This window comes from Ricinus communis, chromosome 9, assembly GCF_019578655.1.
Source record: "Ricinus communis isolate WT05 ecotype wild-type chromosome 9, ASM1957865v1, whole genome shotgun sequence".
NCBI lineage: Eukaryota > Viridiplantae > Streptophyta > Magnoliopsida > Malpighiales > Euphorbiaceae > Ricinus > Ricinus communis.
In genome coordinates this window covers 7747043-7807990 of record NC_063264.1, presented here as the reverse complement: position 1 = coordinate 7807990, position 60948 = coordinate 7747043, and the positions used below count along the sequence as shown (strand labels likewise).

The window sequence follows — 60948 nt, the reverse complement described above, 5'->3', positions numbered from 1 at the left end:
TACTTTTTTTAAAACTATTCTATTCAATTTTGAGTTATTGACATATAAATTATATAATATTCTAAATTTTATAATCAATTTATATACATCGCTGATCTAAAAGTATAATAAATATAAACACTTCAAACAACTAAGAAAGCAGAATATCTTTTCTTTTTAAACTCTTAAAAAACTTCATTTCATTTTATTGTATGATAAAATTATATAAGAAATCATAAACTACAAACCCAATCATGCTATGTAGGCTCAAGTCCAACAAAATTAAGAACTAATAACAAAATTACATTTTAGAAAGCTCTAAAGTAATCAAGAAAATACAATAACTACAAACTCAAGGAAAAGTTGGATTTCACGCACCTCGTGCGAGCATGTCAAAGCTATCTTCGTTTCCCTTAAGTTATCAAAAAGAATTTATGGTTATACAAAAGATGACAGATCGAAAACTCATGCAAATATATCTCCCATGAATGAAAAAGAGAATTGAGATATAGATGTCGAGTACCAAATGCAAATGATCTCTTCTAAGGATGTACCCAAGCCATACCAGAATCTAACATCACATATAAGACATTACCGAAAATTATTTAGTTTGATTTTTTGTATAATAAACCATTTTCAGAGATATTTCAAGAAAATACAAGAACTACACGGAAGTATAAACAATTTCTCATTACGAGAACACAAAATATTATTAATAAACTTCCATTAGTTTAAGAAATAAACAAGCGAAATATAGAAATTACTAAGGAAATATACTCAGAAAGAAAACCACCATTCAAAACTACTGATTTTATTTTAAAGAGACAGAAAGACTGATAAATAAAAAATGGGCAGTGGCAATGCTAGTGGACTCCAAATTCAATTAGTTGAACTATATAAATTCTTTATTTTATTCTATCAAACTCCTTAATCTATCTATTTTCATTATGAAATTATATTTTTATTTTACTTTGACTAAAAATTATTAAGTTCTTAATTCAAGTAAAAATAAAACTATAAAAATTCAATAGAATAAAAAAAATCCTCAAAAAATATGTATAAAAAATTTAATCGAAGCAAAATAAAATTATAAAAATTTCATAAAACACAATGAGAACTCAAAGAGATCAATATAATAAAACTAAAAAATTTAAGAGTTTAATAATAAATCTTTTTTCCAATTTAGAAAAGTCACTTTTGAAAAGCACAACGAAATTACATCCTCACTTTTATTTATTAAAATTTCTTTTTTTAGTCTACTGTCAATTATTTTTTAATTTGTCAACATATTTTATTTTATTTTATATTAGTTAATTTTAATTTATAAATATTATTATTTTAATAGGAAATTGTACGATTATTTTATTATGTGTATATTGCATTCTTTTATCTAAGAGTGATGACGGGAGTAGTAAATTTTTCTTATGAGAGTGATAAGAAAATAAAATAAAAATATTAATACTGAAATATTTAAATTTATCAAATAACATTTATAAAATTAATATATGATTTACTATTATAAAATGGAGTTTTTTTTTATAAAATTACTGTCCTCTTCTCTATCAACATCATTAATTATTATTAGGAATAAACATATATTAAAATAAATATTTTCTTGTTTGATATTTACTTGTATCATTTAAATCATCTCATTAACCGAATATTTATATTTCCAAATACAGTATGAGATTTATAAATATTTTAACAATGCATTGTTATTATAATCTATTATTTGTGTGATGTGCAATTAAATTGTTTGGAGCCAAAAAAAGGAAGCTTTCATTGGAAAGAAAATTAGTACCTCAAATTAAAAATCTTTCAAAATAAACCATTCTGAAATGGAAATAGTATTTTTTTGCCATCTTTTCTAAATAACTTGGGTTGTTTTGTAACTTTTTCTTTATCACTCGAGGACTGAAAGCAAAGTTTTTAAAGTGCTCTGCGAATCCAAAATACTATTTTGAACATGAATATTATCGTTATGTTTTAATTTTTTTTATCTTTAGAAAATAAAAAGTAGAATACAGAAAATAGAAAAGAAAACTAAAAAGAAAGAAAAAAGTTTTCACAGCCAAACAGAACCTTATTTCCCCCTCAAGTAAAGAATGACGTAGACCACTTTTAGAACAACCAAAACCCCAAATTGGGCTTTGCGTGAGATCATAATTTCTGGGATTTGATAATTCAATATATATATATATATATATTTTATATTAATTTTAGTTTTTAGTAGTTCATTGAAATTACAAGCCTATTTTAACAGGTTTAGTTATATAAAAAAAAAAAGACTAAATTATCATCTTATAAATATTTATTAATTTTAATATAAAAATAATATAAAAAATTATTATTATGTTAAATACATAAAATAATAAATAATTAATTTTTTAAAAGTTTTAAAAAATAAATATAGAATAAAGGAAATATTAGTTTACGTTGGACTAGTAATTTTCCCATTAATAAATGTCCCTTGTATAAGGATAAATCATTGTTATTTTTACCTAAAAATTTATATATAATATAATAATAAAAATAATTTATATATAATATTAATTTCATAATTATCTCAATTTTTTTTTAAAATTTGAGCTATATAGATAATTTCATGATAATATTAAAAAAAAATTATCTACCATTTAAATTCAAAATTTTAATAATATTGATGGAATTTAAAGTTTTTATTTTAACAATCTAATAACATCTTTTAGTTGTATGGTAAAAATATCTTAAAAATTTAATATTTTATTGTTTTTAAAAAATATTAGTATTTAATCAAATTCAATTGACAAATTTTATTGAATAATTTTCTTAAGTTTTATTTGATTTATAACACATTAAAAAATACCTGCTGAAGATATATTTTTATATTAAATAATTTTTTATTTTTATAATAAACATAAAAAATAATTATTTCTATTATATCGTTGATGGTTTGGTGGTCTGATAGTTCCGACCGTAAATTTTAAAAGACAAAACAATTGCAAAGTGTAATAAAATGGATAAATAATTGCTTGCATTTTTTTAGAAAAAAGGTATATTATTATTATTATTATTATGCATTGGCAAACAAATAGGAGAATTTGTCTCTCAGCCTCCGATTTACTTTTCACTTTCAATTTCTAGGGTTTAGTTTTTCTAATTCTATAACTTACCCTATTATCAATTACATTATCTATCTTTCAATCAATTATCAATGAATAAGGTATATTCTTATTATTCTCTTTTATCTCATTGAACCTAAATTATGTTCATGTCTATATGTGTATATTTTTATGATGTTTTGATGCTCCTTTTGTTTTCTTTTTCTGTTTGGTTGCTGAGAAAATGACGGAAAATGTGGGAGAAAGTTGGGATTTTCGGTCTATTGGGTATTTTTGTTTCGTTTCCAAATTTTTTAATATGGATCAACTTTTGCGAGTTTTATGGGGTTGGATCATTGATTATTAAGAATCATTTTTAAATTTCTTTTTTTCCCTCCTTAGCAATTGGACATTTTGTTAGCAATTCAAGGAGGAGCTGATTTTAATGCTGATTGTTTTTATGAATATTTCGCTCGAGTAAACACAAGCTGTATTCTACTATAATGCAATATGAATTAATTTCCCTTTTCTTTTCTTTTGGTCCTGTTTTTATTTGTAGCTCTCTGCTGTCACAATTTGCGGACTTTGAATTTCGAGGGATTTGGCAACGAGGACTGGGCTTGTTTCTTTATTTCTTTTTTCTTAGTGGGGGTTGTGGTCAATTGTTTCTGTTCTAGGATATATGTTATCAGTGAACTGAAATGAGTGTAGTTGGGTTTGATATTGGTAACGAGAACTGTGTTGTTGCCACTGTGAAACAAGGGGGTATTGATGTGTTGTTGAATGATGAATCAAAACGTGAAACACCAGCTGTGGTTTGTTTTGGGGAGAAACAGCGGTTTCTTGGGTCTGCTGGTGCTGCCTCTGCTACGATGAATCCAAAATCCACTATATGTCAAGTTAAGAGATTGATTGGCAGGAATTTTGCAGATCCTGACATTCGTAATGAGCTAAAATTGTTACCATTTGAAATTTCTGGAGGGAAGGATGGTGGCATTTTGATTCACTTGAAATATTTGGGTGAGATGTATACATTTACGCCAGTCCAGATCATGGCAATGCTTTTTTCACATTTGAAAGAAATAACAGAGAAAAATTTGGAAATGCCGGTTACAGATTGTGTGATTGGGATACCATCATATTTCTCAGACTTGCAGAGACGGGCGTACTTGAATGCTGCAACTATTGCTGGGTTGAAGCCTTTGAGATTGATGCATGACTGTACTGCAACAGCACTAAGTTATGGGATATACAAAACAGAATTCTCTAACTCAGGACCAACATTTGTTGCATTTGTGGACATTGGACATTGTGATATGCAAGTATCCATTGTATCATTTGAGGCTGGGCATATGAGGGTCCTATCACATGCTTTTGATAGCAGTTTGGGAGGAAGGGACTTTGATGAGGTTTTGTTTGGTTATTTTGCAGCACAATTCAAGGAGCAGTACAAAATAGATGTGTATTCAAATGTCAGAGCATGTTTAAGGTTACGGGCAGCATGTGAGAAGTTGAAGAAGATTTTGAGTGCAAATGCTGAGGCACCGCTAAATATTGAGTGCTTGATGGATGAGAAAGATGTTAAAGGTTTTATTAAGAGGGAGGAATTTGAGAGGCTAGCTTCGGGATTATTGGAGAGGGTTACTGTTCCTTGCAGAAAAGCTTTAGCTGATTCAGGAATATCAGTGGGAAAGATTAATTCCATTGAGCTTGTTGGCTCAGGTTCTAGAATACCGGCTATTACTAAGTTATTGGCATCTGTGTTTGGGAGAGAACCCAGTCGGAAACTGAATGCAAGTGAATGTGTGGCTCGTGGGTGTGCCCTCCAGTGTGCAATGCTTAGTCCAGTTTTTCGAGTGAGAGAATACGAGGTATGTGTCTTTAGAGGAATTATGAGTTGTTGAAGTACTGTCCTGTCAAATATTTTTTGTGTTGTTTCCCTCTTTTAGCATTGTGATTTTTAATTTCAAATAGATATTGGTTTGTTCAATATTATTGTGGTACTATGTTTCAGCAAATTCAAAATGGCATAATTGATGAAATGTCATTAACTACTTGCACAAACAAGTTAGTCAACTCATTTGATGAGCCCTTATTAACTATTTGCATTAACAAGTTAGTCAGCACAATTTGAAGAGCCCTTATTAACTATTTGCATGAGCAATTTAGTCAACTCAATTTAACAAAAGCAAGGTAGTCAGTAGTGGTTAAAATTATTTTCAGATGCCCTCTTTGCATCACCTGCACCTTATTTATCTGGTAGGTCTTATCGTTATTCTATGTTTAACACTTTCCTTCTGTTACGATCACAAACCAAAAAGTTTGATTTTATAATGGACAACTCATTCTCTCTCTCTCTCTCTCTCTCTCTCTCTCTCTCTCACACACACACACACACACACACTGCTATTACAGAAATGCAAAAATACAATAATCAGGTGGACATTCTCTAGCATCGAGACGCATGCTTTTACTGTTGCTGCATTCTTACATACAAGAAAGTAACTGCAGTTAATGTCTTGTCTAGGTTCAAGATTCTTTTCCTTTCTCGATTGGATTCTCATCAGATGAAGGTCCAATTGGCACAGGATCAAATAGTGTGCTGTTTCCAAAAGGCCAATCCATTCCAAGTATTAAAGTTTTGACATTTCAACGAAGTGGCTTGTTTCATTTGGAAGCATTCTATGCTAATCCGAATGAATTACCCCCTGGTGTATCTTCAAAAATTAGTTTTTTCACAGTAAGTGTACCGAAGTTCTCCCCCCTCCTCACCCCTCATATTTTTTCTTCCGCCGCAGGTTGGTTTGCCTGTTGATTACTATGAATAGATCCTCTCATGGTTTTTTTAAGACACATAGATGATCATTTTCTTATTAATTGATTCTGATATTGTTCTTCATGTTTCTATACAAGGTGGTGTCTTATGAAGGCTTAAATACACCATACAGCACTTTGAAAGTATCTTCTATTCCAGTCATTATAAATTAGATCTGCATTCTTTTTCCAGTTAAAATATTTTCCAATTTTTTAATTTGATAGTTGTCATGCCTTGCCACCTTGTGTAATGGTCCTGCACTTTTGTGTGGGAAGCTAGTGGTTATTGGAACTTGAGTATGAGTGCAAGAGACTATTATACTGTGTCTGATTTTGAGAAATATGCAATTATTCAGATAGGGTAGGATGTGACATTTAAGCAGTTTCCCCTTAGTTATGTGCTATCTATTTTGAAATCATAATTATGATAATATCACTCCATCTTTGAATTTATTAGACTGGATGGTAGGAAAATGTGCTCTTTAAAATCATTACTAACAGTAAAAACTTGGAACATAGATCTGCCCATATGCTGCACGCGTAGATGAAAGATTATGTGTATTATGTTAAAATAGACATGAACTGCTTATTAATGAGTAATGACTAGAAATTTTGATGAGCATAATCATGAACTTCTAGACTAGTTACTTTGTGGGTCATCTCTGATTTTATGATTTACTAATGGAATATGTAACAGGCACATATAACTGATTTTCATAATGGAGATATAACAAACACTTAAAATATTAGTAATTTAACATATTTTGCATGCCATCTTCATTTATTGCATTTAAATTTCTGCATATCCTTGAGTGAGAATATCACAGCTGAAAATTATTAGATGGTAACAGGGTATTCAGCGTGAAATATTTTCTTTTATGAGGATGATTTGTTTATGGTCTGATAACATTAGTATTATGAGAAAAGTTTAAATGGATAGCAAGGCAATAATCCTGTCCATGCTGGATATTCGTTGGCAGCTGCATACTGTAAAGATAATTCTTTAATGTGGCATGGCTTTCCATTAAGTAGAATATAAGGCATTGCTTATCTAAGATATGTAGATTTATTTTGTTTAACAGATCAATTAACATATAATGATGTAAGGCACATGAATGTTTGTGGGCCAAATAAATGTTTTTACATTTGACACTGGCTATTCATAAATATTATGCTTTGCTAAGGTCCTCATAGGAATGCATTTGTTTTGTGTAATTGGATCACATGAGTTGATGTGTATATGCAGATTGGTCCATTCCCAGGCTCACACAGTGAAAAGGCAAGGCTTAAAATCAAAGTTCATTTGAGCCTTCATGGGATTGTCACTATTGAATCAGTAATGGTAAACATGAGGAATTTCAATTTGGTCTATCTATTAATTTTATCACACTTTGAAGGATATCTTTTCTGGTCTAAATTTTGTTATGGCTTCAGTTGATGGAAGACCATATGGATGATCCTGTTAGAAGGACCAGTGCCCATTCAGAAATAGAAAAAATGGACGTTGACTCTGCAAATGGTGATGAGGATGATGCGAAATTTCATGTCAGATCATCAGATGCTTCAGTGAGTTTCCTTTGAACTATACTATTGCATGTAGATTTTATTGTGATATATTTGTTGTCAAAGGGATCAGAAAGTTCCAACTTTTGGTGGTTTGTATCTCAATTTGGATGTGTGATATGAAACCCTTATCTATTTATTGGTTTTATTTTTTCTACGGATATATGTTTGTGGAAGAACCACCCAACTCTTATTCTGTAACTTAGTGCAAATGAATAATTTTATAGATATGAAATATGCCTCCATGAGAATGACATGGATAAGGACATTCTTACCTAATACTACAGTTGGGCATCTAGGAATCGAACTCTTGACCACTTGGTGATATTACCGATGCACATTCAACCTAAAGGCTTAAACTCAAGCTTGTTGTTGAGAGTTCAACAATAGGTTTAATATCTCTTACCATATTAAAAACTTATAATTTCTCTGCTCTTTGATTTTCCATTACCTAAGTGCAAAAGCCTTGGCATACATCAAGTTGATTTATGCTCCATTTCTTTCTTCAGGCTAACGGCTCAATAAAAGATAAATCCAGCCGGAGGCTTGAGATACCAGTTAGCGAGAACATATATGGTGGAATGACTGAGGCTGAGCTTTCGGAAGCTAAAGAGAAGGAACTTCAGTTGTCTCAGCAGGACAGAATTGTCGAACAAGCTAAAGACCAAAAGAATGCCTTGGAGTCCTATGTTTATGAGATGCGCAATAAGGTAGAACATCAAATTGCTGACGCAGTGGTCGAATCTTTCAAAGATACCTTGATTTCTTTATTTTTATATCTATGGATCTACTCATTAACTTAGCGATAATCTATTTGGGTTTTTGGATTGCATACCGTTTCCAACACCATTGTACTTCTGTTGCACCTGTTTAACACCAACTAGATGACATGTAGATGGTTTCTTAACATCCACATCCTAAAAAGGTTACAGCAGATATTTAAATGCCTTTATACTGTGCAATATTTTTTAACTTGTTCTTATCTTTTTTTAATTCCACTGTGCTTATATCTGGAGAACATATGTATCAACATGATAAGCTTGCTATTGACTTATTGGCCTGTGTTACCTATAAATGGTTTTCTTTCACAGAAAAAATGATGTTAATCTGGAATAATGAAGGATGGGCTTAAAATATAGAGTTGCCCCATATCCATGCTAGGTCTTAACAGTGTGTTTGGATGAGGCGTAAGGAAGGGGAATGAGGGTAAATAAATGAGGGAAACGCCTACCCTTGTTTAAGAGAAGGTCAGAACAGGGGAAGTAAGGTTATGGAAGGGTAAGCTATACCCCCTCAAATTGTGAAAATTGCTTATTCCCTGATTTGTGGTGCAAGGAATGGTAAGAAAGTTTTCAAAGCTTTGGAAAAGAGCAATTTGACTTTTTAACCCTTTCTTGTCAGGTTCTTTATTTTTATAGGAATATATTTTTGTGACTTCAACACCTCTTATCCTTCCTTTACCTTAAATCTCAAACAGGTTAAGTAGTTACTTCCCTTAACCTTCCTTCCCCTTCTTTACTGAACTTCCACCTCAGCCCATCCAAACAAACTGTAAGAGAGCTTCAAGTTCGCAATTCCTTTTCATTTTTACCAGCATTATTCTGGTTTGAGAAATAATGACATTATGTGAATAGCTTTTCAACACATATCGAAGCTTTGCCAATGACCAAGAGAGAGAGGGGATTTCCAGGAGCCTACAGGAGACAGAAGAGTGGCTTTATGAAGACGGTGACGATGAAACTGAGAATGCTTATACCTCAAAAATGCAGGATCTTAAGAAGGTGAATTTTATTTCTCTAAATCTTTCAGTTTTAACATTCCATTTTTTTCCTCCTTGCCTGACCTTCTCTTTTCACCTGTTCTAAACAGTTGGTGGATCCCATTGAGAACCGATATAAAGATGAAGAAGCAAGAGCACAAGCTAAACGGGATCTGTTGAATTGCATTGTGGATTATCGAATGGCTGTTAATTCTCTGCCAGCTGAGGATAGGGAGTTGGTATGGTTATTGAAATAACAAGCTACAAATGTAATGTTTAACCTTTTATTAACGAAATTGTGGTGTTTTCTTTTTTAATTTCAGATCAATAATGAGTGCAATAAAGCAGAGCAGTGGCTCAGAGAGAGAACCCAACAACAAGATTCCTTACCGAAGAATATTAACCCGGTATTATGGTCAAAGGAGATAAAGAGCAGGACAGAGGATTTGAACTCGTAATTTCTTCTACATTCTATTTGCTTTGAAAGTTCAGGATTTTGTTTTCGCATTGCAGTTCTAGAATACGGAAACTGCAGATATAGGTGCTGCAAGACTTAGTGGTCCTGATCAAATAGGTGGTAGTAAATTCTTAACACTTGATGTCTATGGGCTGGGAAGAACACATCTAACCAGGATTAATACATTTAACTGATGGGGTCTGTTGTGTTGAAAAATAAATTGCACTTGATTAGGAACCCATGGCCATTATATACATGATTCAACGATCCTAACAATTTCTGTTTGTGGCATTTATTTCTGATTATGATCAGTGGTGAGTGTAGTGACTTTCATATGCCATGCATTTCAGGATATGCAAGCACGTATTGGAAAAGAAGGCTTCCCCCATAAATTCCGAGGACAAGAGCCCAGACCAGCAATAGGATCAAGGTGTTGAAGCCTTGAAGGCCTCATCAGAAAAGTTCCATTCAATTGACACTTGTAACTTACACGGTTTTACACAGCGTAATTATACAATTTTTTAATATACATTGACAGCCATACACAAAAAGTATTGAAGGTTTTGTTTCCTCTATTCTTCGGTAACCTGAACATGTCATTAACATGGAGCAGACTGCGAAGCACTCATCAAGATGGATTGCCCATAGAGGAGAGTATACTTGTCTGCTTCGATGCTTCCAAATGTACAAAACAATGGATCTGAGTTTTGCTTGATTTCTGTTCCCATATTTGTTTTATATGTAGTTTAACCATATTTGGTGTTGTTTATGTAGTAAATGCTCAAGTTTGCCTCTGGAAATAATCATGTGTTTGCCCTCCATCTTCCATGTTGATCGACTAATTCCACTTCCATTGTTAAATTGCATCCCTAATTGTCTCTATTTGCTGGTTGCGTATATATGTATCTTTTATCAGTTATGAGGGAGCTGAAAGCAGAAGACGAGGCAATGTCACCTAGACAAATAGAAAAGCCCGTCACAAGCAAGCAGGCTCCCAAATCCAGGAAGTAGAGATGTATAACCCTGAGCCATAGCCACCAAGGCATTGCCCTCTGGCTGGAATTGAGTTCGTTCAGCCTATGGCTTATGAACCACTGAATTAAGGAGCCTTGGCATGATTATACTTTCAAAAAAAAACTTGAGATTCCTTCAAAGCAGTGAATTTTTCACTCAAAAATTAAAGACCGGAATTTGCAGATATTAGTGGATTTTGCTTCCAGCACGATCTCATGGTTTCAAGCTTAAATTTAGCTGCATCCCGCCAATGATGTTGTGTAGAAGTTTTAAATAGAATTGACAAGTTCTTGCTTTAGTATCACCAAACTCCAAATAAAAATGAGATAACTATTCTGGATGAAGAACACCAATAATAAGGAAAGGGGACAAAATCGAATTTAGATGACCTGCAATAAAAAGTTGAAATCTACAATTTTCACAAAAAAGAAAAAGAAAGAAATTGCACAGATATGGCAGCAACAAAGAAAGCTGCACGTATGTATAGTACAATATAAAGCATCCACCACTTTCAGCCTTTCTTCTTCCTCTTGACATTCGTTTTCTTTTTCGACTTTCTATACCCACCACTCTCCTGTGGACAAGAAAGAAAAAGTCACATCAAGGATATAGCATCAAGCATAACATCTTTTAAGGCAAACAATAAGAAAACAAAAAGAGGAGAGAACAGGAAATAAAGAAAAAACAAACAAACAAACAAACAGAAGATGTTCCTGAACTTGCCTTTCTGTAATGTCTGTAGGCCATTTGGCCTGTCAACTCCTGCCCGCTTCTGGAGACATAAACCTACAAATAGTTGAGGAATATGATCAGGAAAGCTTCAAGACATAATGAAGGGGGATAGAAGTGCTCAAAATATTGAGAAAGAAAATCACATACAGAGGATCAAAACCTAACGACTGGAGATTATCAAAAAAGTTAACAAGAGCAAGAGGAATACAATTGTGCAATTGTCCCGAGGATCCCAATCTAATTTGCATTCATTTATAAGTTTATGCCAAAGAAAAGTTGTAAGGCAAGGTTCGGTACTACTAATCTCACAGCTATTGGAATAGCAAGCACAGCACATTCTTCTCATAACGGCACAGAGATGGTCAAAGGTTCAGAAAAGTTTAGAACTAATCCTGATGGTTTTCTTATAGCTCCATTTCCTCTTATATTAAATTTCTAGCCAGCTCAATAAAGGGTTTGAGAAGTTCATTATTGATTTAAGATTTGAACATTGGCGGTACTTACCAACCGACCAAAGGGTATCTGAATCCTCAGAACTTTTACAAGACAATGAAATATAAAAAGCATCAAAATCAATCAACCACAGTTGGTCAATTACTACAAAAACCTAAGTTGTTTAAAAAAGTTCGTATTTCACAACACGAGAACTCAACATACCTTCCTCCCCTCAGGGGAAGTATACCAGTGACCAGCAGCTTGACCATTTGCATGGACACGTCTTTTCCCAGCATCCTTTGGAATAGAAGCACTGCGTTTTGGGTCTATCCAGACCTGTGAAGCAGGTAAGGCTTCTTTGACAATTGATTTCTTTGATTTGCTTCTTCCTCTTGTTGAATCTTTATTATTGTTTCTACAAGTTCCTCCCTTTTTAGAAGCTTCTCCATTAAATTGGCTCCTGAAATGGCAGCAAGCTCACATTAATAATGTAATTGACACTAAACATACAGACAAACATGTGAAGTAGATGAAATGTAAAGCAATTTACATGTAATTAATAACCGGTTCACTAGGCTGATGATTTTCCCTGTTGTTAATGATGCACAGAGGGGAAAAATTAGGTAAGCGAGAACGGACAAGTGACTGAATCCTTGAATCATCATGGCAGAAATAATTATAAGCTGGAGGAAGAGGGTCAGCTAAATTCCAGCTTTGTTCAAAGCCTGCAATGGTATTTGCATCCAGATGACAGCCCACACCACCATCTTTAGGTAGATTAGTTCCCAATTTCTTAGCTGAATTCGTATCTCGAAGGGACTGAAAATATTCTTCACAGACCTCATCCAGAACAGGTGTTGGGACGTGAAAACTTTTCTTTGGACAGAAATCTTTCCACAAATCCTCACTTTGATGCTTCTCTGCTGATGGATTTCTCTTCTTTTCACATGAATTAGGCTGGCGCTCCTTTGAGGATAAATCAGTTCCTGAGATCTTTCTGCTTACATCATTACGCGTAGAAGGCTCTTCAGAATCAGAGTCAATTAACTGAAACCTTCGGAGAGGGCTGATAGTTAAGTTCGGAAATATCAACCCATTGTTCCCTGTTCCTAAGCAAGAAGAGGATGGAGCATCTGAAGCCCTTTCCTTTTTCTTCTCCTTCAACTGTTTTGATGATTGAGTAGTTAAAGAAACCCCACAACCATGTAGCGGAATCTTTGAGCTACTACATACAGAATTGTACTCTGCTGATGGGTATGCATCTGCAATTGAAAGAACAAATTAGATATTTGAAAATGACATTTAGAATAGTAACTAGTTGGGCGTATATATTCTATAAGTCATGATGAAGTTGACAGAAAGATGTGATGCCAAGGCAGGCACTTGAAAGCACAATCAAAGGATATTAACTTAATCACACATATTCCATTCTATATAGTTATTGGTATTACTGCAAACTAATTCTTAAACATCCAAGGGTTAGACATGTCCATATAAGCTGACATTTGCAATATGACAATCCTCTTCACTAAATTACATTCCGCACAAATAATCAAGCTAAGCATCAACAAGATGCCTGATTAGCATGAACTGCATATAACTTGAACACTAAGGATCTATAGAAAATCATCTATGACATAAATATTGAAAGAGTATTCTCAAAAGAAATTGCAAGACATAAGAGAAACATAAGACACTCTTAAGTAAAAATAAAAATAAAAATCCGTAGCAGAATACTCTAATGTCCCAAACCCTTTTAAGCATCAGTTAACACATAGCTTTGTACACTTCACACGAATAAATACCAAATCATACACCACCAATTTTTTTTACATAAAACCCATTTCTCACATTTACCCTAATCATACATAATATGCACAGAACAAAAGAATTTCCAAAAAAGAAAAAAAAAAAAACACAGAAAAGCCAGCTAAAAACCTAAAAACCCATATCAAAATTGTTAAAAAGATAACTTTTTAATAACCTCTAATAAAATCTTCTTGCGAAGAAAACTCTTCAATCTCATCATCACCATTATCACAAAACACCTTCTCCTGCTCTCTCTTCTCCATTCTTGATTCTTCAACTGCGGGTCCTCTTCGGAGCCGCTTGAATACCCGAGGCGAACTGGGCCCGGTTTCTGGATCCGAATCCACAACCTCAAGCCCGAAATCATCATCATCTTCATAATCATCGTTCAAGAGGGTACTGGAGCTGGGACCTGGGCTGATGGCGGAGTGCTGTTGCGGCTGAGCGGGTAGTTCGGGTTCGGGTTCGAGGTCCAGACCGAGAGAGAAAGAAGGAGGTTCGATATCGGCCATTTTTCCGAGAGAGAAGGAGAATGAAATCGAAAGGGGAAACTTTTAAGGATTGATTGGCGCGCTAATTTGGTTCTGTGCATTATGTCATTTTCAAAATTAAACCCAATTTTCCCTCTTTTCTTGTAGGTGCTGTAATGTTAAATATTTATTTTTAAGGGTAATTTTTAGACTAAAATCATATTCTCTTTTTGTTCTTTTGGAAAATTAATGATTTAAAATTCAATATTTTTTAATGAAAAAATTATAATCATCGAATTCTTTTCCCTTTTTCTTTTTTGGAAAATTAATTATTTAATTTCGGTATTTGTTTTAATGAAAATATTATAATCAGGAAATTTTAGGTAAGATTTTGGAACCGTATAGTTTTATGAAGAACGTAATCTGATAAGCCACTTAAAAATAATTATAGTAAATTTGTTAGGCTTAATGAACACATGAGCAAACTTATTTCAGCCAAACCACATAATACAATATTATTCAAAACATAATTAAAAGTAATAAATATGCTATATAATCTGAATATTATATATTGATATAAAAAATAAAAATATATATCAAATATAAAATATATATATATATATATAATATTTTAATATTCATTAATCGTAGGCGGTAAATTAAATTTTTTTTTAAAATATGTTTCAGTTGATCACACTAAACTGCATTTCCATTTCATATAAATCTTTTAACGAATGCAGTTATTTAAATATCATATTTAATCTCTTCATATTTTTTACCGCTTTCGTAAAGAGAAAACTCAATATCCATATTACTATTTCTATATAAAAAAAGAACTATTTATTATTCTTAAGAATATATTAATATTTATTTACTAAAATTGATTAATATATATATATATATATATATATATAAAGAGACCATTGTCGTGCTGATTTAAAATATGATACGTGGTAAGCTGAATATAAAATTTTAACAAAAAATAAAAAAAGAAAATAAGAGAAAAAAAATGGTTTCCAGATTATTGTTTCTTTCAATAGAGAATAAATTGAATTATATCCATAATAAGTAAAAAGACATGATAAAATTTGAATTTCACTTATTATAAACTATTTTTTGTGTTAAGTTTTTTCAAATGAGAGAAATTTCCTTTATGATATAATTTGAGAATTTTCCTTATGTTATAATTTTTACTCCATTTCCCCTCCTTAGTCTTGACCTTACTTTTCTTCCATGGAAAGAATTAATTTCTCAGTTTTCACCTTATTTTTCTTCCAAACAAAGGGTCAATCCATCAGTTTAAACATAATTGCAGTTATGGAGGTGCTTGCTAATGTATATTTTGAAAATTTAAAACTGAAAATACAAAATTACAAGCCAAGTAATATAAAAATAATAACAATAACCATCTTAATTAATATTGCTTAATTATTATTTTTGTCTTTTTGTCCATTTTATTTTTACAAATCAAATAAACGATAAGTTATTTTTAGATTTCATAGAAAAAGTAACTATTCACCTCTTAATTAAACAAGTATACATATATATAATTAAAGGCTAACATGATGAGAAGAGTCATGTATTCTTATCATAAAGAGAACACTTGCATTTACATGATCATGAGTTGCACTAATTTGACAAAGAAGAACCCTAGTCTTTATAGTCTCTCTATACAGCCTCCATGCATGCATGCATGCAACAACATTCATTATCTTACATTAAGCCCACTTTAATTGCGATATAAATAAATAATTCTTTGATTTCTTTTTAGCCCATGTTTTTAATGTTTCTTTGAAGTCAGTTTAATTATGAAACAATCATTCCTTTTTATTCTTCAAGTTTTATATCTTTCTTTCATGGATAAATTATGATTACTTTTCAAAAAAATATTTATTATTTTTAATATACATCCAGAAGAATATGTTTAATTTTTTATTTTTGTTATATTATATATTAACTCCATTTTTTTATATAAAAAAGAATTCTCAGATCCTTTTGTTTGTTTAATATAATATAATATCCATCACGTGTTACTATTGTTAATTGTATAAGTTGTACCTTTTTGAATTCCTACACTAATACGGAACAAATTCCTTAATCATAATAAGAAGAACGGATTAATTATATGATTCAGAAAAAGAAAAAAAAAATAATTAAAAACTACAATATAAAACCATTAACTATTATCTTAATTCATCGATCTCTAATCTTGTACGGTACTAATTTGATGGTCGAAATAGACATTCTCTTTTTTATCTTGCAGGTTATGAGCCATTCAAAGCCTCAAATTAATTAAGTAGATAATTAATTAGATTCAAACTTTAAGTGCCCTAAATTTTAATTGTACAAAATTGGTTGAAGAAGTCAAATAATAGCCATACTTTTATATATTTTTTTCCCATATATATATATATATATATATTATATATCACTCTGTTGCCACTATATCAGAAGTGACTCGGCCCCTTTCCGGCCAGCCAACCATTTTGAAAACACACAGAGCAACTCAAGCAGCGGGCACTATTTAATTGATGTTTTTGATAGTCACCCTTGAATTGACCCACCACGACTCTCTCTTCTTTGTTAATTAATTAATTAATTAGATTTGTGAAATGTGGAAGATCGGTTCAGAAATTTGATCCATATTCTATGGGAATTAGTATCTGATATTGAATCCACTTTTTTTTTCTTCTAAAAGAAAAATATTTAGTGGTTGATTGACAATGACATATGCACATGATATGTTCAGCTAAATGGACATTGCACTTATTGCATAGTGCCTCATTGTTCAGTCTATTGGGCACTTTCAATGAAAATCAATCAAAGATTGCATTAACGAAAAAGAAGAACAAACAAAAATTCTTGAACTGGAATCAAGCATTAGTTTTCTATGCATATACACAATGAACAAGCCCTACAGACAGAGACGCTTTCTGGTTGATCTATACCGGACAAACCTATCTTACAAAATGACCATGAATTCGAACCATAGAGAACACTCTATATATAATGTACATTAACTGATTAAGCTAGATCTAACAAGAAAAAATGGAGCAGAGAAAGGCTATGTAATGGGTCATCACCATATTTATATATGTATCACTCCGGAATACTTTGTAGATTAGGCCTCCACGACCGTCGATGTGTCTCAAATGATGAGTCGCTAACCTTCACCAACTGTACCAAAACTTGTTCTATAGATAATTCGTTCATGTCAACCCTACCAAGCAACTCCTCTAGCTGTTTCTTTGTAATCTTGATCTTTAATTCTCTACATGATGATGTAGTAGCACCAGCAGCAGCAGCACTAGTTGGAGATATTGTTGTACCTTTGTTATCTCCTATAAGAAGCCCTTTCTCTTCTATGTTCGTAATATTTTCTTGCCTTACATGCCTTGTACTGCTAGAGAAGAGCTGGACCTCCGGTGCTGGTGATCCCCAGTCGTCACCGCCCCATTGCATGGAGGATTCTCGCCGTAGACAATTTCCCATGTTCTCTCTTTCTTTTTTCTTTCAAATCTTTTTCCTTCTTTGTTGAGTTTGGTTGGTGTAGGTATAATAATTGTGTAAAAAAAGCAAGGTTTTGGAGATAGAGAGGACGTGATGGGTATATATAAAGGAGGCGAGGTGCTTTCTTTTGGTGGAGAAAGAGTCAAACCTAATATTTTGCCACATAGGATAAGATTGTTGGATGATGTGGCATTATAGTTACTTTTATTGAAAATCAAACTTTATATGGCATGTGTTGCATTGTATTTTTATTGATATTTTTGACTACTGAATTCAAAATGAATAAGTAAAGTTTAAGAAATTTCGGTTTAATAATTAGTTAGTCATTATTTAAAATTTTTAATGAAATTTCAATCATTCAGTTTAGAATTAGTTACCTTGTTCTTATGGCTTAAATGTTTGGTCGGCTGCTAATGATTTAGACAGAGAGGCTCGGGTAAAAGATAGTACGAATCCGGCAGTTAGAGGGTGGAACAAAACCAATTGGTTCCTCTTTCTTAGCACAAGAGGCAGCCATTATTAAGCAAGGAAATACCAATAAGTGGTTTTGGTTTGGAAGATAGTTGAATTGGGCATTATTCTGATAATGGTTGGTTTTCTGTTTGTTCAGCTTACCAATTTTTTTTTCTTTTTTTGGATCTTCTATCCGGATTGGTTAATATACTAGTTCGGAGGTAAGGAGAGGGGGTTCAAGTGGGACTTCAGAATTTGATCATAATTGGAGTCGTCTTAATTTGGAGGCTCAAAATTCCTCCAAGAAATTAAACATTTCATGTGCAGTCCCTACCAAGACAGCCTTAAGACATCGAGGTGTAGTTCAAGAGAGCATGTGGTGAGGCAAAGGAAAGTTCAAGCCATGTTATCAAAGATTGTAGGATTTTCTCAGGAAACTTGGTTTGATTGTAGTGTTGGAAAATGGACAGGAGAAATATGAGGGAGTTAACGATGTTGCAGTGGTTGGTTCGAGTATCTGAGGGTACACTCGGATGAAGAAATTGTCGGGCTCTGGTGTGTGGTAGCGTGACCATTGTGGTAGGGAAAAATAGAGGGTTCAACAGATTACGATTTGTTGCAAGCAAACGGTGAGGCTGAAGGTTCTGTCGTGCAAGCTCAGCAGAAATGTCCGCATCCTCCTCAGAATATTATGAAGATGAACATCGATGCAGGCAAAAAGGGGAGACTCTAGCTGGGGGTTAGGAATGGTTCGCCACAACGAAGGACAGGTCTAATGTCGTGAGTGCAAAAGCTGAACCAATCTTGTGGAGTTTGACGTTGGTTCGTACAGCAGGTATCAAAAATTTATTGAAGCAGCATGCAGATGAGACAGTAATTAACTAAAGTTTCTAGTTCAGACTTTGGAGTCTTTCCGACACACTCTAAACTAATTTTAGATACGTAAAAAAAAAATCTTATTGTAGAAAGTGAGTAATCTCAGCTCTTCGACAATTCAGTCCAGTGAAACCAAATTCGGCTCAATTGTTCAAGATATCTAGATGTTAGACAAAGGATTTCCAGGAAGTGGAACAGTCTCACGCTAGACTTATAGGGAATAAAGTGGCTCATTTGTTTGCTTCTGTTGCTTTTTCTTTAGATGATTGTATTTTCTGTGACAATTTTCCCAGCTGTTTGTTCTAAGGCTTTGAGCTCTTAATGCAAGTTTTCTTCCTTTCAAAAACAAAATTAAATGAAAAGATTACGAACTCATGTTAAAGAATCTCAATCATCATCACTTATACAATCTAATAAAAGTTGGTTTTGCATGTATGGCTAAGCTCTTACCTCACCCTGGCGACAAAGCTTTTAATCTCTTGTTAACATAATTTTACTTGGGGTTAATTGCTCCGTTTAACGGGTTTCGTTACAGTTTTTAAATTTTGTAATAATATCATGTGGATAAATTTTAATGTAAGGATAATATAGTTTTTAGGATTACAAGATTCTGAATTTGAATTTAAATTAATATTAGTTAGATATATTTGAATGTCCTAATTTTTCCATTTGTTGTTTTTAAAAATTTATATTAATTGACTCTAAAATTAGTATAAATCTATAGAGATTCTTATATAGGCTTGATGTATATATCATAACTAATATGTTTGTAATACGTATGTACGAGTGTTTTATACTTTAGTATTGAATGATTAACACACATTTTATTATTTAAAACTAATAAATATATGTCAATCATTTATTGGTTTTGTCTATAGCTGGAGCAACGCACTAAGCCTGAATAAAGATTTTTCATAAATCTATGTACTCAAATAAATTTTTTATTAAATTTGGTATAAACTTGATTTGTATTTCCATCTATGCACCAAACTGATAGATGATTAACATAAATTTATTAATTTTAAATAATAGAATAGTTATCAATTATCTAATATCAAAATATAAAACAATCATATATATATATATATATATATATATATATATATATATATATATATATATATATATATATATACACACTGAGTTTACTATCTGCTGCGACTATGCACCAAATACATATACATAAGGAAAGAAGAAAATCAATCAAATGTAGGGCCTGCAGTTGATGAGAAAAGTCTTATTCTTATCATAGGCTGAGACCACTTGCATATACATAGGCATGCAAGTCAAATTAAACTCAGCATGCATAAGTTTGACCAAAAGAAAGAAAAGCCATTATTAGGTAAAGTCTATAGCCTCCATGCATGCAGTAATATTATATCTTAGATGAAAATTCCTTTGATTGCAAGAAAATCCTTGCATTGATCTTATTCCTTTGTCCAACTCTACATGCTTTTTGCTTTTGAAAAATTTTCTGACTTTTGTTTTTCTAGTGTCAAGTTTATCTATAAACTTTTCTAGCTCCATCCCTGTCTTCAGTGCTTTTACTGTCTGCATCCATGTTTGTTCTTCAAACTTAATAGCCTCCTGATTGAATCTTTCAAGATTCGAGGAGGAATATTGGTGAGAAATTTAAACATGGAAAGAATGAGGGTATTGATCTTGCTTTCAATTGTGACTCCTTAATATTCGCAGAGAAAATTCAGCATTGGACTGCATCGGCCTAACATCAGCATCGGATTCTGAAACTTGAGTCCTTAGATCTCGGCTTTTGTGTTGGTGGCTCTAACATTGGATTCTTGCAAGACTTGTTCAGCCAAAGATGGTCCATCTTCCCTGAATTTCTCGAGCTCCATAGTAGTCCAGATATCCTTCATTTTTCAAATTCTTTCCTAACTTCTTGTCTTATTTCCATTTTAAGGGTGTCTGGCACTGAGTTCTGAGAGCTTTTTAAGAAACGCTCCTGTCCTTCTAGGGGGACGGGTACTCAGAGACGGAAAGAAAAGATAGGAAATGAGATGGGCAAAGGAATTATTGGCAAACTTACAAAGTTACATGGAAATCTATTTCTTCGGGATTTGTTCGTTGTGGTGGCTATTCTGAATGACGTGTGAGTATCTTTTTAGGGTCCTTCTAGGGGACGGGAGTGTTTAAATTTGACATTAGTTCAGTATCAGAATGAATCAAAGAAAAATTCAATTCTGATAAGGACTTAAAAATACTCTTTTTAATAAATAAATAGCACTAAATGAGATACGTTGCTCCCAGGTAGCTTCTCTTTATGTAGGCAGAGAGTGTTTTATATTTCTATTTTCCTCACAGGAGTGAAACAGATTTGATTTTTGTTTATTATTTACTAAAGTTTCTCTAATGGAAATTGGTGCCTTTCATACACTTTTTCAAAAAAAAAAAAGTATATTTATTTATTTATTTTTGCGTATTCAAATGCATCACATTTATTATTGTTAATTTATTATTCACATTGATTAATTGGAACAGATTCCTTGATCTTAACACAATGCAGATTTTGGTATGTATACTAAACTATCATAATATTGAAATTTGGTATATATCACTATCATCTTTCTTTTATATATATATAGTTTAAGGGTATATCTCTATACATACATCAAACTAATAGATGATTAATACATATTTAATCTCAAAATATAAAACATTCATATATACGTATCACTCTTTTATTGATTGCGGTTTATATACTGAGACAGAAAAAAAATATTTAGCCATTTCTCAGACTTTCATTATAGTAAATACTAATGCATGCACATATGTTTAATGATAAAGTTAAGTTTGAGGTTCTATTTGAAGTCATAGTGTTAGATCAATTAAGTTTTGTACTTAACTAATTAGATTCAGACTTTAGCTGATGTAAATCTGAATTGTACAAAACTCTGAAGAAGTAAAATAGTAGTAACACTGTTTGTATTTTCCCGTATCCATATATATCACTTATGTTGCTGGAATTATACATCACAAGTGACTTGGGTTTGCCCTTTTAAGCTAGCCAACCATTTTGGAAACATACATAGCAACTCAAGCAGGCCCTATCTAATTAATGCAGATAGTGACCCTCTTATTGACTTAGCACGTACAACTCTGTCTTCTTTTGTTAATTTTGGTCTTAATTAATTGATTTGCGAAATGTACAAGAGTTGAATCAGTAATATGAGACCTTATTATAAGAGTTTGAAACCGTACAAATCAGTATCTGATCCAGCCATCCAGGCTTGGCTTTTCTTTTCTTTTCCTGATTTCATTTATGTCTTGTTTGGATGAATATTTTTTAAAATCTTATAACGTCTTGAAATTCTTAATTATTTTTTAGAAAAGAAAGTATCAATTTATAAATAAAGTTATTTTTTTTTACTTTATAAAAATTTTACTTTACATTGCATTAATTTTTTGCTAAGTGGTTGAATGAGAATGACATATGCAGACGACATGTTCAACTAAATGCCCATTGCACTTGTTGCATAGTGGCTCATCTTCAGTTCATTGGGCACTTTCAATGCATATCAATCCAAAATTGCATTTAAGGGAAAAAAAAAGAAAAAGGGTTCTTGAACTCTAAATCAAGAATTGGTTTTCCTATGTATATACACAATGAACAAGTCCTAAAGAGAGGCTTTCCAGCTCCATTTCTCTTGATCTAATACCGAACAAAACTATATGTTACAGAAGGTCGACCGTGAATTCGAACCATGACCCTCCTCTGATCTCGTAACACAAGACAGGGAGCCTAATATAGTACATTAATTAAGCTAATAGATCTCGCTAGAAAAGTTTGGAGCACAGAAACGCTATGTAATGGGTCATCACTCGGGAATACTTTGTAGATTAGGCCTCCATGAGCGTTGATGCGTCTCAAATGACGGGTCGCCGACCTTCATCAACTGGGCTAGAACTTGTTCAATAGATAATTCTTTCATGTCAACCCTACCAAGCAACTCCTCCAGCTGTTTCTTTGTGATCTTGATCTTTACTTCTGTACTTGTAACAGTAGCTGAAGATATTGTCGAACCTTTGTCTTCTCCTAGAAGAAGCCCTTTCTCCTCTTCTTGCCTTGTATTGCTAGAGAAGAACCGGTCATCCGGCAGCGGTGATCCCCAGTCGTCACCGCCCCATTGCATGGAGGATTCTCGCCGTAAGCAATTTCCCATTTGTTCTTGCTTCTCTGGTTTGGTTTGGTTGGCGTAGGTGTAAAGAGAGCAAGGAGGTTTTGGAGAGGGGAAGGTGGTGGGCATATATAAAGGAGGAGGAGGCAAGTTGCTTATTATTTTTATTTTTAATTTTATTTTGTAGGAGAAAGAGTCAAACCTAATACGTTGCCACGTAGGATAAGATTGTTGGGTGACATGGCATTGTAGTGAGTGTTGACCTCATCAGCAAAACTGAAATGTAGTTGCATGTGATGTGATGACTCTATCATCATTATTAATTAATTTATATAATATACTACTCTCTAGTCTATAAAAGTTGGTTTAGATATGTTTGGCTTGGCTGTGCATCCATGGCTAAGCTCTTACCCCAACTTGGCTACAAAATAACTTTTCAATCTCTTCTTGACATAAGTTTATTTCAAATTTATTAAAAAATTTATTTTATTTAAACAATATAAAAAAAATAAAAAATAATTTTAATGTTTTGAAATATATTAATAAATTTATATAAATTATATTTAAAAATCTTATCTATTTTATTAGAATTTAGTTCAGTTATAAATTTTACATAAATCATTGAATATGTAAAATTTAAAATAATAGTATATATAGTTACTAAATCTTATATTTAATTTTATTTTGGTCACAAAATTTTAATCTTTGTAGTTTTAATTATTTAATTTTAGTTTTAGTTGCAATTTAGTCATTTTACCAATAAAAGATTGACATATCATTTTTTTTATTTAATTATATTTTTCTTATTGATTATTCTTGCCACATGTCAATTTTTTATTTGTAAAATTACTAAATTGAAATAAAATTAAAATTGGATGACTGAAACGAAATAAATTAGAGTCTTATATTAAAATGAAACTGAGTGCAAAATTCAACAATCATTTGTATTATTATTCCATATAATTCTAACTTAACTTTCCCTTTATTCAAAGTATATAAATTTTAATTATAAATTTATTTTATAAATTTTATAGATTTCAACCAAACATTATGATTAATTGCTCCGTTAAATAAGTTTCTTTATTGTTTTTAAATTCTTTAAAATCTTATGTGAATAATTTTTTTCAAAAATCTTTTATAGGAACGAATAAGATCTTATTCAATTACTTTTTAGTATTTAAATATAGGTTGTGCATATCTATTTTATAGTCTTATGTTTAAATTTATATATTTAGTATTGAATTTAAAATTTAAAATTTAAAATATAAAAATATCAAACAACATATATTTAGATATAATTTAGATATTTATTAATTGATGTTAAAACTTAATATTATTTTTGATAATTTTAAAATAAAATATCATTTATAAATCTAACATTCAAGGTCTAAAAATAATATTTATCTATTTATATTAATTCTATTCATATTATGTAATCAAGTTATGAAATTTTTTATACAGATAAATTTTATTATATGATATTTATTCTTATCATATTTATCAGAGGCTTAATTAGTTATAATAAAAAATAAATTTTTAATATCTATTATAAAATAATAGTTCATTCAATATAATAAAAAAATACTTAAATCTAAATTCATTCCTTGCAACAATAACACTCTCATCACTTAACACTTATTATATCAATACGAATCAGTACATTGACTAATATATAATATATTTTAAAAAAAAAGACTAATTTTGAAAAATAATATCTAATATATGCTTATTAATAATTTATATAAATGTAACTAATAAAATATTGTCCTTGAATGACGTATGATTTTAGTGCATATCTACCTATGCCATGGAGCTCCAACTGCCGACAAAAGCCGCACAACTAGCTAGCCAGCCATCAAGCTGAGGCCGACCCAAATTTGGTGGGCTATCAAGTGTGAACACGGCAGTAAACGGAATCTTTGGCTTAAAAGGCAAGTGTGAACGCAAATTGGACAGAATTTTTGGATGTCACCCGTTATCCATTACTATATCTTCACGGGTGAAGTGCCTCCCATCATTGTTGATTATTGTCATAATCATAACCCTAATTATCATTACTCTTATCCATTAAGTTAAGATTCCCTTCACACCAAACTTACTTTTACTTTTTTTCTTTTCCTTTTTTCTCCAAATTAAAGCCCTAAAATATAATAATCATTTTTATTACTTAAATTTAAATGAATTATGAAATTTATTTAAACAGTTATATTTTTATCGTTCACAGTAAAAAAATAATAAGTATTTATTAAAAATGATAGATAATAAATGAATATAATCATGTTTTATTAAAACTAGGCCACGTTATGTACAAAAATAATATTTTTATATTATCACATTTTTATGTTAATATGAACATGTAAGATTCTCCGTAATTTTCAAAAATAAAAATATAAAGGTAAATAAAATTGTTACTTATTGTCATAGTTACACTATTTTATAATGATGAAAAATGAACATAAGGATTTAATCTATTAGTTTTGAATTTAATTTTTTATCTAAAATTAAGTTTTAAGTATAGAAAGCAATTATAAAAATTATTTAATAAATTAAATAACACTTACTATCTGCTTTGAGGCCATTTAAAAAATAAATTAATTTGGATTTTCACCAATTAGAAATGCCATTTAACAGTTCAATAACTAGGTCAACTTAACATAAACTAAGCCAAATATTTCTGCAGTATGCATGTGTAATAATTGTAAAAAAGGCTAGCCATCAATTTTCATGGGTGGTTTGGTAGGTGGGTCTAAGTTGGCTCCTCTTCTAACCAACAATAACCTTCTTCACGTTCGAGAACAGCTCCTCCATAATCTCACAATAACCAATAATCCAAACCCACCAAATTTAGTCTATTAATGGTTTTGGTATTCACCTCGGCTTATCAGAAATGTTTAGAAAATTCGAGTCCGATCCGATTCCATTTTTATTTTTTAATGTAATACTATAGACATATTATTAATTTATAATATATATATATATATATAGTCGATCTTTTTATAATTAATATATTTAATTGATTAAAATTATTAATTCATTAAGTTAAATAATTCTAAAAAAATAAATTTAGTTTTTAAAAACTCTATTAATAGATAGAACTTAATAATTTTTTAAATTTTAAATATAAAAAACTCACAGTATATATATAATATTTTTATATACAATTATTAAATAATTACTTTTTAATACACAAAAGGTGAGCCAAGATAGCATAGATAAATTAAAGAAGCAAAAATTATAACAAAAAAAAAGAATAAAATTATCCGATACTGAGTTTATGGCCTCCTACGCTGGGCACCGCACTTTGTGTGGCCAGCGCGCACCGTTTTGCTGTGTCATCATCTATCACGTGCGATGTACAGTGTCCCCCACTTCATCATTTTAGACGGGCTAGTTCAACATTGATTTTTTTTTCTTTATTAAAAGACAATATTTGTCTCGAGCTTTTTTTTCTTAATAATCAATTTTTATTTTTAATTTTAAGTATTTAATTCCCTTTTCTTTTTTCTGAATAAATCAGTCTGCATTATTTATCTTATTAATAAAACACAATATTTTACGATAACATTATTAATTTTCTAATACAACGCTCATACAAGAAATATGTATTATATAAGTGGAGGTATGATAAATGTCATGCTGTAAAAAGAAATATATTATCTCATTAAATATATCAATTACATTGATATTAATAATTTTTTTTAAGTTACAAAATAAAAAATGTGTTCTCAAACTTGAGATTTTGCATTTATCACTAAACTAATCTCGCGAGTAAAAAGAAAAACACAATTGTTTATTTTTTATATAAAACAATTGTATATTTTTAGATATGAAGACATATGGGTTTTAATTTTTCTCTTGTCCTAATTTGAAATCTAAGTGCGGGTGTATTAGAGGTTCAATTTGTATGTTTTATAACATGGAATGTTCTTGTTTAATCTTATTATGGGAAGTAGTTACTCACAACATCTACAAATGTAAATTTTGTGTATCATTTTCAAAATAATAAAGAATCTATTCCTTATTGATCCCATGTTTACAGTTTATTTTTAATCGGACTATAGTATAGTATCTATAATCCGTGATCCATGATACACCAAATAAAAAGAAATCACATTATTAAGATACTTCTTCTTAATATTGAGACATAATTAATGCTTGGCATGAAAAAATCAAGTTTGAGTTTTTGGATCCATCAATTCAAAGATTTTTGTGAGAATAAAGCGGAGAATCTATGAATTTATGAATTCAAAGATTTTTATGAGAATAAAAATAAAATAAAATTAATTTATTGAATTTTTAGATTGGGATAGAAAAGGGCTTCTATTTTTATCTGCCTGGGGGCTATTCCTATTTTTAATTTCTTACAATTAATTAATGTAAAATTAAATTGATATAGAAATTTCACTTGCTTCCAATTCCTTGACTTGATTAGTTGGCTAAGTCAAACTCTACAAGGTTAACCTATTCAACCACGTTTAGCACGTATAACTTTGTGGGATTTAGATGGTTTGTGATGGATTAATATTATGTATATATAATTAAGATATTTTAGTAGTTTATTGATATGTTGTATCTATGTAATATGCAGAAATATGTGCTTTTTACCCCACTTCAATTTTCTTGTCTAATTTTAGAAAATAATAGCTAAAAAGGAAAATTTGAGCCAAAAATACATAAATAGGTTCTAAATAGGCTGCGGTTGTAAAAGGCTTAGAAATAAAATACATGAACTACCAATAGCGCAGGCCTAGCATAATTTATCAAGGTCCACGAAAAATTAATTAGTTATGATGTAATTAATGGATAGTTATCTTTTAAATTATTTATTTTGTTTAGAACAGTAAAAAAATAACTATAGTAGTTATATGTTGAGAGAATGACTCTAAAAAAAAAGGAATCTCTATAAGAAGTAGAAGTTAATTGTCCCGACCCCATCCATGGGCCCGTGACTGACACTAGGGAATGGGTAGGCGTAAGGCCACCGAATCCCGTAGTAAGCCTGACATTCACTAACTCAAACCAACATCAACTCAAATTTTACTATTATTTATATCACAATTACAGTAACATTAAATTTTACACAATTAAATCGGGTTGCCAGAAGAACTAGGCGAGACCCGAAACTCAGAAAATTACAACTGATACATCTACTATTACTATTGCGGAGAATCTAAGATTTACCAATTTACATACCAAATCAAATACATCACCCGATGATGAAGGAGTCGGGTTACTGAATAAGAGTCGCGGGAAGACTAACAGTCACGCATCTAAAAAAAAAATTTGAGACTGTCAGTCTCGAGAGTGAGCTAATATCATATATCTAAAACAGTTTCAAACATCTTAATATCACATTATTTAACTTTAAAATAATTAATAAATCATGCTAACCATACGTGCCATGCCATGCTTATACAAAAATAATTCCACATGCAATCGGACAGAGTATTTCAGTAGGATCCTAATCTCAACTCTAACATCTCGATTTATTTCAACACTTATGTCTCGACTAACCTCAACTCTAACATCTCAAACCTCACATTCCAACAGGACTGGCGCCTAGAGAGCAAGCTCGATCAAGGATCTTACCTCTAGTCCAGTCACTTAACTCTCAGCCTTAGCCTTTCGGCTCTCTTATCCAATAAGACTGGCGCCCATAGAGCATAACTCGACCAGGGACCTTACCTCCAGTCTGGTCACTTAAATTTCCAAATAAGCCAGCGCCCAGATAGCAATGCTCGACCAGGGACCTTTACTCCGGCAACCACACTCTACTAAGCCCAGAGAGTGATGCTCGACCAGGGCAAGTCCTAATATTTCTTTCTTAAAATTTTACCTATTTACCTTTTCCTTATCTTTCTCAGATTTATATTAGAACACTCATCCAACACTTATGTTCTACTGCCGTCCCATCCTGAGTCATCATGCAATATTAAAATTGGTGATAAAGGAAAAACATATTTAGATAGTAATTAAAAGCATCATGCAAATAATAATAATAATTAAATAAAAAATTGAAACTTGCAAATGAATAATCATAATAGCAAATCAAATTTTATGCATGACACGTGCATAAGCGATATATGACTTTCACTCACTGATTTGGCGACCTCCTAACTCTGCTCCGGTGCCTCGGTTGGAGCGGGCCGAACAAACGGACTATCTAGTCACGGAAAACAATTTATCAAAACGCTGAAACAATCGATCATTAATCCTAGGTCTAGACTCATAGGACTCACTGTCTAAGAATTTCGACTCGGGAGAATTCTACCGAAAATTCGGTAGAACCTTTCCTACAACACAGATATTACCCCCCCTGTAAAAACGGGTCTAGGATCTGCTAGAAAACACTTCAAATATTCAACAATTCAAACAACGGGAGTCAGGTCCCCAAACTTCACTATTTCCCGACTCCGCCACACAGCACAAAATACAAGGCAGGCAAACTAACAGACAATTATTTTTGATTCACAAATATTAAATACTCAACACAAAACAATAAGCACAATTCTAAATCAAAGGATTTCCAAGATTACAAGCCAGAGAAAATTACCGAGACGCTCGATCGCTCGGTCGACTCGCCTCCAGCCGTCGGAGTCCGATCGACGATCCGAACTCACCATTAGACTTGAAATGACGCGCTGGTGACGATTCCCGCTTCCGATTTTCCGATATGACACCCGATCATCCGGAGAGATTTACGGACGATCCCGGCCGTCGATTTACAAACGAAGTCTGATCGCCACGAAACCGGTGCCAATGCGAAGCTTGAGCTGAGGAGAGTCGGGTTATGTCCTCCGATCATCCATAGCTCGCCTGAGCTAGCCAGAAAAACTCAAAAACGTTGGCTGCCCCCCAAACTTCACTTTGTCGGATCTCGCAATTCCGGCCACCACAGGCGTCGTCGCTGCTGCCGAAAAAGAGCTCTTGCCGAGACGAGCCGATTACCGCCAAGCCGAACACGCTTAGAAACCCGCCTCTTGGCTCTTCCGTACGGCCGCTCGCGCCCCGCCATCGGCGCTGCGCCCCTCCTTCTTCTTCTTCCGCTTCCTCTCTCCCCGACACTCTCTTCTCTTTTCTTCTTCTCCATATCGACTTTAGGCCCCCAAACTTTCCTTTTTTACAATTTGGTCCCTCAACTTTCTTAATTACTACAATTTCATCCTGTAGAATTCCAATTTAACCCCTAAACTTTCCTTTATCCTTCTAATTAAACCCTTAACTGATTAATTTGGGCCAAATTAGAATTATTGAAAATATATAATTACAAAAATACCCCTGCTGACACATTATTTATAAAAAATACCAAACATAAGAATTTCCAACTTAAATCTTAATACCACTAGTTAATTAAAATACCAATTTCTCCAAAATTCTTTTATAAAAAACATCCTTTACAATTTCTTCCAAAATTTTCCAATATATATAATTTTATTTATACATATACATATACATTGGGGAAAAAATAGAATAACTAAAAATATATTCTACCCTTCAAATAATTTGCTTAATTAATTCTTAAAATTTCAAACTAATTGGGTATAGAAAAATAATTCATTTAATTGACTAAAAATAAAAATAAAGTTAAACTAATTTAAATAAAAACTCATTTATTAATCATTATTAATATTATCTTTATTAAAGAAACTTTTTCGGATATTACATTCTCCCCCCTTAATAAAAATTCGTCCTCGAATTTAAAAGAAAAGGGGCTACACTCTAAGACTGAAACTAATTAGGAATCTTTCATCTCCACTCGGCTTCTCGAGAACTTTTCCTCAGCAGAAATAAACTCAACCACAAAACTCATCGACAAAACCCTTTAGCAAAACTGGCGATCCTGATTTACGACTCCTCGGAAACCAAATCTTTACTTACATCCACACACTGAGGATCCAACACGAGCAAAGGATCGAAAATATACTTCCTCAACTCAGACCTATGAACAACTGGATTTGACTTTAGAGAACATTACTTGGCAGCAAGTCCAACTTGCACGCCACCTCACCATACCGCATCATTCTTGCACAAGAGACGCCTTAAGGATACATATTTCCTAATAACAATCTCCACGTGCTCCCGCTTTGGGTTCGCACAACCCTCTGCTTCCTGAAAGCTGTCTTCAGTTGCTCGCGAGAAAAGAGTCTCCTTTAAAAGATCTGGACTAACTCTGGTTCTGCCAAAAATCCACTCGCCAACTTTCTTCCTAATGACGTGCCCCTTGCACGAACAGAAAAATCTTAAACACCCACGTTACATCATCCTCGACATAACATCCATCTGATCGCACCAACCGACACAAACCATGCCATCCTGACACAAGATTCCTCTTTGATTGAAATCTAGAAGCCCCCTTTATAATCCAACGCGGGGCCTACAGCGCCACAAACATACTCTCACAGCAACTCAGCTCGTCATCCAGAGAATTCCTAAGCTAACACAATTTACTTTAAAAAATTTACTCATTTATTTACTTTATAATCATCACTAATAAAGCTTTATCATCTTGGAAAAATACTTTTATAAAATTATAAAATCTTCAGTCATTTTTTTTATATAAAATTCTACAATATCGCGTACCAGGGAGATGATGCTCCTATCACCAAGGGTTGCAATGGATGTATGATGCATGCCCTAAAATGAATTTATGCATGCCTAATAGTGAAATGCAAAATTGCATTCTTACGGGACTGGGCGCAATATTGTATTTTAAAACACTTGTTCTATTTAGAAAAATAAATAATGTTCGCTTAATTTTCTCTAGATTTCCGAGCATCCGAAAATACTCTTGCCACCTTTCTTAAGCTTCTTACAATCACAAACTCAACCATAAAAGCTCTGACATCCGCTCGACTTCCCACGCACTAACTTCGGTGCTACTCCCTAAGATGATGCCTGATGTGATGACGAGGCAGTTCATGACACGACTGCAACCACGCTCTACACTAAAACTAACTACGGTGCCCACCATCGAAATAACAATCAAAGCTTCAAAAGGCGGACTGCACTAATCACTTGATGAAAACGGCACGAGTCTACCACGCTATGGATCTTTCCATCGCTAGAACGCTCATTCTCAGCACAGTACCAAAGACAAGCTTACGAGAAAGGAAAGACTGACTATCTAACAGGGAAGGCTGAGATATTGGAGTCAATGAAAACAACAAGACATACTTGATCCTAGCTCCGCAGTACCAAGAAAAATCTTAACTTTGGTCGAAGGAAATCTAAACCTAAGCTCTGATACCAACTTTGTTACGACCCCATCCGTGGGCCCGTGACCGGCACTAGGGAATGGGTAGGTGTAAGGCCACCGAATCCCGTAGTAAGCCTGACACTCACTAACTCAAACCAACCTCAACTCAAATTTTACTATTATTAATATTATAATTTACAGTAACATTAAATTTTACACAATTAAATCGAGCTGCCAGAAGAACTAGGCGAGATCCGAAACTCATAAAATTACAACTGATACATCCACTATTACTACTGCGGAGAATCTAAGATTTACCAATTTACATACCAAATAAAATACATCACCCGATGATGAAGGAGTCAGGTTACTGAATAAGAGTCGCGGGAAGACTAACAGTCACGCATCTGAAAAAAAATAAATTGAGACTGTCAGTCTCGAGAGTGAGCTAAAATCATATATCTAAAACAGTTTCAAACATCTCAATATCACATTATTTAACTTTAAAATAATTAATAAATCATGCTAACCATACATGTCATGCCATGCTTATACAAAAATAATTCCACATACAACCGGACGAAGTACTTCAGTAGGACCCTAATCCCAACTCTAACATCACGATTTATTTCAACATTTACGTCTCGACTAACCTCAACTCTAACATCTCAAACCTCTCATTCCAACAGGACTGGCGCTTAGAGAGCAAGCTCGATCAGGGACCTTACCTCCAGTCCAGTCACTTAACTCTCAGCCTTAGCCTTTCGGCTCTCTTATCCAATAAGACTAGCGCCCAGAGAGCATAGCTCGACTAGGGAACTTACCTCCAGTCTGGTCACTTAAATTTCCAAATAAGCCGGCGCCCAGAGAGCAATGCTCGATCAGGGACCTTTACTCCGACAACCACACTCTACTAAGCCCAGAGAGCGATGCTCGACCAAGGCAGATCCTAATCTTTCTTTCTTAAAATTTTACCTATTTACCCTTTCCTTATCTCTCTCAGATTTATATTAGAACACTCATCCAACACCTATGTTTTACTACCGTCCCATCCTGAGTCATCATGCAATATTAAAATTGGTGATAAAGGAAAAACATATTTAAATAGTAATTAAAAGCATCATGCAAATAATAATAATAATTAAATGAAAAATTAAAATTTGCAAATGAATAATCATAGTAGCAAATCAAATTTTATGCATGACACGTGCATAAGTGATATATGACTTTAACTTACTGATTTGGCGACCTCCTAACTCTGCTCCGATGCCTCGGTTGGAGCGGGCCGAACAAACGGACTATCTAGTCATGGAAAATAATTTATCAAAACGCTGAAACAATCAATCATTAATCCTAGGTCTAGACTCCTAGGACTAATTGTCTAACAATTTCGACTCGGGAGAATTCTACCGAAAATTCGGCATAACCTCCCCTACAACATGGACATTACACCCCTGTAAAAATGGGTCCAGGACCTGCCAGAAAAACACTTCAAATAATCAACAATTCAAACAATAGGAGTCGGGTCCCCAAACTTCACTATTTCCCGACTCCGCCACACAGCACAATACGAGGCAGGCAAACTCACAGACAATTATTTTTTACTCACAAATATTAAATACTCAACATAAAATAATAAGCACAATTCTAAATCAAAGGATTTCCAATATTACAAGCCACAGAAAATTACCGAGACGCTCGATCGCTCAGTCGACTCGCCTCCAGCCGCCGGAGTCCGACCGATGATCCGAACTCACCATCGGACTCGAAACGACACGTTGATGATGATCCCCCTTCGAATTTTTCGATCTGATACCCGATCATCCGGAGAGATTTGCGGACGATGTCGGCCGTCGATTTGCAAACGAAGTCCGATCGCCACGAAATCGGTGTCAATGCAAAGCTTAAGTCGAGGAGAGTCGGGATATGTCCTACGATCATCCATAGCTCGCCAGAGCTCACCGGAAAAACTCAAAATGTCCGCTGCCCCCCAAACTTCACTTTGTCGGATCTCGCAATTCCGGCCACCACAAGCGTCGCCGCTGCTGCCGAAAAGAGAGCTCTCGCCGAGAGGAGCCGATTGCCACGCCAAAACACGCCTGAAGCCGCCTCTTCGCTCTTCCGCCGCTGCCGCCGGCCTCAACTGCCGCCACCGCGCTGCAGCGCCCTCCTTCTTCTTCTTCCGCTTCCTCTCTCCCCGACACTCTCTTCTCTTTTCTTCTGCTCCATATCGACTTTAGGCCCCCAAACTTTCCTTTTTTACAATTTGGTCCTTCAACTTTCTTAATTACTACAATTGCATCCTGTATAATTTTAATTTAACCCCTAAACTTTCTTTTATCCTTCCAATTAAGCCCTTAACTGATTAATTTGGGTCAAATTAGAATTACTGAAATAACATAATTACCCCTGCCGACACAATTATTTATAAAAAATACCAAACATACGAATTTCCAACTTAAATTTTAATACCACTAGTTAATTAAAAGACCAATTTCCCCAAAATTCTTTTATAAAAAATATCCTTTACAATTTCTTCCAAAATTTTCCAATATATATAATTTTATTTATACATATACATATACATTGGAGAAAAATTAGAATAACCAAAAATATATTCTACCCTTCAAATAATTTACTTAATTAATTCTTAAAATTTCAAACTAATTGGGTATAGAAAAATAATTCATTTAATTGACTAATATTAAAATTCCCATTAAATCATTTCAAATTAAACCAAATAAAAATAAAGTTAAATTAATTTAAATAAAAACTCATTTATTAATTATTATTAATATTATCTTTATTAAAGAAAAATTTTCAGGTATTACATTAGTTAAACAAGGAGGAGAATGATTATTCTCTCTGCAGGAATTTCTACAATTCATCATTTTCTACATCTAGTTAGTCTTCTTGTATTGTTTTTTCAAGAATCAAAGAAGTTTTTTTAAAAACGTGGAGAGTGAGGATCAATCTTCTTCATTACTTGAAGAGCCTCTGAATTTTAAAAGAGTTTTAATTTCTTAATTTTTGTATCTTATGTTTTGCTATTTAATTACAATGACTATTAGATTAAATATATTATGCTAAGTTCCATAAGTGTTTAGTTTGAATTTTTATTTATGTATGAACCTTATATATTATGAATTTAATGAATGATTTCTTTACCTTCATATATGTATTAGTTTCATCTATTATTATTAGATTTGGACTTAAGAGAAATAAAAGGATTACTGAATATAAGTTAAACTAAGTGCTATTTTATCATATAATTTATATTAATCATTCTAGTTGCATATTTATTTTTTAGTTATTTAATTTCTTTTATAAACCTTTAAATCTTTCTTAAAACACTAGCTTAGAATGTTTAAATTTACTTTTAGTATTTTGTGTGATAGTTAGTCTTTATAATATATGTTTTACAATTCTCATGAGATCGACTTCATGGTAAACTTACCCGTACTATCATTCAGTTTGTACACTTGCGAGTACTAATTTAGACATATAAATTTAACTAAATCTCATTTATTTTTTCACAATAATCTCTCCATATAAATTTCTTAGTTTCATGTCATTATCAAAGTCATTAGTTCAAAGGCATTAAAACATTTTGTATCATCATCAAGTATCACATGGCCCTCCAGCTTAATCTATGTACCTAATTATTTGATTAATCAGTTAATCAAACCAGTCAACCACTAAGATGATCTACTAATTAACTTCCTATAAAGGGCATATACACATACATACATACATACAATCCTTTTCATACATACCCACCATCTATATTTATTGATTGGTGAGTGGAAAAACTTCACCACTGATTTGTACTCACTTTATTCATGATTTTTTTTTGTTGTTGCTGTTTTCAAATGAGAAATTTATATTGTTCAGTGCTGAAAACAGAATATGAACACATAATGCAGCACATATATGACAGCCCCATTATATGATTTTCTTTTCCATTATAGAGAATATAATAAGATGATTCTAAGTTGAAAATGGTGTGTAGTCCTAACCAGGAGAACTTATTGATATACCTTATTGATTTGACTCATTTTATTTTATAATTCAAAGATTAAAAAATTGACAGGATTTACTAGTCCCTTTCATTGAAATCTAAAAAGAAAAAAATTATAAAATTTCTTTTAATTAATTTTACTGTTTCGGTATATGGGAGGATTCATAATTTAAATAATGAGATATCTAGAAATTAGAGTCTTAAAATTAAGAATAAAAATTGCCTTTCGATATTAATGGGAATCAACACGAATAGAATAATTAAGGAAATATAATTAAAAGTTATGTATATTACATATTGATATTGATATTTAAACATATGAACACCATATGATCTTATAGATATAGATTAATATATGTCTAGATTAAGCATATATCTTTATATAGTACTAATGTACACACTAAACACACTTCATAAACAATTAAAAAAAATCTATCAAATATTATATTGTGCTTATTCGTATTATTAGAGATATTAAGACTAATTAATAACATTTTATCTAATAGTTTTTATAATAAAAGATTTTAATATTTGATCCTTACTCATATACCATCTCAGCCATTAAAAAACTTAACACAAGTTAAGATGATGTGTTAGAAAATTTAAGATTATTTACCAGTTCAAAGCCTTGGGTGAGACAATATCATAATATTTTATTAGTTTACAAATATTTTCTTAATTGTTATGCTATTGTCAAAAGGGTATATTATATAATATATGGTATTATCATTTCAGAAATCACAAATTGCAAAAATAAATTATTCAATCAAATTTTGGTCAGAAGAGAATAAATAAATCAGTTTGTAACTTAATACCTTATCCAAAAAACTATTCCTGATTATCTTTTGATGTTTCTAATTGGGTTTAATTTGGTATAATCTCCTCATCAATTTAATTTGATTTCTATTTATATATAAAAAAATTACTTTGGGATAATTGAATTCAATTTTGAGGTGAACAGAAATTGACATTTTCATTTTAACAAAAAAAGTCAGCGCTCCTGAAGAAGTCAATTCAACAGTCTTTCAAGAACTTAACCTCACTATCAGATTGTGAAAATCAACTTCTAAATATCAGATTTGGTTCAAGGATTATATTCAATTAGTGACATTTATGCCCAATAAAGAAATTAATTAAACAACCTAACCTCACTATTTCATAGACTAAAATATTCAAGGATAGATAATAACTCATAATAAAACCTGTACTTCTTGCAAAATTAAAAATTTTAAAATTTTAAAAAATTACATAATAAAAATTTAGTAAATTTTCATAAATATTTTAAAATCAATAAAAATATTTTATTTACTATGTAAATATTTTTTCAAAAATATTAATCTTTTAACTTTTTTTAAATCTACTTTTTAGTTATTTTTCGATTGTTCTTTAATTGTTTTTCGGTTGTTTTATTCAAAAAAACAACCAAATAAAAACTAAAAGAAAATTCAATACCATAACTTAAAAAAAAACATATCTTCAATATTTTGACATAATAAAATAAAAAAACCATAAACTTAATAAAAAAATAGGTATTTTTATTATTTTTTCTAAAATGTATGCTGAAGCTGAAGTAGAGCTCAACTTCTGCATTGTAAACTGGTGTGGGCTTGAACTTATTCTCAAAAATGGGCTTTGCTTGAATGCTTGAAAAAATTGATGTTTGAGGAACCTAACTTGAATTCACTTTCTAAGTTTGTGTCTGGGATTGGAGTTGTCAAAAATAATTTCGAAAAATGAAACTTTTTATTTTCTATTTTTAGTATTACATTAAATAAAAATTATTAAATTTTGTGAATCTGCTTTTATTTCAAAGAACACTTTGGTATTACACTAATAAACTTGCTAAAATCAACTTTGGGTTTCATCCTTCCAATGGGCTATTAGTTCAGTGTTATATCGTTGTATCTGGACTGTAAGAATTTTTAACTATATAGATAGTTCAATATAGTCATTAATATACATGCTTGAGATATTGATTATCTTAGATATATTAGCATGACGTATTTTTCTGTTCAAACTAGAATTTAAAACCAAACCAAACTTTTCAAAAATAAACTTTAACATGTAAATTTAGCTATTTATATATTCGATAGCTATAAATTCTTAAAATCTCTTTCAGGAGATCTTAAATTTATTATAAGACGTATCTATTTTTGTAGATTATACCAATTAAGCCATCATCAAGAAGGATGATCGCTTTGTTTCAAAAAACATGTAAAGAAAAAATTATCTATAATTTCACCATTTAGATTTCTTTATCAAGTGAATACGGAAAATTTTAGTATTCTTCTTTTTCCTTTTTCAATAAGAATATACATTCGCTGATCAAAGATACGACCGCTATAAGTAGAGGTAGAGTTGGCACGGAAACATCGTCAAAGAAAGACACATTCTGGGTATAGGTGACAAGTTTATGAAAATAAAAAATAGGTTTAAAAAATATTTGAAATATCTTAGACTATACACCCAATCCCCATCATCAGTTTGAATAGCTTGGATAGAATTATTAATTCTTCTATTAGTTACATGTAACTCCAATTCTTTTAAAAGAAATATAAATATTTTTATTATTATATATTGATATAGAATATAAATAAATTTCAAATATTAAAAGATATAAATAAATAAATTTATTTTTAATAATTATCAATCACGTTGATAGAACAATAAATTAAAAATTTATAAAAAGTTCATTTTATTCGATAGCATTAAATTACTTATCAACTTCATAAGTATTATTTATGAGTTTGATTATTTAGACATCAGATTTAGTTTTTTTTTTTTCATTATATTTAACACTTCAATAAAAAAAATCAATATTTACATTATCACTTATATAAAAAATAAAAAAACTCAACACTCTCGTAACAGGAAGGAATCATCTAACTCTCTAAAAGTAGATCAACATTATCTAAAAGATAATATAGAGGGGGCTACTTGATAATAGACGGCTAGAATATTATAGGCAAAAGCTTAATATGAAATTCTATAAATATTCTCCTAATCATTGTACAGCCAATTAGGTTTGGGAGGTTTGAACCCTTCAAACAGTTACTATCTCATATATGATAGACGTAGAGAAGAGATCGGTGTGTGCATATCTCACACACACACACACTCATGCACCCGCATTAGGCTGACGTGACAACCACAACCCACTGCCCTATATCACAAATTGCACCCAAGATATGTGCTTTCTGGGCCAACAAGAAAAAACATTACAAGAAGAGAAGTGGGTTTCCTGTTAGATTGCATGAGCCAATAATGCTGTTTGAAGAAACCATGCACCCACGTCTTTGTGTTCTGACTCTGGAATGACGCAGAGAATGAGGAAGGTACAGATTTCAATTTTTGTGGTCACCCATTGCAGCATTACTAACTAATAATCCTTAATGTTAATGCCAATTATTAGGTTCTACACAGAAGTGGTCCTTCTTCTTTTCTTTTTCTTTCTAGAATTCCCCAAGAACCCATGTAACATTAAGTAGCAGTCCATGTCCCTTTCATTGGAGAAGTGTTTGGAGAGGGAGAGAATCAATTTGTGTAGATAATAGTGTTTATTTACTTTCTGATTTACCTAGAACCATTGATGTTTCCTTGACAAATCTTTTCTTCTTTATTAGAAACTATTGAATAAAATAGATAAAAGATGAATGATTGTAAGATGAGTTTTTATGATATTGTTTTTTGTCGTTACAATATTGTATCGTCACGCTTTTTCAAAAATTAAATCTCCTATTTTAAAAAAAGTTTTGATATTTTTTTTTTCATTTCAAAATTAAACCGCCACAAACATTTCTTTCGGAGATTTATTTCACCAATGTTATGTTTGATTGAAATTCATTAAAAAAATTATTTTATTTAAAAAATATATGAGAAAAAAATAAAATAAAAATAATAAAATTGAAAGAAAAATTTTAATGTTATGAAATACATTTATAAAATAACGTAGAATTCGTTTAGAAATCCTATCTATTTTGTTAGAATTTAGTTTAGCCATAACCAATTTTACATAAATTTTATAAATTTTAAATTCATAAATATATTTTATAGATTTCAACTAAATACGATATAAATAAATCATCACTTTTATAATTTTAATAATGTTTTATTATATAATTTATAGCTCATTAAACATTGTATGAATAAAAAATAAAAAAGAATTAAACTGATATATTCAAAAAATTTACTCTTAAAAGAAGCTACAATGAAGCTAAGGAACCACACATGGTTTTGAAATGCTCTCTCTTTCTTCTCTCAATTAAGTGTCAGAGGTTTTCAATGGTTAATATTGTGTTGCAGTATTGTTAATTTCTAACAAATTATTGAATCATCAAATTCCAGAGAGGACTCTCTATCCTCTCATTTATTGTCTCCACATAAAGTTGTTCCCACAGGGGATATTTCATGGGACTTTTGGCAACTTTCTGCTGTTCTCTTGGTTGCCTCTTTTAAATGTCTTCTCATTCTCATAGTCAAGTTGCTTCATCTTTTGGGTTTTATTTTATTCTCACCAAAAAAAAAAAAAAGATTTTATTTTTATTGAAAGTAGGTTAAGGATTTTGGTGGTTAAATATGCTTTTTAATTTTTTCATATTTTAATTTTTTTTCTAAAAAATTAAATAAATAAGCATTTTTATAAAACATTTAATAAAAGCAGTTTATGAATATATTTAAAAAATATATAATAAGAATATAAAAAAATTAAACATGTTGTTTTAGCCTGATCATCTTACATTCATTTTTAAAGCTATAACATTGTGAATTCAAATTAAGATCAAGCTTTATTAATAAAATAATTGTACTTTATGCAGAAATTAAAAGAAAAATATTTATTTCTTTATGATTCCATAAATATATTGATGTACACTATATTACAGACACACTTCACTAACTTCATTCAAAAGATTCTCTTGAAATCACTATAGAAATTACTACAAAAAAAAATAGAATATTATTTCTATTTTGATAGTTTTTTTTTAGTTTATTTAGTTTATTTATTTAGTATTATATATTTGTATCGTTTTTTCACATTTTAATATGAAACTGCTCCTCTATTTTTTTTAGAATATCTTTTCCTTTTTATTTTTTTCTATTTTTATTTTAAACAATTCACTAAGGAATTGTATTTTAATGTGCACAACTCAAATATTTTAAATTCTTAGTTATTGTCTAAAAAAAGGAAAAGGAGCTTTCTTTTGATGAATTTTAGTAGAGGAAGTTACACACTTTTAATTAACTTCCTCTAACTATATTGTATTGGTAACTTACCAACACAAACAATTAACAATTATTAATTATATTAATTATAATTAATATAGATCAACATATATAAATAGGTTTGGATCAACTCGTTATGAGCGATCCGATCCAAATTCCAACAATAATTATTTATTTTTAGATAAAAAAACTTATATAATAGAATAATGATTCAATACTGAAACAATTACTTGCTAATTAATTTAAAATTGTTGAATAAGTATCTTACATTAATGTAAAAAATTATAAATTCCTAATTCATAAGCCATGAAATCTCTTATAACTATAAAAATTAGAGCACATGAACACATATTGGTTTGAATTTAAAAAATTCAATATAAAAAATTCAAAAAATCATTCACATTCTCATTAACGAAGTATATATCACATGCATTAACATATCATTATGAAAATATCTAATTTTAATATAAATAAAAATATAAAAACTGAGTGTACAAATAACAATGCGGAATAATTAACAAAAAATATAAAAATGCAACGGGCAAAATATGTGTTTTTTCAAAATAGATTAAAATGGAAATTAAAGTGAAACATTTATGGCTGATTTCATCGTTTTTTAAATAAAAGATTATTTTGAAATTTGAGAAGATGTCATGATGAAAATAAGTAACTATTGCTAACATATATTATTCTTGGCTAATCACTAAAGTTGACCAATGAATTGAAAGAATTGTTTTAACATTAAACTAAATCATTAATATTTCAGAAAAAAAGAAAGAAACATTAGATCATTTTTTTTATAATATATTAATTCAATTTGAAATTGAGTCGGGATTTTAATTAATTTATAGACATCCAAATTTTCAATTTCTTTTTCCTAATAAAAGTAAAGTAAGTGGAAGAGATAAAAAGTGACTCTAACATCACATGTATCCTTTCAGTATTTGTAACAATGATTCACATACAAAACGACAACTATATAACAAAAAAGAATCATCAAACACAAGATCAATAAAAATATTTATTGTTTACTAAATTAAGATTTCTTCCTTTTGATTCACCATCTATTTTTTTTAGGGTTAAATTTATTATTACCTTTTCTGTATTTTTTTCTATGTAAGTCAAACAAATAAAAAATAATTAATTGTTAAAAATAATTCATTTGATCCTTAAATTTCTTCTAAATTTAATTTGGTATAATAAAAGGTTCAATTTAGTTTTTAGTTTATTGTTTAGTATGTCCAGAATATGATGTTTATCAACAAAATTGATTTTATTTTGAACTAATTATTATAATTAGATTAAGATGTATAAATTATTTTCACTATATGTATTGATTTTTATTTAATTATATGCATAAACCTCCATATATGATGCAATTTTCTTGTATCTTTTATATATTAGGAAAAATTAATAAGTAAAAAAAGAAAGAGTCACCCATGATTTTTTAAATAATATAAATAAAAAATAAGTTACCCAGTAAAAATATTATGTTTTTTTTTTAAATCTAATCAAAAATTAGAAAAATTTACAATATTAATCTATTAAATTTATTGGAACGCTAGTGCGGTATTTTCTAGTAAGAAAAAAGTTAATTAAAAAAATATTGTGCTTTAAATTTTTAAAAAAAATCACTAAATTGTATTTATTTTATCTACTTTAATTATATAAAATTTTAGAATAAATAATATTTTTTTATTTATACTAATGGTATTAGATTTAATAAAAATATAAAATTATAAACTCGTCTGGAAAATTAGATCTATTTCAAAATTGTATTTATTTTTATTGTTTTAGCGGTGGATCAGAATGTCTTTTTTTGAGTGAATTGATCAATCTCAAAATGCAAAATAATTCCAAACGACAACAGAGATATTTTATGATTTTTCGAATTAATAATTACCCAACCAAAACACAAATTGGACCGACCATTCACCAAATGAATCAATCTCAAGTTCAACCAAGCCATCAAATAATTATATCTTTTAATATTTTTAATGAAGAATCATGTCCGTCCCTTAATAAGAAGGACCCACACAGTTAGAATTCAGTGGGCCCCTAAAAAGTTTTCGGTAATTGAAGTGGGGGCCCACATGTGTGGTGACCGGGACAAAACATGTCTGTGGAATGGGTGGCCAGATTCACAAAATCACAAAACGACATCTATAAGAAAATAATATTGGCAAATCACAGCCATAGATCTAATGGTCAAGATCAGTAGCCGCAAAACAAAAACATTTTTCCTGCTTATTATTTAAGGTAAAAGGTGCTAATCTATAATCATTAATTTATGATTAGTTTTGGTGGTTGTTGATTGTGTGCTTTAATTTCACATCCCAAAATTTAATTTTCATACGGATAATTTATGAACATATATTGACCATAAATGTGCTATTTCTTGATTTTTCTTATATAGATGAGTTATTTAATTCTTTAAGATAATAATTTATTAGGAAATTTAATTCAGGTCGGCATTGAAACTAAAAGATACTTATTTTTTAATAAGAATTTATACCACCAAGAAGAAGAAAAAAGATACATATATTTCTTAAGAAAACATAGAAGAACAATGTCTTTTATTCTTAATAAATCATAACAAATTAACCATATATTATGGATGAAAATTTATTTTATTCCTTCTTTTTAATTTCAAATAGTGATTTATTTAATTATTTTTTATATTGTATTCGGTTACAATTTATAAAATTTATGAAATTTATTTATAAATTTAATGTTTACAGTGCTTTGAATGAATGAGATATTAATTTATAATTCAACGTAATAAATTTATGCAAAATTTATTATATTTAAATTAAATTATAAGAAATAGATAGAATTTTAAAATAGATTTCATATTAGTTTACTAATATATTTCATAACACCAAATATTTTTTTCAATTTTATTATATTCATTTTATTTTATATTTTATGTTTATTTATTCAAATAAAATTAAATTTTTTAATAAAATTCAACCAAACATAATATTAAAATGAAATATATAATCAATAATTAGCTGAGATAGTGAGACAAAATTAATATGGAGAGCTTAAATAGAAAAATCAGATAACATTTTAGGAATTTAATTTTAAAACTAATAGCAAAATAATAAATAATTAGAACTTGATGGTAAAATGAGCCTAACTTTTAGAATTGATGGGTTGATTTTGTTTGGAGAGGAGAAATGATGGTGTCCTTGTTCATATCTGAATATATTACTGACTCTATTCCACTAATAATACATCTAATTTAGTACTTTAATTACATTTTTCTCTTCTCTCATAATAAAATTCTCTTAGTATCATGTAACATGATTTAAATATATTACGAGTATTGGGCAACAGAGAGAAATATTAAATTTTGGGTAAGAGTAAGATTAGAATTAAATAGAAATTCTCTTAATAGTTTAATTAGTAATTAAGCATGGGACCAAAGGTATAAAAATAATGAAACATTAGATCTGAAAAATGACAAAAATCTATGTTATGGTTAATAATAATAATAATAATAATAATAGGCTCTTAAATCAAGTAAGACCATATAGTAGTGTGTATGGAAATGCCACTCCCATGTGGGTACAATTTCTGTCGCATTGTGAAAAAATAAATAAAAAATCATGCATTACTAAGCATAGGATTACCTTTTTGATGTGGATATTTAACTATGGATTGCCACGTGGGAGTTCCTCTTTTTTTGTTTTCCTTTTTTTCTTGGTTCTCCTCGGATGCCTTCACAGTGGACTAAATAATGCAAGGGCAGAAGGAAATAGATCTGCATGCATGTTCCCATAATGTGCCTCAAGAAATATGTGCACTCCATCCACCTTTTTCTTCTTTCTATTTTACCCAATAATGCTTATATTTATGAAATTCACGCACACACATACTCCCATTCAACCCTAATATGATCTGAAACCAAACCACCTTAGATTATATCCATTTATGATCCACTTTAATTTGATGATAAAAAATAATTAAAAGCTCAATTAAATCAAATCTTATATTTTAATTTAATAAATAATTAAAAAATTATTATTTATAAATACGAGAGTGGTACAATAAAACATATGGAAAATATAATTAAGCTTATTATTTTTTTGATTGGAAGGATAATATATATAAAGTATGGTTGGTGTACATGCACACGTATGGTCTCGAAATTCATGGATTGCTTGTATGCATAAAATACGAAAAGGGTCTTTATCTTCTATCACTCACTGGACTTCCAAAAAAGAAAAGAAAAAACAGCCAACGTGATGAGAGTGGCACTCATGAACCATGATGATGGCTTTTGAACGCCCAAAACACAACCCCCACTATCCATGTGTTACACTTACACTTGCATCTCCTCCATTATAATCATTATGCTACCCCTACTTACTATTGTTAATCCTTTTTAATTAGTACAAATATAATACCAATCAACTAGTATTATGTTACACGCTTCTCACGTAGCTTAAATAGTAAAAATGTTTATTTTTAGAATATAGAAATTTTTAGTTTCAGTATGTATACTAAGTGAATTTTTATGGTAAGTTATTTAGTGCATAGTTTATTTTATTTAGTCTCCCATTTTGTTTTTCTTTACAATTTTTGGATTACCTAACGTCACCGTATTAATCCGGGGATTTAAAATAGACACAAACTTTCCAACGTCTCTCTGCAGGAAAAGCACGTGCGAAGCGCGTTTCTCTCCTCCGCAAACGGCGTCGTAACACTTTAGATCAGAAAAGAAATACGTTGACCGCTGTGCAAACGTACGACGTTTATACAATGTATTAGGCTGCGTCGTTTTCTCCTCTCTCTCTATTATCTCTTTCTCTCTTTCTACCCTTTTTTTTTCTTTCTTTTCCTTCATTTCTCACTCACACACACACACACACACACAGAGCACACACACAAGCAATCACTGTACCCAAGAAACCTCTCTCCCTGCCTCCGCCCTCCTCTCTCTCTGTGTCTATATCTCTCTGGTGACTTTCTTGGTTCTTAAATTTATTTTTTGGTGCTCGTGTTAAATGGCTGATTGTTGTTGCAGTACCAGTAGTAATAATAGAGTAAAAGTACAAAAATGAAGATTACCGGAAGACCGCATTCGACGCCGACATTTCCGGGAAACACAATAACTTGCTCAAGAGCACCTCAAAACCCTCAGCCTCATCCAGATCTCAAGCCCCATCATCGACTAAGAAAAACAGCCCGAACTCCGGTTCGTAGAAGGCGGAGCCGGAGCAGGACCCGGACACGACCTGACACTCCTTTCTTGAAATGGAAGATCGATAATAATAATAATAACAATAATGATAAAGGAGTTCAAGTGCATCGTCATGATGATGACGATGACGGCGACGTAGTGGAGGAGAAGTTGGATAGTGGTGGTCGGAAAGGTCGCCGTAGATTTTCATCTAGAGCGGTGTCTGCTCGGAAGCTAGCTGCTGGATTGTGGCGGTTGCAGTTGCCGGAGACTGTTGTTAGTGCTGGTCATGGAGAGAGAAGGAGGTCACGAGATCGATTAGGGTTTCAGGTAAATTTTTATTGAATTTTGTTAAGATCTATATACAAACAAATAAATAAGAAAGTAAAATATATTGCTGTGTTGTTTTTGATAGTGTGTATTGATCGTGATGTGATAAATTTAAAAATTGTGTGATTATTAGTTAGATTTTGTTAATAAATATTAGTTTTTGATTATTGCGATATATGCAGGGTACTCTACTTATTTCTGGTACTTAATTTTGGGCAATGATAATAATTTAATTAAAATGACATCGTTAATCCAGTGAAAGAAATAATAAAAAAAAACCACTACCAAATAACTTTTACGAAACAGAGTGAAAGTCTTCATGCATTTTGTACCAGGCTAATATCAACTATGCTCTCACTACATCATCTGCTGGTTTCATTAATTTCTGTATAAAATCTGGTGCTTTCAGTTTTGGAGTTTTTCTGAGCTGGGTTATACTTCTCCAATCAAATCTTCTATACTAATATATTCGATGCTTATTTTGGTATATCTATTTTTTCTTTAGATGACATTCAGAGAATCTTTAGTTGCTCAGTGCAATTGGAGTTTTATTAATTTGGTAATATATCATCTTTGGATGGTATATATATATATTTTTAATTCAATTAATGTCATTTACTATTTCTTGATTCTTGATATAAATGGCTTCTGGTAATCTCAACAGTTTATGAGCTATTTGATTAATCTTTTTTTAATTATTGATTACTCGGTGTCCTACAGCCATATAACAAAGATTTTGTTATTGAATCTTGAAGATATTGAGATATTTTCCCCCTCTCTCTGTGCAGCCTGGTGCTGGTCATGCAGATATCTCATTTTTACCTTATCACAGTGGCAAAACTAACGGTTTTGAAGTAAAGGATCCGTTACAGAGTCCGAGTTCTGTCTCTGATATGAAGAATAGGTTCTTTTGTAAGGTACGGAGGTTCTTGAGGTTATTTAACTGAAATGTTAACTGTTAATGGCTTGATCAATATGGGAAGTACTTATTGACGCTAATAATAGACCTAAAGTAACACTATAGATTATCGTCCTACTTATGTGGCGTATATATTGTTACATATGTGGGTCTTCATCACATTGGATGATATTCCTTTGTTAAGGATGAATGTCATGCAACTGGTTATAGACTAGCATGCAGAGTTATTTTAGGGTTTTACTTAGCGTTATTATACATGGAAATTTAGTGCTTACTATTTGTGTTCAGCTTCTAGATGTATTTCTGAATACTGGTATGTGCATGCATGTGCCTACATGCACAATCATTTGCGGGAATGGGGGATCATTAATCATCTAGGCAGTTGGTTGAGGAAAAGGGTAGGCTATGTACCAAATAAATCTAGCATTTCAATCAACATGGATAACATTATAATGGTTCAAGTTGAGTTGATTTTGTCTAGTTTCAAGAGGGAATGGTATGTCACTCCTTAATCCAAAACAGTGCTGCACAATTGTGCTGGCTTATGATTGGCATGGTTTTCATTAAATGCAAGGTTGCGTTGTTTTGTTCTTGGATAAAAAAGTTGTGATCAAGACGGGTTGGATGAAAACCTCACTAAAACTTTTTGCATGCTATGCAAAAATTGAAATCACAGGAATAAGATGTATATATAGGAATTTTGGAGAGTAATACAGCCATACTTTTCTGGTTTAATATTCTAAACTTAAAAAAGTTCTTAATTTAAAGGTGTGTCATTTGCTCTTATTATATTTCGTGAAATCTTGAACACGTAGAATGTAATGGTCTGCTTCCTTCTCTCTTTTTTTTCTACTGTACATACTTAAAGATCTATGTATTTATATATTCAATATGCATCTTCATACTGGTGTTGAACTTGTGCTCTTCGGTTTAGGTTGAACCTTCATTTCAATTTTCCAACACTGCAATGGAGGGTGCAACTAAGTGGGACCCCGTCTGTTTGGAAACAATAGATGAGGTGCGCCAGATTTACAGCCAAATGAAGCGTCTTGATCATCAAGTTAGTGCTGTATCAATGGTTTCTGCACTTGAAGCTGAACTAGAGCAGGCTCGAGCACGCATTCAAGAACTTGAGGCTGAGCGCCGAACTTCAAAAAAGAAAATGGAGCACTTTTTAAAGAAAGTCAGTGAAGAAAGGGTTGCATGGAGGAGCAGAGAGCATGAAAAAATTCGTGCATTTATTGACGACATTAAAGGTGATTTGAGCCGTGAAAGAAAAAATCGCCAAAGGTTGGAAATTGTAAATTCCAAATTGGTTAATGAGCTGGCTGATGCGAAGGTTTCAGCAAAGCGGTTTATGCAGGACTATGAAAAGGAAAGGAAGGCCAGAGAATTGATTGAGGAAGTATGCGATGAACTTGCTAAGGAGATTGGGCAGGATAAGGCTGAAGTTGAAGCATTCAAGAGGGAATCCATGAAACTGCGAGAGGAAGTGGACGAGGAAAGGAAGATGTTGCAAATGGCAGAGGTATGGCGAGAAGAGCGTGTTCAAATGAAGCTGGTTGATGCAAAGGTGGCGCTTGAAGCGAAGTATTCTCAGATGAACCGGCTTGTGGCAGATTTAGAAACTTTCCTAAGGTCAAGAACTGCAACCCCGGATTTGAAGGAAATGAGAGAAGCAGAATCACTTATACAGGCTGCTGCCTCTGTGGATTTTCAGGACGTGAAGGAATTCACATATGAGCCACCTAATCCAGATGATATATTCTCTGTTTTTGAAGAAGTTAATTGTGGTGAGCCCAATGAGAGGGAGATTGAACCTTGTGTTGCTTACAGTCCTGCCAGCCATGCCTCAAAAATTCATACCGTGAGTCCTGAAATCAATGTGATAAACAAGAATGGCAATCATAGACATTCTGATGCATTTTATGACCAGAATGGTGACATAGAAGAAGATGAGAGTGGGTGGGAAACTGTGAGCCATCTGGAGGATCAAGGCTCAAGTTATTCACCTGAAGGTAGTGTTCCATCTGTCAACAATAAGAATCATCGGGATAGTAATGTCTCTGGGAGCGGAACTGAGTGGGAAGAAAACGCATGTGATGAAACCTCAATTACTGAAATTACTGAACTCTGTTCTGTGCCAATAAGGCAGTATAAGAAGGTGTCATCCATTGCAAAGCTTTGGAGATCTGGTGGGGATAACTATAAAATAATTTCAGTAGATGGAATGAATGGCAGGCTTTCTAATGGAAGGAAATCGAATGGGGTCATTGTATCCCCAGATAGAGGGTCAGGTAAAGGCGGACTTAGCCCAGATTTAACGGGGCAGTGGAGTTCACCTGACTCTGGTAATCCTCACATAACTCGAGGAATGAAAGGTTGCATTGAATGGCCGCGCGGTGCACAGAAGAACAGCTTGAAGGCAAAGCTTATGGAGGCAAGAATGGAGAGTCAGAAGGTCCAATTGCGCCATGTGCTTAAACAGAAGATCTAGAACTAGGGATGCAAAATGTTGTTTCTGGATAATGCAGATGGAAATAAGTAGCGTCATTTCTTTGCTGACTGGGGAAGTAGCCCTATTTCTTGTTGTAAATGCTCAAAAAAGGCAGAAGATGCATAATTTTGCAGCCTTCACGGACCATGCCCAATTGGGTATACATGTAATGCTTTTTGTTGCTAAATGCATTCTTAGAGGAAATTGCATTTTGGTGTGGGCACATTAGGGAAGCGCCTCTTTAAATGCTTTGTGCAGCTGCCTCTCTAATTTTCTATTATGCTGCCTTTTCTTTTTTTGTTAATCGGATTATGCTTCGTGTCCAACTTGATGAAATGGTTTGAGTACCAATGAGGCAATTTATCTCATTGATGAGCATGGTTGCCATTTTTGCTCATAGCTGTTTAAGTTAACCAAAAACAAATTAAGTGAGAAATGAAATAGCTGTAGCATGTAGCTATACTTTCGTTCATTATTAGAAGATGGTTTACTTCCTCCAGCGGTTGTATTTGTGCACCCACGTAACATTGTCAAACAAATATAGAAAATCAAAAAGAAAAAAGAAGCAGAAGCAAAGATGGCAAAAAGGATCGTTGGCAAACAAATAAGAATATTATTGAGCTGCCCTGATTTCCGTTTAAATGCTATGGCTTCTTGCTAGGATCCATTCCATTACATAAAGCCATTACCTGTCTTATATTGAGAAGTATACGGTAAAAGGCAACCGTTAGAGTAGGATTTCAACTTGTACATATAACAAGCAACAGTTTGTAAAAAATCAGAATTCTATCATATAATAAAATCACAGCTTCATAAATTCTTCATGGTATCAGAGCAGGTTACCATCCTGTAATCATCATTTACCCACCAACATGTCACAAACAGATCACAAATTAACCAACACCATTCTCAAAGGAAATCAGAATTATTTCGAATGGTCCAAATCGGTCTACATTGGTATCAGTGGTAGAAGAAAGCTTGGCTTCATCACAGGCACAAAGCCAAAGCCAAAGCCTGAGAGACCAGAAGCCCCGACAGAGCATGAGCTCGAGAAACTGGAAGAATGGCAAACGACAAACCACATGGTCATGTCGTTGCTCACAAGCACTATGGAGCCGCAAATTGCAAGGCTCTATATGTTACTGGATTCATCAAAAACAGTCTGGGATAAAGTAAAAAGCCTATATGGCCATTAACATAATTTTGCCCATATCTTTAACCTTAAACAAGAATTAGCAAGAATCACTCAGGGCACAAAATCAAGTTCGCAGTATGCCACAGAAATATTAACACGATGGGAAGAACTTCAGAACTACTTACCTCCATCGACAGATGCAGAGGAAATTCAAAGAAGAGCAGAAAATGATCTTGTGTACACCTACCTGGGAGGATTAGACTCAAGCTATGAAAGCTTGAGGTCTCAAATCCTCCTATCTACTGACTTACCGAAAATCGACTCTGTTATTGTGATTGTGCAACGCGAGGAGACTCGAAGGACTCTAATGAACCCTTCGGCCTCACTCGATCTCATTGAAAGTCAAGCGTTCGCATCGCGTAGCCCCAATCTCATCGAAGGAAGCCAGACAAGGAGAGGGGCGAGCACGAACGAGCGATGCGACCACTACAAGAAGCAGGGTCACCATCGCGCTCAGTGTTGGCACCTTCACTTGCAGCTCAAGCCAACCCGAGGGTGGGAAAGGGGGAGCGGCGAAGGAACAAGAAGAGGAGGAAGAAGAAAGCCCGTGGAAAATCCTAGGGAGAAAGGGGAATATGGGGGCTGGGCGTCATATGCGAAAAATTATATGACCCCCCAACCCGACTCCCTAGGGTTACATCGACCCGACCCACAGGAGCAACCCGGCTCGGAATGTCTGGACTTGACCCGACCCGGTTATAATGCCTCCGGGTCACGCCCGGCCCATCAGGCCCACCAGGCCCATCAGGCCCAGCTGTCCCAACAGACCTATCAGGCCCAGCAGAAGCAACAAGCCTAAGTGGCAGAAATGTTGGCCCAATTACAGGCCTTGGTTCTCCAACTCAACAGGTTCGGGTCAACTCAATCCGACGGGTCAGGTTCGGTTCAAACTGCCTTAAATTCCTTATAAAATTCTTTGAAACCTTGTCAAAATACTTGGATTATTGACTCAGGTGCAACAGACCACATGACCTGGGATCCAAGAAACTTCAAAAAAATTAATTTTGTCTCCAATTCCCACCATGTGACTGTTGCAAATGGAGATAAAATCAAAATTCAGGGATATGGCACTTCAAATTTACTTGACTCCCACATTGAAAATAGTTTATATTTGCCTGAATTTAAATCTAATATGTTATATGTGGGTAAAATTACTTGTGATTTAAATTGCAATGTTATTTTCTCATCTACTTCAGTTATATTTCAGGATCGAATTTCTGGGAAGACGATTGGTGAGGGAAAACTAGAAAATGGCCTCTACTACCTCCATGATCTACCCAAGAAATGTCTTTTGTCAACAAACCCTAACCAAGGCATGTTAATGCATCAGCGGTTTGGGTATCCCTCTGATAATGTTTTAAATAAATTATTTCATTATAACTTAAATTCCAGCAATTGTGATGTGTGTAAATTTTCTAAACACACTTGATTACCATTTTCTTTATCCTCCAGTGTATCTGAAAAAGCTTTTGATTTAATTCACTATGATGTTTGGGGACCTGCCCCTGTTACATTCTATAATCATTTTAGATATTTTATCACATTTATTGACGATTACTCTCGTACTACCTGGGTTTATTTACTAAAAGGAAAAAATGAAGTTTTTTCTCGTTTCCAAGAATTCTTTAATTTCATCCATAATCAATATAATGCTACTTTAAAAATTTTCGCTCCAACAATGGCACGGAGTACATAAACCAAAATTTCTCTGCATTCTTTAAACAAAAAGGTATTGTTCATCAAACCACTTGTATCAATACCCCTGAACAAAATGGTGTTTCTGAACGTAAAAATCGACATCTTCTCAATGTCGTTCGTACTCTCCTTTTTCAAAATAATGTCCCTTCAATTTTTTGGTCAAATGCCCTCTACACTGCTGCCTACCTGATTAATAGACTTCCCACTGCCACTTTAAAGTATTTGAGTCCGCTAGAGGTTCTCAAAAGCAGAAAAATTGAATTAGGTCACCTTAGGGTATTTGGCTGTGTTTGTTACGTTCACATCAACCGTCAACACAAACTAGATAAAAGTTCTGTCAAAACCCTGTTTTTAGGATATTGCTCAACTAAAAAAGGGCATAAATGTTATGACCCCTCTACTCATAAAACCTACATCTCTCGAGATGTCACATTTATCGAGACTGTTCCATACTACACCGCTCAAAATCATAGTAATCCTCATGGGCCATGCACGTTATTATTTCCGCCTAACTCTGATTTTCATTTTAGCAGCCCTACTCTGGATTCACTACAGGGGGAGCCGTCTCCAGTCTCAAGGTTAATTCCTTCACGAGGAGACAATACAGTTGAAGATATAGCTTCTGAAATTCAACCTCAAGCTTCTGAAATTCAACCTCAAGCTTCTGAAATCCAACCTCAACCTCAAGAAGAAGCAATCACCTTGAGAAGATCCACTTGTCAAACTAGACCTCCCCTAAAATTAAGAGATTATGTGTCTCATTCGGTAACTTACCCTATCCAGAGTTTTATTTCCTATGCTACCATATCATGCCAATACCGTAGCTACTTAAGCCAAATCTCAACTCATTTTGAGTCAACAAACTTTTACGAAGCCAATACTAATCCCAAATAGTGTAGGACTATGAAAGAAGAACTTCGAGCTTTAGAAAAGAATGACATATGGAATATTGTATCTCTTCCTGCAAATAAGAAACCCGTTGGATGCAAGTGGATATACAAAATAAAGTATAACAGTGATGGGACTATTGAAAGATACAAGGCCGGATTTATCGCCAGAGGCTTCACTCAAACTTACGGAGTTGATTACCAAGAGACGTTTGCTCCGATTGCCAAGATAAACACTGTCAGAATTTTTCTTTCAATTGCAACCAATTAGGGATAGAGCTTATTCTAAATGGATGTCAAGAACGCCTTTTTACAAGGAAACCTAGAAGAAGAACTTTATATGACTCTTCCCCCTGGCCACGAATCAGCCACAGATGCTTCCCTGGTATGTAGGCTAAAAAAGGCTATCTATGGCCTTAAACAATCTTCGAGAGCATGGTATGCCAAACTCAGCCTCTTTCTATTAAAAATTAGTTTTACTAAATGTGATTCTGACTCTTCTATGTTTGTTAAACACAATCACACACATACTATCATTATTCTAGTATATGTTGATGATATCATAATAACAGGGAATGATGATCAAGGTATTAAGGATGTCAAACAAAGTCTAAAGAAAGAGTTTGATATTAAAGACCTTGGGCAGCTCTCTTATTTCCTAGGCATAGAAATGACAAAGTCTATGAAAGTTTTATTCCTATATCAAAGGAAATATATTCTTGATCTATTAAAAGAAACTGGAAAATTAGGAGCTAAACCTGCCAACACTCCTATGGAAACCAAAGTCAAACTTAATCTAGAAGATAGAGAACCTCTAGCCAACATAGGACATTATCAACGCTTGGTAGGAGAACTAATATATTTAATTGTCACTAGACCTGACATATCATTTGCAGTAAGTATGGTAAGCCAGTTCATGCATGCCCCCAGTACCTGTCACCTAGAAGCTATAGACATGATTCTCAGATACCTAAAGGGAACTCCAGGACAGGGAATCTGGATGAAGAATAACAATTTTAATTCTATAGTTGGTTTTTCTGATGCAGATTGGGCTGGAAGCTGTGACAGAAAGTCAACCACTGGTTTTTGTGTCTTTGTAGGAGGAAACTTGGTGACATGGAAAAGCAAAAAATAAAGCGTTGTTGCAAGATCTAACGCAGAAGCTGAATATCGTGCAATGACATCTACAGCTAGCGAACTCATTTGGATCAAGCAAGTCCTCAAAGACATGAAAATTGAAAGCAACGGACCTATGACGGTGCATTGTGATAACCAAGCTGCCCGTCACATTGCATCAAACCCTATGTCTCATGAACGAACTAAACACATTGAAGTAGATTGCCACTTCATCAGGGAAAAAGTTCAAAAGGGAGAAATTAAAACTACTTATATCAAAAGTCAAGACCAACTAGCAGACATTCCTACAAAGGCGCTTGACAAACAGAACCATCATTCAATTCTCAGCAAGATGAGTTCAATAAACTTATATGAACCCACCTTTAGAGGGAGTGTTGAAAGAAGAAAAGACAAGACAGTGGTCTCAAAGGCTGCACAAGCCAGATTGCTTGTGCAGACTGCTCATCAGAGACCTACAAGGGAAAAAAGGAGTATTTGCAGGAAAGGTCACTTCAACCTTTTCCACATTGAGAAGTATACGTTAAAAGGCAACCGTTAGAGTAGGATTTCAACTTGTATATATAACAAGCAACAGTTTGTAAAGAATCAGAATTCCATCATATAATAAAATCACAGCTTCATAAATTCTTCATAATTTCTTTATCAAATCCATTACTGTTCAATCGCTAAAATTACCTAAACAATAAAATTTAATTGCGTCTGTTATTTTTTTTATTATTTTTTTTATCACGAATTCATCATTAAATATCGACCCATTTTTTGACCCATTACTTTGTCACATAATTAATGGAAAGAGATTTTCGGGTTAAATGTGCCGCTGGTACCAAACCTTCGCACTTTTTTCAAATGGTAGCAAACCTTCAATTTGTTTCTTTTTGGTACCACTCCTATTATTTCTGTATCTTCCGCCAGTACCTTTGAGGAATCCGACACTTATTTGCTGATGTGGTTGCCGGATTTATGAAGGATAACACACTACTTGCCACATCTGTCGCTGACTAAACAAATAGTTATCCAACTCAGCAACAAAAACCCAGATGAAAAAGGCAACAACATGGACCAAATCCTAACTCATTTCTCTCTAAGAAACAGAGTAAATCCATATTTATCAATAAAAGACGTCAAAAATGGAAAATAATCAATCTGATCCCAATTAATTGATAAAAAAGACAACCCAATAAAAAGCAACAAAAACTCAGAAGTTCAGCAAGAATCATAGCAGCAGTGCTGCAAAAGCGAAGAGCTTGAAATCTTAATGGAAAAACCGCGGCAAGAAGGAGTGATTTAGAAAGTAGAAGCTTGTATTGGGATAATGAAATTGAAGAGATAGAGAAAATGGGTTGGTTGTAATTATTATAATTATTCTTGAAGTTGAAAGAGTATTTCGGGTATAATTGAGAAGGGAGGAGAGAGAAAGAAAGAGAGAGAAGGAAAGAGAGGAGAGAGACAAGAAAAGAGAAAAGGAAGAAAGAGAAAAAGAAGGAGGGGAGGATTGAAGGAAAGGAAGGAGAGAGTAAATGAGTGAGCAACAAATGTGTCAAGTGGTGTGTTATCCTTTATAAATCTGGTAGGCACATCAACAAATAAGTGTCGGATTACTCATTGGTACCGGTGGAAGATACAGAAATAATAAGAGTGGTACCAAAACGAAACAAATCGAAGCATTTGAAAAAAAGTGAACCAGCCGCGCATTTAACCCGAGATTTTCTCTTCCGTTTACAAAACCATCCCTTTCCGTTCCCACTTATAATTAGAGCCATGCATGAAACCCTATGCTTCCTTTTTTTTTTTTTTATATTCTTTTTTCCATTCAATTACTCCGAATCATTTGAATAGTAAACGGCGAGCATGAATCTGACCGAAGGAGCCATTGCGATAAATTACAACCGGAGGGGCAACAGCAGCAGAACTCAAGCCAACGCTGCAAGTGGCGGACGCGGGTTTAGTCCTGATTTAGTCCTGACTAAATCGCTCGAACTGATTGACCGCAGCCGATTTGTTTTATCAGATGGGTTACATATGCATCGGGCGATTTTGCTTACTCCTATGAATCACCTGGTTAACGATGGAAACTTGAAAGCCGGTTCTATTGTGCAGTTGATTCACTACAAGTGTACCAATGTTGAAGGCTTCGTGTATCTTTCTTAATTCTATTTCTATTTTACAATATGTTTTGATTTTTGGCGGCCTGTTATAAAGTTCTTATCTTTCACAATTTTTAATTTGATTCTGTGATCTAGTGCTTTTCATTTTAATGTTATGCACACAATTCAACAATCTCACATTCGTTTGCTAGATTAAATTCTTATTTGAATGAGCTGCGAATGGTTGATCTCCATTTTCTTTAACCAGGAAAATTGAATTTTCTTGTTCTATTAAGAGAAGAATGAAAAATAAAATGAAGATCTTTCTGAATGTTTATTTTGTTTTACTACTATTTATTCTTGGACCCGTCAGTTGTTTCAGTGGTTTTTCTATGGTCTTGTTGATCGCATTATTATTGATTTTCTTCCCCATTGTAAGCGGGATTTTTGTCATCCTGGACTTAGTTGTGTTGGTTAAAGAGTGTCCACCGATCAACCAGTTGATAGCGGCTCTAAGAAAAAATACAAACCTAAATTGGCTGTGATAGTTGAAGATTGTGCTCTCGTTGAAGAGTCTTTGAGGCCTTCAAATTCCTCCAGTGATCAACCAGTTAACAACCCAGCAAATCCTCAATCAGTTGGGTAGCAGTTCACTGCTGGTGCAATGGTTGAAACCCATATTTACGTTCCAAATTTGGTCGCAGTGGTTGAAACCCATATTTACGTTCCAAATTTGGTCGCAGTGGTTGAAACCCATATTTAAGTTCCAAATTTGGTTGCAGTTCACTGCTGGTGCAGTGGTGAAAACCATTTAAGTTCCAAGACCTAGGAAAAAGATCAAAATAGCAAAAGAAATTACAAATTAATGTTTCCCCTTAGAAATTTATTATTATTAATAATAATAATTATTCTTATTCTTATTATTATCATTATTATTCATGCATACATCCCATGCATATTAATTTGAAAGCTATGATATCAACAAATTCTAGCATTGCACTCAAAGTAGTATTTGAAATTGATAATAGGCGCTAGGTTATTAATTTACAAGAAGCTTTAAGAAAGACTGAAAGACAAAAATAAATATTGATGCTGGTGTTGTTGTACCTTTTGGTTCTTCACTGCTAGCTTGAAGAGGATCTTCATCCTCGTGGCATTTGAGATTCTTCAAAATATCATATGCGAACCATGTTTGTTAGTAGCCATGTCCATGATCATGTAATTGAGAAACATGGGTATACAAAATTCAGAAAGAGATGACCATATTATTATCCCTCTGATTAGGAATTTCTCAAGGTAAGTTCTCTTTCTGATAAGCAAATCTTTATTAATCAATTGATTAGGGAAAAAATCAACTCGTGCAAAGAAGCACAAGTTGATGAAAAACCTCCTCCTCCTAGAAGTATGCAGCAAGGAAAAGAGCTTGGACAAAAATCCCAAGCTTCAAGTCTAGGAGCAAACAACAGAGAAGAAAAAAACACAGGCTAGAACAGGTAATGAGCAGAACAAAAGAACAAGCTACAACAGATTAAAGTACCCAGCAACAGAACACCAAAAAGAAAATGCAACTCAAACTCAGACAGAGATAAATTGTTAGGTAGACTTACCATATAACTATAGACATAATGAATATATATTAGATATTGGATCTGTATTAATTGACTTTTAATCATGAGTGATTAATACTAATCAATATAAATTAAAGAATGATAATCCCTTTGTTAATGGTCAACTGGAGCCTATTAAAATCAATTTAAAACCTTAATAGTCTCTTGTATTTGTATGTACCAAAAATAGCGATAGTAGGATTGATATGAATTGCCATTGTGTTCTAATAAGAAAAATAAAAAAAAAATACAAATGATTTCAATTTTTTTTTGTCTCTAAACAACACACTGATATAATTCCTTGAAGGAAGGAAGAGACGTGAATTCCCTTATCCCCTTATTGTGAAATACAATAAAATGCATTGATTAATTTGACTTTTCTTTTTATATATATTTCAACATCTAGCAAAAGTTCTAGAGTTCAAATATCATTTGGTTGGTCGGCAAAGCACCAGCAATCTATCTTTAACTCATAATTAACTTCTCTGCAGTTTTAATATAAGAGTTTCAGAAAATCATCAGAACTAGTTTTAAGCTTTTCAGGCGGAAAGAAATGGATTGGAATTGATAAAATAATCTCAGAATCAATAGTAAACTGCTTGAATCAAGACAACCTTACGTAAACAATGCATTAGCATAACAAAGACTAAGAGAAACAGGAAACTATGTGGTTGCATAAAACATGAGAAAGCTAGTACCACCGAGGTTCAAACCAACCGCAACGCAACTGTTCTCTTGAAATGTAAAACTCGATCGGTATTTTCTGACGATCAAATGAGTGAAACTTATTTGTGTCAAGTGAGTAGAAGACAATATTTTCCCCATAAAATCTAGGAAAGAAAATTTTGTTCTCCATTCCGGGGGCTTTTGCCAAACTAGAAAATGAGGACGAGCGACTAACGCATACCATATAGTTTCCTAAATTTTCAACCCTGATCCACACCATTTTGGATTGACTTAACCTGAAAACTTCAACAGAACCCTCGAATTCTCCAACAAACACAGATAGAAGATTTCCATCACATTCGACAAGAAAATTTTGGTGGCAATGGCTGCGAGGACTTTTGAGGTCCCATAGAACTTCCCAAGTAACCATGTCATCTATTATTTCTAGAATTGCTAAATTTCCTTTCTCACCCAAATAGTAAAATACGCCATTGTAGAAGACTGGGCTATTACCACCGAAAGTAAAATCGGTATCATCATCAATTTGTTCTAAGACCCATTTTGTATCTCCACGGAAAGCAAAATATATCTCAATCAGATTATTGAGCTTTGAAATGGTTACTGCTATACAGTCGGAGGAAGTTGGGGAAGTTGAGAAGCCAACACATATAAGCTCCAACTCCAAAACGGAAGTAGTGTCTGTAAACTTGAGAATCTCCCCTGTCAAGGGATTAAAACAATAGAAGAAATTCTTTCCTCTAGACATCATGAACCAGCCATCTTTGGAGTAACAAATTTGGCATCCCGCTAACTGTTGGGGTAAGTGCAAATAGCATTTGTCGGAATTCTTTGGTTCAAAGAAAGTGCAAATATTATCTTTCTCAAAGAACATTAGCCGTGGTGATGATGAATGGTTTTGCAGACACAGTTTCTGCTGTATTGGAGGCGCTAATGAGCGAAACAAGCTACAAGTGGTACGCAAGTTCAAGTAATGGACTAAATTGAGACGCTTGATAATCAATGAAGTAATAACATCTGATGGAAGACGATGGAAATATGCTTCTTGATGAATTTCTTGCTTTTCCCCACATGCATCGATTTCTTCTCTATTCCTTGAACCCGCATAGTCCCTGCAAATATATCATATTTGTATTCAAGAGAAAATGAAATTAAAGCTATCTAGTTTTTATTGCAAAGTTTAATTACCTGAGAT

At 32.5% G+C, this 60948-nt stretch overlaps 6 protein-coding genes across 6 annotated transcripts in view; 2 read left to right on the top strand and 4 right to left on the bottom strand.

Annotated features, from left to right (window-relative positions):
* Positions 1-3024: 3024 nt before the first annotated feature.
* Positions 3025-10473, top strand: LOC8282894 (heat shock 70 kDa protein 16). The gene is made up of 10 exons (XM_002522900.4): positions 3025-3181; positions 3619-4930; positions 5587-5799; positions 7120-7215; positions 7308-7439; positions 7946-8146; positions 9071-9217; positions 9306-9434; positions 9519-9649; positions 10003-10473. The coding sequence occupies exons 2-10, from the start codon at positions 3761-3763 to the stop codon at positions 10073-10075; spliced, it is 2292 nt and encodes a 763-aa protein (XP_002522946.2). The 5' UTR covers positions 3025-3181; positions 3619-3760; the 3' UTR covers positions 10076-10473.
* Positions 10474-11019: 546 nt separating this feature from the next.
* Positions 11020-14276, bottom strand: LOC8282893. The gene is made up of 5 exons (XM_015721648.3): positions 13818-14276; positions 12384-13095; positions 12056-12293; positions 11390-11452; positions 11020-11240 (listed from the first exon to the last, which is right to left on the bottom strand). The coding sequence occupies exons 1-5, from the start codon at positions 14152-14154 to the stop codon at positions 11178-11180; spliced, it is 1413 nt and encodes a 470-aa protein (XP_015577134.1). The 5' UTR covers positions 14155-14276; the 3' UTR covers positions 11020-11177.
* Positions 14277-16917: 2641 nt separating this feature from the next.
* Positions 16918-17691, bottom strand: LOC8282892. Its single transcript, XM_002522898.4, has one exon. It carries the CDS (start codon positions 17602-17604, stop codon positions 17212-17214), a length of 393 nt encoding a protein of 130 aa, XP_002522944.1. The 5' UTR covers positions 17605-17691; the 3' UTR covers positions 16918-17211.
* A 4790-nt stretch (positions 17692-22481) lies between these two features.
* On the bottom strand, positions 22482-23204 carry LOC8260822. Its single transcript, XM_002522896.3, has one exon. The coding sequence runs from the start codon at positions 23130-23132 to the stop codon at positions 22788-22790; it is 345 nt and encodes a 114-aa protein (XP_002522942.1). The 5' UTR covers positions 23133-23204; the 3' UTR covers positions 22482-22787.
* Positions 23205-46330: 23126 nt separating this feature from the next.
* On the top strand, positions 46331-50673 carry LOC8279853. The gene is made up of 3 exons (XM_002532506.4): positions 46331-47045; positions 47834-47962; positions 48899-50673. Exons 1-3 carry the CDS (start codon positions 46593-46595, stop codon positions 50459-50461), a joined length of 2145 nt encoding a protein of 714 aa, XP_002532552.2. The 5' UTR covers positions 46331-46592; the 3' UTR covers positions 50462-50673.
* Positions 50674-59668: 8995 nt separating this feature from the next.
* LOC8279837 overlaps positions 59669-60948 on the bottom strand; it is a 2394-nt gene continuing 1114 nt past the window's right edge. The window contains exons 1-2 of the mRNA XM_002532509.3: positions 60942-60948; positions 59669-60865 (exon numbers count right to left, since the gene is read on the bottom strand). The exon at positions 60942-60948 is cut by the window's right edge and continues 1114 nt beyond it. Coding sequence (XP_002532555.3) covers positions 59761-60865; positions 60942-60948 — 1112 coding nt within the window. The 3' untranslated portion in view covers positions 59669-59760. The remainder of the gene's footprint in view (positions 60866-60941) is intronic.

Bases quoted from the DNA above. Each gene is read 5' to 3' on its own strand.
- LOC8282894 (XM_002522900.4), top strand. From the start codon at position 3,761: ATGAGTGTAGTTGGGTTTGATATTGGTAACGAGAACTGTGTTGTTGCC. The intron at 7,440-7,945 runs GTGAGTTTCCTT...TTCTTTCTTCAG, and splicing joins TCAGATCATCAGATGCTTCA to GCTAACGGCTCAATAAAAGA. The intron at 8,147-9,070 runs GTAGAACATCAA...TTATGTGAATAG, and splicing joins TTTATGAGATGCGCAATAAG to CTTTTCAACACATATCGAAG.
- LOC8282893 (XM_015721648.3), bottom strand. From the start codon at position 14,154: ATGGCCGATATCGAACCTCCTTCTTTCTCTCTCGGTCTGGACCTCGAA. The intron at 13,096-13,817 runs GTTATTAAAAAG...TTTCAATTGCAG, and splicing joins GCAAGAAGATTTTATTAGAG to ATGCATACCCATCAGCAGAG. The intron at 11,241-11,389 runs GCAAGTTCAGGA...TCTTGTCCACAG, and splicing joins CCTACAGACATTACAGAAAG to GAGAGTGGTGGGTATAGAAA.
- LOC8282892 (XM_002522898.4), bottom strand. From the start codon at position 17,604: ATGGGAAATTGTCTACGGCGAGAATCCTCCATGCAATGGGGCGGTGAC.
- LOC8260822 (XM_002522896.3), bottom strand. From the start codon at position 23,132: ATGGGAAATTGCTTACGGCGAGAATCCTCCATGCAATGGGGCGGTGAC.
- LOC8279853 (XM_002532506.4), top strand. From the start codon at position 46,593: ATGAAGATTACCGGAAGACCGCATTCGACGCCGACATTTCCGGGAAAC. The intron at 47,046-47,833 runs GTAAATTTTTAT...CTCTCTGTGCAG, and splicing joins GAGATCGATTAGGGTTTCAG to CCTGGTGCTGGTCATGCAGA. The intron at 47,963-48,898 runs GTACGGAGGTTC...TCTTCGGTTTAG, and splicing joins AGAATAGGTTCTTTTGTAAG to GTTGAACCTTCATTTCAATT.